We start from the raw sequence: 72,089 nt of genomic DNA, 5'->3' as shown, positions 1-72,089 counted from the left end.
GAAGGTGTGTGAACACCAGGGATGAGAAACTTCCGCAGAATTCTGCAATTTTGTGTCCTGTCTAATCAATACGCCCGTCTCTTTACATCGATGTACAACAGCCAATAGATTTTGCGCATCATTTCGTCTTTTGGAAATGAAAAAAAAAATATACATGAAACGTCAAAACAATACTTGAAAATTATGATTCCATGTAACATCCATGATGTCTTATCGAATTCTGACTATAGCGGATGATGCAGGTGTAAAGAATAAATTCGTTTGGACTTGGATTGAAAGAGAAATTGACGTTGAATACCACAGAAATGTAAATAATAACAACAAATTGGACAAAATAACGTGGAAATTTAAATTATCCGAATTCATCTGGAAAGTCGACTGTCCTGGGAAGGCATTATGTACATTATGTGACTGTTTGATTGCATACGGTGGAAGGGGTGTTGCTCAAATTGCTGAACATTGCAAATAAAAAAAAACGTGGATAAGGTGAAGTCCAAGGCTACCAACTACTCACTGGACTACCTTCTGACAAATGGATCTGGAGAGTTCAAGTCAACAAGCCATACATCTGCATCTCATAATGTGCAGGGTGACTTGGGCTTCAAGCTTATGATTAATATGATGGATCGTGTATCCAACTCGGAGGTAAGGATAATGTAATTGGCAATAATTAAATGAAACCTGTCTTATCCATCAGAATTGGGTCAGCATTCTATTAGGATAAATAAAATGCTATTCCCCACCCTTTTCCAATTTCTGTCTTAATCCCCACTTTCAAATGGTCTAAGAAAACGCCGAAGCAGCTAAAAGGCATGGAACTTGGTGAGGATAAAGGACAGTTTCTGGATCTAAAGGACATGTTTGTGGTACATGTCTTGCTGTGAAAAGCTTAGTAAAGACATTGGTCCAAAAGACAGTGTAGTGAAGAACTTTCAAAAACAAGCTGCCACTGCTTATGTGACATGTGGTCAGTACATGCAGAAGAAATTGTTGCTAGACAATGCTGTGCTGACAGCCCTCACATCAGTGAACCCAGAACTCCATGGCCATTCTGTGGCTGCCAGGTAGATGAAAGTTCTGGTCAGCTACTTCAGTCACATGTTAACAGAAGAGGAGCAAGATGTGGTGAATGGAGAGATCAGAGGATTTCATGTTGATGATAGTCTGCCGAATTATGAAAGTGAGATTGATATTGTGCAGTGGTGGGAGAAGGTGGGTGAAAACAAAAAGAATGCTGTGTTAGGGAAAGTTGAAGGAAGATTCCACCTGTGGCCCATGGAAAACAGTCAGTGCAGCCATCACAACTTTCCCTAACACACTATGAAGGACATTATTCACCCAGGAAGCAGTAACATGAATGTGAGCACATACAGCACAATGCAAACAGTCAAGTATGAACTGAAATCTCAGAAGTCTGCCATTGAGTTGTTTAAGCGCGAAGATTCCAGGTTTGACCCAATCAATAAAAAAGTTTGTAGAAGTGCAAGGGGTGCTGCATCAGTATATAAGAGACTGCAGAATGCTAACGTTCAAGAAAGTGAAGCCATGAAATTAAAAATGAAACTTTCACAAGAGAAAATGCACAGTAAGAAATCAGCAAAGGAGCAGAAACTTGCAGAGGTGGAGAAAGCTAGAGCTGAACATTTGAAGAGAGAGCTGAAAAAGGCAAAGAAACGGGCATTGGAACAACTGGCTGAAGTTAGGAGAAAAAAGCAGAAATTGTAACACTGCCCTGGTCTCATTAAATGTAGCTATAACCAGTCATTTTCAAAATGTGCTTTTCCTTAAAAAGAAGATTTCTAAATCCACTAGTCAGTATTATATAATGTATGCCAGTTTTAATCTTGTTGGTCATTTTCAAAATATGTTGTTTTTTTTCTTTCAAAGAAGATTTACTGGCTATAAGCCCTTTACCTCATGTAAGCGCCTCTCGACGCCTTTCACTGTTCCCCCATACAAGCGCCTCTCGACGCCTTATCCTATTACAGCATACAAGCGCTTCTCGACGCCTTTGCAATATTTCCATGGAAGCGCATCTCGACGCCTCCATTTTTCAATAGCGAAAAACACATATTTCTAAACTTTCTGGAATTCCCCAAGCTGTTGTTTCATAAACAAGTGCATCTTGGGAAACGAACCCGGATGAAAAAGCATATGGTTTCTATTCAAAGTTACGCTATAAATAACCTCCAATCGAAGGTGGTATATCCCATATCACGCAGTATGGAAGTGACGTATATCGGAAATCCGCGTGCCTTATGGGTAATTAGCGTGCCTTATGGGTAGTATATTCAAATATATTGGTGACGTATGACTGAAACATCCAATCGTAAATGATAATTTGTAAAATTTCCATAAATCACCGCTAAGTTCTAGTTCAAAAGTCAAACCAAATGGATGCGTTCTTGAAAGCAGTGACGAAGATTCAATTTATGGCGACGAATTTCATGGGTCTGACCAACTGATATCGTGCAACCGCGACGATCGATGAGATCGAATCAGACATTGAAGTGAGCGATGTGAGTAGTGTTGAGTCGCCATCGTCGAGAGATGTGTCAGATGACGAGCCTGACACTTCAATGTCAAGAATGGACCAACAATTTCACAAATTTCCGGGTAAGCACGGGTCGGTAAAATAATTATGTTGTAGTTTAGAGTGATTTTTTTTTCAGACTTCAATCGCGCTCTGCAGCAATTAATCCTTATTTGCTTGCACAGATATATCTGAACGAAAATACAATAGATGGCATGTAACTTCCCATGTCAGGTCACAGTACAAAAAAAAAAAAAGCCTGAAAAATGTGTAGCTAAAGTTACGCAGGCATTTTCTGTGACCGAGTGCCAGAGTGTGGGACGGTGAAATTGTTCTCCCACAGAGTGTCTGTTATAAATATTGAAAATAAAGCAAGATATATCTATTTTGTTTAGAACCGAAATAAATATACAGTTTTTCAAAAAAACGTACATGTTTATCATTTTTTTCTTTACAGACTGCTGATTTCCGGACAGACAGTCCAAGACTGCCTGATAACTTTGATGTTCAGACCGCCTCTGCTTTGGACTTCTTCTATCTGCTGTTCCACCAGCAATGTTCGCAGATATGGCAAGGACACAAACAATACGCACGTTGGAGCAAGCAGACAACCAGATGACAAGTGGGTGGAAACGAATGAAAATGAAATGAAGGCTTTCATCGGAATCATGTTCTAATGGGTATAAACGCTTTGCCAGAACGGACATGTATTGGTCATCGAATCCTTTGGTTGGAAATCAGCAATACAAACATTAAGACTTGTAACGCTTCAGAACTGTCCCAATATTCACGTATGACCGAGCTACAGAACCTCTCGTGGAAGCCAGAATTATGACCGCCTGTATAAAGTGAAACCTGTGATTCAAACGTGTCAGAAACATTCCTAATGTCATACGATCTTTCACAGCAAGCAGCAGTGATGAAGCATGATCAAGTTTACTGGGACGAACTATCATTCAGACAATATATGCGGCTAAGCCAATAAAACATGGAATAAAGATAGGATGTTGTGTGACTCAAATAGTGCATATTTGTCAAATTTGAGGTGTATTAGGACGAAACACATACAATGGTGAAATGGACTAGGCTACAATGTTGTAACGAAACTTCAGACCATCTTAGGCTTACACATAGACATATTTTTTTCGATAACTTTTTACAAGTGTGCCGTTGATGAAAACAGTTACTTGATAATGGATTTATGCTTGTGGAACAGTTAGAACGAATCGTGTAGCTTCCCGGCAGAACTGAAAAATGCGAACAACGTCAAGAACAGGGTGAATTCAAAGTGCTTCAAAAAGGGAACTCTCCATTGACAGCTTCTGTCTGGAAGGACAAAAAACATGTACACCACCTTTCGACACTGAGTCAGCCCGACGAAACACGTGTTCCCGCGTGCAGGAGCTGATGTGCTTTAGCTGAGACAACCCCACAGTGTTTGGCATACAACAGGTTTATGGGCGGGTTGTCTTCACGACAATACGCATGATATATGATGTCGGCAGGAACTCCAAAAAATGTGAAGAATTTATTTTGTTTCTTTTGAACTGTTCCATTGTGAACAGCTTCATAATGTTCAATGGTATCCAGAGCATAAACAAGAGGAAACGTTTCAACCATTGGATTTTCGCTTGGAACTTGTGCGAGATCTAATCGGAGGTTACTTCAGAGGAAACGAAGTAAAATTGTACTCGATTATCCAGGCCTATGTTGATGCCCAGAACATTCATGGACATGTAATGGACGATTGCCTGGTCAAAGAGACGTTGCAGTATCACATGAAGCAGCTGAATGCAAGGCGTGAGGACAGTTTATGGATGTACAGTTTGTAATGTCCATTATGCAAGGAAGGGTGCCAACGGTACATAACAAGTAAAACTGTGTGAATATCTGTGATAATGAGTGTGTTAATTTTTTGGGTAGAAAATAACATGACTGTGAATTTCTAAGTGCAGAATCTGTCATCTTGGATTATGACAGTGGATAATAATTTATACTGGATATATAGTGTGTAATAGTGTAAAATATTTATTAGCAGAAGAACATGTTAGGTATTGAAAGCTTGTGTCTTTGAGATTATCACGGAAAACTATGTACTTTTGCAGATATAGAATGTTCAAAGTTTCGTGCTTGGATTATGACAGTGGTAATAATTTAATACTGGATAAATATTAGTGTGTAAATATGTGTAATAGTGTATAATATTATTTGGCAGAAGAACATGTTAGGTATTGAATGCCATTTTATTTTTTTGTGGATTAGAATAATGCGATTTTAGGTAAAAAGGTAACGATGTCCAATTTTCTGACCAATTCAAGTTAGTACACTAGAACTTTTTCGGTTTTCGATGCTTGATATCCTTGACAAATTTTTTTACAAATATTTATTTTCAATAATTGCAGCAAACAATTACTATTCTTTACCCTTAGTAAATGGATAGTTCAACAGGTCAGAGTAACTTGAGCAGAATGTTATAGTGTTTATATACAACCATATATGTGTTATTATGCTCAGTTTTGACAGATTTCTGCATTGTTTTGAATATAATTCTTAGATAAATAATGTATATAAATGTTGAAAATATTTACATTATTTGCCATGAATTATATAATAATAACACAGAAAATAAAATTATTAGAATTTTTATGTTGTTTCACTTCAAACTTGCCATTTTGGGCATTTGTGTTTATTGTACAGTAAAAAAAAAATACCTTCAGAAGAATTTTTTACCTAAAAGTCTTGTTGACACCAGACCTAGGAAAAGAAATACTGTATTTAAGCTCAAAGAACATCACTGTAAAATTGGCCATTTTTCAATACCGTTATATGGAGATAGTGTCATGTATTGACTGTCTTATCATGGTTACTGATAAGCCTTTACCGTATGCTGTATTGATAAGGAGTGTCCACTAGGTAAATTCCATATGAGGTAAAGGGCTAAATCCACTAGTCAGTATTACATATATGCCAGTTTCAATCTTGTTGTCACTTGCCAGTATTATTATTATGCTACAATAAAATAAAGTGCATTTATTAGCAAAACTCAATATTTCTTTATTTTTGTGTTCACTAAAACATGTCATGTGTTCAGGGATAGACCTATGCATGTTTAGAAATAAGGTATTTTTCATAATTCATACAAAGTATGAAATTTCTACACCTTACACTAATTTAGAGTAACATGAACTTCTTATGAAAGTGTCCATCCCTGACACATGAAGAATAGAGAACAGAAAAAAATGCCCCATTTACACAAACTCAGCTTAGCCTGAGGGTTTCACAGGTATCTGTTTTCTTGCATTTCAAACCTATACTTGCTCTGAATTAGGCTTATTATCACAGAATAGTTTCATTGCACATACTGGATTCGAGTAATAGTGCAAACATAGAAAGTGCTGAAACTATTTGAATATCCTATATATAGTCACCAGTCAGCAGTGCAAACACCTGATAATATAAAAGACTTGTACATGTAAAACTACATATACATGGATCAAAACTGACAAGCTGAAACTAACGAATTTGAACTAAAAGCACTGAGTCCAGTCACTGGACTCCAGTGAAATGAGATAAGAAATTTGTTTTAATTCTAAAGTCTGGGCAACATAACGAAGTTTTCATGCAATCTGAGGCTCTTAAAGGCGTATGCTAGAATTCCCTGTATATGAGATGGGCGAAAATTTTCCCAATAACAGAATTTCTTTAAACTTTGGATATTGAAGGACAATCATCTAAGAAACAAAAAAAGGCAATAAAAATCATAGGTCACCGGATTTGAAAGAGTTATCTGCCCTTGAAAACGTCATTTTTGGGGGAAATGCCGTTTCCAAGGGCAGATAACTCTTTTTCGATACCGGTGACCTATGATTTTTATTGCATTTTTTTGTTTCTTAGATGATTGTCCTTCAATATCCAAAGTTTAAAGAAATTCTGTTATTGGGAAAATTTTCGCACCAAATTCTAGCATACGTCCTTAAATTATGCTTAAAATCCATGAGCTTCAGGGGGCTTTGCCCCCTGTCACCCCTTGACCCCCAGTGATATTTTCAGTGGTTTCATCTCTCAGCCATTCTCATCCCTGGAACACTGAAAACTCATCCCTGGAACACTGAAAACGGTAGATTATCATTAAATTTAGACCATCATATTCCATTGTTTTAGGTGTTGTTCCCCTCCTACCTTTATTATATTGTTTTAAATTTGAAAGTCTTATTAGAGATTTATGGACAAAAAAAAAAGTTTAACCATTAACCTGTGGGATATAGAAATTTGCTTTTATATAATTTCCATAATTCATTTCCTATTTTGAGCTACCTGAAGGCTATGTTTTGACTGTTTAGCTTGACCACAAAACCATGAAGAACAAGCATAGGTGAAAAGTCGTTGCACTACATCATCATTTCTAGATTTTGCACTCACTGGTGTATATTTTTATACTAGTCTACTTCAGTTCTTTGCATGTACTTTTTTTTCACACAAAATTTAAAATGACATGCTGTTACTAAAACTAACAACAAGAGCACCGCCAAGTGGGGCAATATATGCCCAAAGGGTTACATCAGAGGATGGGAGCAGAATTTGACTGTAGAAGCCCAAAGGACGGGAGGGCCCTCCGTTGCCGAGTGGTTAAGGTTGCTGACTTCAAATCACTTGCCCCTCATCGATGTGGGTTCGAGCCTCACTCAGGGCATTCAATTCTTCATGTGAGGAAGCCATCCAGCTGGCTTACAGAAGGTCGGTGGTTCTACCCAGGTGCCCACTTGTGATGAAATAATGCACGGAGGGGCTGTTAAGTTGCCATATGACCTATCATAAGTTGGTGCGATGTTAAATCCAACAAAAAAAATGAGGACAGGAACAACAAAGGAAGAAATTAAACGAGCTGTCGGTAAGACAGCGGGCTCCACTATTCGGGGTTTGATAGTAAAATGAATATATGTCTGAATAAGAGACCTCTACTTTAAAAGGAAGATACACCAAGGGGCATAATTCCATCAAATACATAAACTTGAGTTATAAGGATTATTACAACACATGCAAATGATGATGATAAAGATATATTTTGAGTTTCAAGTCATTATCTTATATAGTACCAAAGTTATGTCTAGAAAACAAAGTTTGTAAGAAATTTAAGTATAAAAGGGGCATAATTCAGTCAAAAATACAAACCAGAGTTATGGGGATTGTTACCATACATGCAGATGATGATGATAAAGATACATTTTAAGTTTCAAGTCTTTATCTTATATTGCATTAAAGTAGTATCCATAAAGCAAGATTGCAAAGAAGTTTAAGTACAAAAGGGGCATAATTCTGTCAAAAACACAATTAGACTTATGGGGTATGTAGCCACACATGCAGATGATTATAAACAAAAATTAATTTCAAGTAATTATCTTTTAAAGTATCAAAGATGTGTCTATAAACAAAGCTTTCGAAAAAAATTTAACATGAAAATAATTCAAAGTATAACTCCTTGGTGACCTTGACCTTGGGTATAATGGGCCCAGCACCTACACATACTTTGTATGTATGCTGGACAATGTTTATATGAACTTACAGTATGATATAAGCAAAAGTAACAAAGATATGACAGAAAAACAAAGGTTGCCGAAAAACTTTAACCTTAAAAATAACCTAAGTATAAGACCTTGGTGACCTTGACCTTGGGTATAATGGGCCCAGTCCCTAAACATACTTTGTTTGTATGCTGGACAATGTTTATGTAAAGTACAGTAAGATATAAGCAATACTGACAAAGATATGCCAGAAAAACAAAGGTTGTCGAAAAACTTTAACCTTAAAAATAACCTAAGTATAACAGCTTGGTGACCTTGACCTTGGGTATAATGGGCTCAGCCCCTACACATACATTGTTTGTATACTGGACAATGTTTCTGTGAAATAACAGTAAGATAGAAGCAATAGTAACAAAAATATGGCAGAAAAACAAAGGTTGCTGAAAAACTTTAACCAAGAAGGGTCACGCCGACACCGCAGCGAGTAGTATAGCCCCCCTATTCTCCAAATAGTGGAGCTAAAAAAGATTTAAAGTCCATAAAAACATCATAACCAGGTACAGGTATGTCAAAATACATCTAAAAATATATATATATTGAGGTACAATCCATGTTGTACCACAGAAAAAAGGTCTTGGTTTTTACCAACGGCCAATAATAAAAAGGTTTCAAAATAAGCTATCTATAGTAAAGTAAAAGGGAAGTCATTCAAATTTTTTTTATTGTAAGTGAATAAAAAAGGGGTCTGCCAAATAAAAACAAGAACACTGCAATGCAGAGAAACATACATTAAGCAGTCATATATGACCTTTGACCCCTATTTGTGACCTTGACCTTGAAGCGAGTCTTCCGAAACATGCGTTCTGCATGTCGTCTCAGTGTGTTGAACATTTGTGCCAAGTTTCCTTGAAATCCTTCAAGCAGATCATGAAGACTTACAGAGCAGACACGAAACAAACTTATATGACCTTTGACCCCTAAGTGTGACCTTGACCTTGAAACGAGAAATCAAAAACATGTGCTCTGCATGTCGTCTTGGTGTGGTGAACATTTGTGCAAAGTTTCTCTGAAATCCTTCATGGGGTTCAAGAGTTTTAGGGCAGACACGAAATTGCTAACGGACGGACGGACAGATGGATGGACAGACAGTCTATCTTTAGCACCATCATGGTAATTACGTTTTTCTTGCGTTGCCTACAGGTAAAGAAGAGCAATGAGATACTTTCATTAAGGTTGCAACTATGACATGTGATGAAAGTGAATGTTTCCTTTCTGTTTTTTATATGCCCGAAGGGACATATTATGCGCCTGTCAAAGTTGACACCTTTCCAGAACACAAGCTAATCTTGCGCGAGGAGGAGCCACAGACTGGTTATAAAAGATCTATCAAAAATGCCCAGGAGAGCCCACAAAATCATGAAGGTAATGTTTTGTTAGGCCGAACATAAAGTCTCATTTGGGACATAGAGGAAACAAGTCCTGAATTTTTTTTTATTAAGCTAGCCTCTGTATTATTTTTGTATTAAGTAACAACGAATGTAAGATTCTTTTCATGAAAAATTCTTTTTATCACATGATTCTTTTTTTTTTGGAAAACACAACATTAAATAATGACATATAAATGTTTTAATCAACCACAAGATTTGTTGCATTATGTTGCCAATGACGCTGCATAATTATGTTAAATTCCAAGTGTGTAATATAAGAAATTACCACATGGTTGTATTACCTTGGAAACAAGCTACATCATGTGATAAAAATTAGTCTGCACACAGATGGGGCTTTTTATCTATTTTTGCTTAGGCCAAAGAAAAAGTGATTCTGGTCTACTGACCTACACAGTGTACCCCCGATAGATAATTGTTTGTGTTTCTGCAGCGAACAGTGTAAACCCTGATCTGTTGGCATAGTTTTGTGTTGCCTGTTCTGGATTTACACTGGTCGCAAAGGCCAATAACGTTTTGTGCTTTTATCTGAAATGTTTCTAGCCCAAGGCAATTTTCTGTAACCAAGTTATCGGGCCATTGTTTAAGTACCATTATTGTCATGCAGTGATATTTACAAGATCTACTGTGTATTGCTATTTATAATGCTTTTTCATTGCTGTATTTCCTGTTGAACTTTTCCTGAGACAGTCTATGGTAATGTTTGTACCAGCTGTGTGTACGGTTCCTAAGAAAAGTACTTAAACTCCAAAGGCCTTGGAAAATCCTTCAATTTCAAAATATTATTTTAAAATCCAAGAAAAGTGTTGGAAACTGATGTGCCAGTGGCAAAACACACGAAAACTACCAAATTCTGGTCCCTATGACCTTAACCTATGACCCCATACCAATAAACCTATGTAGTTTCAAGGTCATTGGTCAAATGGATTTCAAGTTACTGAGCGGACACCATTTTGAACTTTCAGGTCCCTGTGAACTTGACCTTCGACCCAGTGACCAAAAAACAAGAAAGGTCATCTACACATTAAGACCAATACACCTATGAAGTTTCAAGATCCTAGGTGAAATGGTTCTCCAGTTATTGAGCAGAAACCATTTTCAATGTTCAGGTCCCTGTGACCTTTAATTTTGACCCAGTGATCCCAAAATCAGTAGGGGTCATCTACACATCAATGAAGTTTTATTGCAACATCCTAAGTGAAATGGTTCCCCAGTTATTGAGCAGAAACCATTTTCAAGACCAACTGGGGTACTAGGGGATCATTCTGACCAAGTTTCATTGAAATCCACCCAGTAGTTTCTGACTAGCAGCAATAACAAGAATTGCTAATGGACGGACGCACAGACCATGGACGAAATGTGATTTGACTAGCCCACTAATGTACAGATGGTGGACTGAAAATGGATTTAATTTTGTTGCGCTTAACAAAGCAGAAGAAGAAAATTGTCAGTCTGTACAGTTATTGCCATTTACTGGCATTTATTTATTTATTAATCTGTTAAAGATTAGCCGATATATATTTTCTATTTTTAGGGGTACAACAACATTTTTTTAAAGGAAGTTTAACATAAAATATGTATATGATTATCAGCATGCTTTTATTTTTATTATTTGAGAAACATATGAATGCAGAAACTACAAATCGTACGTTTGCATCAAGTCTTTGCATAATATTATATTTTCAACCTCTGGTGAAAATTCCCTGGAACGTTCCTTGAAGGCTGAAAAACAGGCAACAAAGAGCCAGTCAACAACGATGGCAACAAAGAAAGTATAAAAAAAACAAAAACGTTCCAACATTATGATGGTCCAAATGGGACAATGACCAACTTCAACTTGACTGGAGCAGTTGGTGACAGGACACAGTTGTTCAGGGTATAAAATAATTCATAAAACATGGTTTATGTTTTTCAGTTGTTGCCTTAACAAAGCTTGCTACAAAAAAAAAATTACACAAGACTGTAAATGTCCGAAACGTGGGATCAACTATTCTGCAAGTAGTGTAGAAAAAGCAGTTAATGGTACTTTCAAAGTTACAGGGAAACCAGTATGTCACGTATACTTTACTCAAGAAGCTGAGCAAATCAAGAATGACTTACAAATTGTGCCAGATACTACCAATGATTGTTTGATCACAGAAGTTGTAAAACATCTGCCAATAACAGCTAGAATAAGTTCAAATGACAACAAAGTTACCAAGATAAAATGTTGCAGCGTCAAGAAAAGTTATAGCGTCGGGTGAGCAAGGCAAGAGGCTGAAAGTTGCAGGACTGAGCACAAGAAGCAGGGACAGTGTTAGACCATGCCAGTCTAGGATCAATTCCAACCAGGGAGAGGTTGGACGGGGCTGGTCTTGTCCTCAGTGTCCTGTGTCCAAGTGTGAAGAAGGCCTGTCCATGAAGCACACCTTCAAGTGCCGCCTGCCACTCTTGTTTCACCCAAACCTAAAGGGGAAAGATATTTTGGCCAGAAAAAGGACCGCCCTGGTTTTTCTGCAGAAGGTCCTGGTGAGAGCACACAAAACACTTTCTGAACTGACCAGACTCTAGGAGACCAAAACCTGTCTCCAGAGCTCATTGAGAGTATATCTGAGTTCTGTACAGAGGCTGGTATACCAGTCCGGCAAAGTGGTGCATGAAACCTAGGGGGAATTCAGAGGCGATGCTCCTGCACTGGAGCAAGCTTTTTGCCCTGGTCTCGCTATTGAAGAAGGCAGAGTGGGAAGACTTCCAGGAACTGTTTCAACCCTGGTCGGAGAAATTGGCCCAGTTACCCATTCCCATCAAGAGTTTTAGACACACACTGTCAATTGGACCGCACTATGTCCAAGTTGAGGACTGAGGAACCATCCTTGGAGGCCATTAACCAGGAGATCCGGAGAGTTGTGTTCCTCTCCTGTGATCTAGAAACATATCCTACAGAGGGTGAGGTGGATTCGTGGATTGGGCAAGGTGCCATCCTGGCCATTGGCTGGCACCCCGGATGTAAGCCACTGAAGAGGATTGGCAACGATTCGCCACTCTGATGTGGGGATCTTGGGGAGATTGGGTTAGATAGGACAGAACATCCCATCACCTGGTTCGCTCAGATGCTCGATCTGGAGAGGGCCCTGTTGGCGTTAGGACCAAAACATGTCTTAGTGCTCCACAGCCACAGCTCAAAGGACACACAGTATTCTGATGAGAGCTGGTTCACTATTCTGCAGATGCTTAGGAACCACCCCAAAGTAGGTAGAGACTGTTTTCTGCACTGTCATAGTTTCACTAGGACACAAGCTTTGATATGAAAGTGGCTCGAGGAGTTCCCAAACACATACTTCGGATATACAACCTAGTCAGAAGGCTCTTGGAAAAGTATGACGCCAAGAGACTGAAGAGCATCTGCGGCATGGAGCCCAGAAGGCTGCTGCTGGAGATGGATGCCCCATACTTTGGCATCGGAAGTGCTTGGCGCACGGCCCCTGCACACTTGGGGTATGCTGCAATGGAAGTTGCTAGGATCCTTAAACAGCCTTGGAAGGATCTCCTCCGTAGTACTCCCAAAATGCAGAGCGGTTGTACATCCAGGGCCAGCCCCCTGAGATGTAAATGTCCATGGAACACAGATACCCCAGATTAAAATGACAATTTTTTCCTAGGTCAGGGGCCATAACTCCTACAATACTGAATGAATCCGGACACGAGACCCAGGTGCACAACAGCACATGCTGACCAACATTCCTGTAAACTTTGGTGACTCTAGGTCAAATACTTTTGGAGCTACGCACGACATAACATTTAAAATGACCAAATTTTAACTAAGTCAGGGGCCATAACTCCTACAATACTGAATGAATTCGAACGTGAAACCCCAGGTGCACAACTACACAATGTCATGCTGACCAACATTCCCGTAAAGTTTTGTGACTCTACATCGAACACTTTTGGAGCCTAAGGCACGACACAACACTAAAATGACCAATTTTTACAAAGTCAGGGGCCATAACTCCTACATGACTGAATGAATCCGGATGCAAAACCCCAGGTGCACAACTACACATGCTGACCAACATTCCTGTAAAGTTTTGTGACTCTACGACAAATACTTCTGATAACATAACACATCCCTGCGGTCGTATAAAAAAGAATCGAGATCTTATGGTGATACAAGCTGTGTGCAAGTTTGGTTAAAATCAAATCATAAATGAAGCTGCTATTGTACAGAAAAGGTCAAAATAGCCAATTTTGGCCCTTTCAGGGGCCATAACTCTGGAACCCATTACGGGATCTGGCCGTTTCAAGAATGGAACCAAGATCTTTTAGTGACACAAGTTTTGTGCAAGTTTGATTAAATTCAAATCATAAATGAAGCTGCTATTGTGCAGACAAGGTCAAAATAGCTAATTTTGACCCCTTCAGGGGCCATAACTCTGGAACCCATAATGGAATCTTGCCAGTTCCAGAAAAGAATCAAGACCTTATGGTGATACAAGTTGTGTGCAAGTATGGTAAAAATCAAATCATAAATAAAGCTGCTATTGTGCAGACAAGGTCAAAATAGCTAATTTTGGGCTTTTCAGGGGCCATTACTCTGGAACCCATAAAGGAACCTGGCCAGTTCCAGAAAGGAACCAAGATCTTATGGTGATACAAGTTGTGTGCAAGTTTGGTAAAAATAAAATCATAAATAAAGCTGCTATTGTGCAGACAAGCTAAAAATAGCTAATTTTGGCATTTTAAGGGGCCATAACCCATCATGGGATCTGGCCAATTCAACAAAGGAACCGAGATCTTATGGTGATACAAGTTGTATGCAAGTTTGGTTGAAATCAAATCATAAATGAAACCACTATCGTGCAGACAAGAAATTGTTGACGGACGGACGCACGCACAGACTGACGACGGACGAAGGGTGATCACAAAAGCTCACCTTGTCACTATGTGACAGGTGAGCTAAAAACTGTTCACGAACTGGAAAAAGGACAGTTAAAACTGGGGAAACACCTCGCCCACCCATTGATCCACAAAAGTTTGAAGAATTAAGAAGAGGTGAAGAAATATTGTCAGTATGACAACCCTTACAGAAGCAAGCCTCTGTGGCGTACAGGCTGCGTATATGCCGCGAACACAGTAGTACGCCAGAGGAGTACATTTTACATACACCGCATGCCGCGTACATGCCGCGTACTATTTCGACGAGTACACAGCATGTACGCAGGAGGTCACTAGTACACTTCAAGTACGCAGCACAGACTCTGAAAATTTAAGGAGTACACTGCATGTACGCAGGAGGGACTTGTACAAGAAAATAGTACACTGCATGTACACCGCAGATACTTTGAAATTTGTGCAGTACACTTCATATACGCAGGAAAAACTTGTACAATTTCTTTTGGCATTTATACTTAGTTTTTTTTTTATAAGTTAAAGTCTGAAGTTAACTTCATATATGCGGGAGGGACTTGTTCATTTTCTTTTGGTGTTTATACTTTGAATTTTTTTAGGTAAAAGTCTGAAGTACACTTCATGCAGGAAGGATTTGTACATTTTTTTTTTTTTTTGGAAGCAAGAACTTGATTTCCGAGTAACTTTTATCTTAATAGCATAGAATAGTTCAGATTACCCGTATTCTGAACGTTGAAAATTTGACAAACTATTTGCAATGTTCATTTGTGAAGCTTACATCTTAGTGATTTCTGAGCTGCACCTTGCATGCAGTGTAAAAATTTATTCTTTTTCATTTTGAATTAATCCTGGAGCTTTCTAACTTTGATAATTGAAAAGCCTTATTTGAACTTCGTTGCATTACATTTTGTAATACATGAAATAATTACCAAGATAATGCCTCAACAGCGCCGGAAAGAGAAGAATTAATAGCTCTCACTGTTATTTGAATACTCTTAAGCAAAACACCATTCTATCATGTTTTATAAAGGCCTTAATGCTCATTATGTTAACTCATTAAGGCCTCACCAAATAAAAAAGTTGTTCATCGGATTTGCCGCACGGATATTTTCAGAACGTTTTTGGCTAATTGCGCTCGCCCCATTGGAAAAATCAATACAAAATTTTTTGGTGCCCTACTTTTTACGGATGTAAAAGTGTATAAATGCTTATATAATTCCAGTCCTAGATTGTTCTCAGATGGATTTTAATCAAAATAAATACATACTACGCACACATCATCTATAATAAATCATAACACTTATATAATTTAGTTGCATTAAAGTTGTTTCCCCTTGATGCAGTTACGCCATTTTCTTCATATGTTTACCAAATTACATGCTACAAAAATTGATTTATTTCATTGAAAAGTGGATGAAGAAAAGCATACTAATTTATTTGATAACATCAATCTACATTATTTTGGTAAGGGTAAATACTTATTGATGAATGTCACTTATCTTTTTTCTTTTTTTTTATGTCCAAATGATCAGCATTTGCATACGAAAGTTGGTGGGGTAAGGAATTTACATTATCACAGCAGTTTCGCCACAAGAGTACACAGCATGTATGCAGCAGGGGTACACAGCATGTACGCCGCAGGACTAGGGCCAGGAGTACACAGCATGTACACCGCAGGAGTACACAGCATGTACGCCGCAGGAGTACACAGCATGTACACCGCAAGGTAGTACACTGCAGGCTCATTTGCATGTGAAAAGTGTATGTGCCGCGTACATGCTGCGTACTATTTCCCGCATACTAAATTCCTCCAGCGTACATCCTGTGTACTATGTAGTCCACAGCATGTACGCAGCAAGTAGTACGCAGCAGAGCTCATTTGCATGTCAAAAGTGTACTACAAACATACTATCAGTGTATGTGCAGTGTATATCCTGCGTACTATTTAAAGCCCTTGATTTCAGTACACATCATGTACGCATCATATATGCTGTATGTACACAGCAAGAGTACGCAGCAGGCCTTTTTCTTCTGTAAGGGAAGGAACAATTTGTAAAAAAATTTGAAAACTTCCAGAAAATTTTGAGGAAAAAATGTGTTTAAAAATGTCAAGATAAAGAATAACATTTTCATCGGTTTAATATACATTTAAGAGAATGAAAAGCAGTAGTTTACCTAGTTCAGGGGCATTTATCACCACTAGTGACAGCTCTTGTATGGTTATTTTTTTTATATATATGTTTTTTTTTTATTTAATGTCGCACTGACACATGATGGGTCATATGGCGACTTACTAGCTTTAATGGTGAAGAAGACCCCAGGTGCCCCAACGTGCATTATTTCATCACAACCAGGTACGTGGGTAGAACCAACGACATTCCGTAAGCCAGCTGGATGGCTTCCTCACATGAAGAATTCAACACCCCTAGTAAGGCTCGAATCCACATCGATGAGGGGCCTCCGTGGCTGAGTGGTTAAGGTTGCTGACTTCAAATCACTAGCCCCTCATCAATGTGGGTTCAAGTCTCATGGTCATGGGACAAAGGTTTACCATGGTTGACCATGGCTGTGGTAATTGGCACCACAGTTGTATAACTTGGTATCAGACCATGGACAAAAACCATGGTCAACCATTGTCACATGATCATGAACAACCATGGTTTTCATGAAAAAGTACTGTCTGAATGAAGCTGAATTTTGGCTGAAAATTTGTCTGAATAATAGCTGAATATTAATGGCTGAATCATATCTGACACAAAATTCAGAACAATTTCAGCCTTGTTATGTATTCTGAATCATGTCTGATAAAACTATTCAGATAGACTTCAAACTTTTTACAGACTTGTGTTGCGCCTGATTACTGTGGAGGCCACCTGAGGAAAACAGTCAAGCTGAGCTGTTCACTGCACAGGAAGAGACTTTCTTCGTGAATGCCCAACTTTTGATGGGTGTTTTTTATCCAGAAGGTGGTGTTCATATCTTGGAAAAAAATAACATCAGGCAGACCTGTGGATTTGAATGTTACAAAACAGGGTCTTGACATAATCAACATTGAGAAAGCATGAAAACTTGACAATTAAACTCATTTGCCATGTTATCGGGAAAAAAAAAACAAGCTTCTGAGTGCTTTCTGTCATCTAGTGGCTTAGTCCTGTAACTGTATCAAAGTTAAAACAAAACATGGACTGAAGTTAGTGAAGGAAATTTTTATTTACGTATTGAATCATCCAGACACAAATGATAACAGAAAAGAATTCAGGTCGGACTACAATACTGACAGTATTTTAGAAAATGCAAAATGTTGAAAAAATATTATGTGAAAATTATCTTCACCACAGAAACTGTAGATTTGAACTCACACCTTCTTCCCTTTTGATTGTGGACATGTTGCAGAGGTTGTTTGGCATTGTCAGAATGGACATAAAATTCAATGGGAATCTTCAAGTAAACTTTCAGAAAATTATACAATAAATTATCGTGTAATGATGTCTTACCTATGCTCTGGAATTACACAAATAGGTTATGAACATTTTAGCCAGTACACTTACAAAACATTTCTGAAATCAGGCATTAAATACATTGTAAGCCATTGTTTCTGTTATTGTCAAAATATAAATGAACTGCGCCATGAGAAAACCAACATAGTGGGTTTGCGACCAGCATGGATCCAGACCAACCTGCGCATCTGCGCAGACTGGTCAGGATCCATGCTGTTGGCTAACAATTTCTCTAATTGCAGTAGGCTTTGAAAGCAAACAGCATTGATCCTGACCAGACTGCGCGGATGCGCAGGCTGGTCTGGATCCATGCTGGTCGCAAACCCACTATGTTGGTTTTCTCATGGCATGGCTCAAATTCAGTATTCTCTTTATGATGAAATGCAATATTCCAAAGACAAAGGTGAAAATGGAATTTCAATTATGACAGATGCTGTCACCACTGTAGGAAAAATAGTTATCACACAGATCATGTGACACTTGGGCAACATTTTCATTAAGTTATTTTTAATTTTCAGCATATTAATAAGAACCAGGAACCTTCTACTTAGAAACATAAACAAGAGGACCATGATGGTCCTGAATTGCTCACCTCTTCCCACATGACCCAGTTTTGAGTATGACGTCGTTTTTTCTATTATTTGACATAGTGACCTAGTTTTGAACTTGACCTAGGTATTATCAAGATAAAAATTCTGACCAATTTTCATGAAGATCCATTGAAAAATATGGTCTCTAGAGAGGTAACAAGGTTTTTCTATTATTTGACCTACTGACCTGTTTTGAACTTTACCTAGATATCATCAAGGTGAACATTCTCACTAATTTTCATGAAGATCTCATGAAAAATATGGCCTCTAGAGAGGTCACAAGGTTTTTCTATTTTTATACCTACTGGCCTAGTTTTTGACCGCACGTGACCCGGTTTCGAAACTGACCTAGATATCATCAAGGTGAACATTCAGATCAATTTTCATGAAGATCCATTGAAAAATATGGCCTCTAGAGAGGTCATTAGATTTTAATAATTTAAGACCTACTGACCTAGTTTTTTATCGCAGTTGACCCAGTTTCAAACTTGACCTAGATATCATCAAGATGAACATTCAGACCAACTTTCATACAGATCCCATGAAAAGTATGGCCTCTAGAGAGGTCACAAGGTTTTTTTTATTATTTGACCTACTGACCTAGTTTTTTAAGGCACGTGACCCAGTTTCAAACTTGACCTAGATATCATCAAGGTGAACATTCTGACCAATTTTCATGAAGATCCATTCACAAGTATGGCCTCTAGAGAGGTCACAAGGTTTTTCTATTTTTAGACCTACTGACCTAGTTTTTGACCGCAGTTGACCCAGTTTCGAATGTTACCTAGATATCATCAAGATGAACATTCAGACCAATTTTCATACAGATCCCATGAAAAATATGGCCTTTAGAGAGGTCACAAGGTTTTTCTATTATTTGACCTACTGCCCTAGTTTTTGAAGGCACTTGACCCACTTTCGAATCTGAACTAGATATCATCAAGATGAATATTCAGACCAACTTTCATACAGATCCCATGAAAAATATGGCCTCCAGAGAGGTCACAAGGTTTTTCTATTATTTGACCTACTGACCTAGTTTTTGATGGCACGTGACCCACTTTCGAACTTGACCTAGATATCATCAAGGTGAACATTCTGACCAATTTTCATGAAGATCTCATGAAATATATGGCCTCTAGAGAGGTCACAAGGTTTTTCTATTTTTAGACCTACTGACCTAGTTTTTGACCGCACGTTACCCAGTTTCGAACCTGACCTAGATATCATCAAGATGAACATTCAGACCAACTTTCATACAGATCCCATGAAAAATATGGCCTTTAGAGAGGTCACAAGGTTTTTCTACTATTTGACCTACTGACCTAGTTTTTGATGGCACGTGACCCAGTTTCGAACTTGACCTAGATATCATCAAGGTGAAGGTTCTGACCAATTTTCATGAAGATCTTGTGAAATATATGGCCTCTAGAGAGGTCACAAGGTTTTTCTATTTTTAGACCTACTGACCTAGTTTTTGAAGGCACGTGACCCAGTTTCGAACTTGACCTAGATATCATCAAGGTGAACATTCTGACCAGTTTTCATGAAGATCTTGTGAAATATAAGGCCTCTAGAGAGGTCACAAGGTTTTTCTATTTTTAGACCTACTGACCTAGTTTTTGATGGTACGTGACCCAGTTTTGAACTTGACCTAGATATCATCAAGATGAACATTCTGACCAACTTTATAAAGATCCCATGAAAAATGTGACCTCTAGAGTGGTCACAAGCAAAAGTTTACGGACGCACGGACGACGGACGACGGACACCGCGCGATCACAAAAGCTCACCTTGTCACTTTGTGACAGGTGAGCTAAAAACTCGGCCATGAACAAATGTATTATGATTTTGAAAGACAAGGTGTAAAGGTGAACATCCACTCTCATTATTGTAATCTTTCTGTCAATAATTTTGCGAGAACTAAGGATGATGTAAGAAATGCAACGCCAACGACAACCATCATGAATCCAGCAGCACCAACACCAACAACATCATATGGGCCAACGACAACCATCATGAATCCAGCAACATCAGCACCAACACCATCATTTAGACCAACAACCACCACCTAGAATCCAACAGCACCAACACCATCATACCAACCGACCACCACCAGAAATCCAGCAGCACTAGCACCATTGTATAAACCAAAAACCACCACCCAGAATCCAGCAGCAGCACCGATATATGGACCGACACCAATACACATCACTCCGTCTTAGCAAAAACCCTTCTGATGAGTGGGAGTATGCCAATTCTTCCACCCAGAAGAAGAGAGTGGGTCTCTGTACCTGAAGAAAGTATTCCAGTTACATCTAATCTCTGTTGGCCACCGAATGGCTGGACCTCCTTTACACATGACCAGAAAGCTTTGGCGGTTGAATCTGCAGCAATGTCACTGGATCACCAAAACGTCATCAACTTCAAACATCTAGACCGAACAACACTACTTTTCAAATATAATTATTTAGTCTTACCCGGAACCAAAATGCACCACACTGGACCAACAACAAAACTGTTAGAATACAATTATGAGGTCATCAAAAACAGCGCTGTAGAAAAAGATAACAGCTCCACAGAAAATCAGATAGCAATAATCCGGTCATTCTCACCAACTCCACCTTCCACTCTTCTTCAAAGTATTAAACACATTCCTCTGAGATTAACCATCGAGGGGTGGCCACAATCATCATCATGAAAATCCTGAAAGCCAGTACTGACCACATCATAACACATCTGAGGAACCTACACCCTTGAATACATAATATCAATTAATATAATTACACATACGTTAGTAACATTTATCAACGTAATGAACTGTAAGTTATTTTGTTATTTTCCGCACAAGGACTACGGATTATTTTAGAGTACTGCGCAACTGATGAACTTGTTCACACATTTAGGACTCTGGACTGTTTAAGGTATTATGTGAAGTGATCATGAACTATTTAAGAACTATGAACTGTGGATTTCATCTCCTGCATAACCCCCTAATGAGCCCCACACGAGAGATGACGCAGCTACTGCAGCCGAGATTTTAAGGACGAGGCTTATCAGCTGTATGAGTAGGCAACAAAATATTTCTTAAAAATTTTAATAAATAAAAATCTAATTAAAACGGACACATCCAGTGCTAAGTTTGTGGGTTTAAATAATTATGAGGTTTCTTTACCGGTTGCAATAATTTTACAGGTGCAAGCTTCTAATTCATTAACAGGAACCACCAGAGTAGGTTCGCAGAACTTGGATGCTCAGAATGGACGCCATTAAATGGCGTGTTTTGTTCAGTTCCGATGATTGCGGGAACAAAAAGCAATTTGGAAAGACAAAAATAATACCGTTTATGGAGTAAAGTGTCAATGACACGAACGGATGAAATCCAATTATTCTCCATTATGGTTGCAAAACGCACAGTTGCAGTAAACGCTGCACAAGCCTGAAAGGCATGGGAAAATATAGCCAAACGATCGGGAAACGAAAGCCATAACACGGTAAAATTTATCATGAAAATTACTTTAAATTACTTAGTTTCGAAGTATATTACATATTAAACTGTGTCTGAATGACCTTCTATATAGACTGTATCTACTAAACTGCAAAAATGCAAAATTACTGAGACCAAAGAGCTATTTTATACTTCTTTGCTGAGACTACCTATAAATACGTGCCTACAAGCTTTATAATGCCGCATTGACATACCTAAGAGGGTCGTTCAAAAATGATTAATTATGAAAAATTAAGTATACAATTGTTAAAATAAAATGTTTAAAATAAAAAAGCAAACGGCCGTAAAGCAGAAAGTGCATTACCTTATAAATTAAGTTATATTCACACAATATTACTCTTATAATTTTAGGTCTGAAAATGGCAGAACCTAATGACCCTAATGGGTCCCCAATTTCGTACAAGACAGTAGAAAAGAGAGGTGATGAAATCTTGCAAGAACTCAGCGAAAATATGCAAAAATTTGCATCTACTGCAAAATCTGTGGCGGAGATGAACAACACCAAAGAAAATCTTCAAGGAGAAGAGAAAGATCTGAAAAGGAAACGAACAGATGCAGACAATGATCAAGGGCCGGTCAAAAAGTCGGCAACAACGCAGTCTACATCTCCAATACCAATAGCACACACAGATGATGAAAGTGAGTCAGAAACAGATGATCTGGATAACTTTCTGACTAAACAACCCCAAGATAAGGAAGAAGAAGATGATTCCATGCATGGACTTTGAAGTGATCATGAACTTTTGAAATATTATCTAAAAAGTGTAAAGTGACCATGAACTATTCAAGTACTATGGACTTTCTTTTCAGTACAATAGTGAATTTATCACAAACTGTTTTAAGTATTACAGACTGTGAAGTGATCATGAACTGGAATATTATACAAAATGTGCGATATTCATGGACTAGTTCTTTGTAAGTATTAAAAACAAGAGTGCCAGAATGTCACAATATATGCCTGTCACAGCAAATTTCTTTACTCTAGCACCTGTATTTGCAAATGGAATTTTAATTTTGTGGTTGTTTAGTAATCATTGTAAGTCATTTGTTTTTCAATGTCCACAAAAAAACTCCTTACCAGGTAGAGATACCTTAAAATACACCTAAAATTTGAAAGTAACATCCATGTTGTACCACAGAAAAGTGGTCTTGTTTTTTCCCTACGGTCAATTATAAAAAAGTTACAATATAAGTTATTTATAGTAACAACTAAGGGAAGATAATCTTAAAAAAAAAAAAAAAAAATCCCCAAAAAAAATTGTAAGTCCACACAAAAATCTTTACCAGGTAGAGATTGGTCAAAATACATCTCATAACTGGATGTAGCATGCATGTTGTACTACAGAAAAGTGGTCTCGATTTTTCCCTACGACTAGTAATGAAAAAGTTACAATATAAGCTATTTATAGTAACAACAAAGGGAAGTAATTCTAAAGAAGGGAACTGCGCATGACACTTTGTCTCATGATGGTGTATAATTGTGCCAAGTTACATCAAAATCCCTCCATGCATGAAGAAGAAATGCTTCGGACAAAGTAATTCTTGTATCTGACCTTTGGCCTCTAAGTGTGACCTTGACCTTTGACCTGGTTCTTGCGCATGACACTCCGCCTCATAGTGGTGAACATTTGTGCAAAGTTATATCAAAATCCCTCTATGCATGAAGAAGAAATGCTCCGGACAAGGTTTTTATTCTTGTATCCTTTGACCTCTAAGTGTGACCTTGACCTTAGACCTAGGGACCTGGTTCTTGCGCATGACACTTTGCCTCGTGGTGGTGAACATTTGTGCCAAGTTATATCAAAATCCCTCCATGCATGAAGAAGATATGCTCCGGACAAAGTTTTCTTTTTTGTATCCTTTGACCTCTAAGTGTGACCTTGACCTTAGACCTAGGGACCTGGTTCTTGCGCATGACACTCCGTCTCATGATGATAAACAATTGTGCCAACTTTCATCAAAATCCCTCCATGCATGAAGAAGATATGCTCCGGACAAAGTCATTCTTGAATTTGACCTTTGACCTCTAAGTGTGACCTTGACCTTAGACCTAGGGACCTGGTTTTTGCGCATGACACTCCGTCTCATGATGGTGAACACCTGTGCCAAGTTTCATCAAAATCCCTTCATGCATGTAGAAGATATGCTCCGGACAAAGTCTGTGGACGCCGCCCGCCCGCCCGCCATCCCGCCCGCCCGCCAGGGGCGTTCCCATAATATATCCCGTTTTTCAAACGGGCGTATAAAAAGTGTGAAGTGCCCATGAACTATTTAGGTACTATGGACTGTGAAATGATCATAAACATTCAAAATATACGTGAAGCATTCATGGACTCTTTTAAGTGCAATGAACAATGAAGTGATCATTAACTTTTACGTATTGCAAACAGCGAAGTTATCACAAACTTTCAAAGTATTGCATATGAAATGTTCATGAACTATTTGTGCATTATGAACTATGAAGTGCTGATGAACTATTTAAATATGATGTATCTTTGAATGAGGAGTGTTAAGTAAAAGCATTATGAACAGTGAAGTTTTAAGTATAATGCTATGAACTGTGAAGTGTTAGAAGGTATTTCTGTATGAACTGTGTGCATGAACTGACTTAAAAGACTTAAAGATGCACCATTATTAACTGTGAAGTGTAGTAGAAAATGTACTTAGTTATCAACTTTAGTAAATCTTACTGGAAAGCAAGTATGTAATTAACAAACTTCAGGAATATTCTGGAACGATCCGTGTAATTATTTGTTTGCTTTGAACCCGCAATGCTGAAAAATGCTGGATCGTTATATTTTTGTCTCTATTTCAGTTTATCGAAGACAACTGTATTAGTTTCCCTTTTTGAATCAATTCTTTGTATCTGCCCTTACCTTTTAATCCGTTTATAGCAGCACAGTTTACGTTAATTCCATATTATTTAATGTTTACTGTGACTTGACCTGATTACACTGACAGCGCGCTTTTTGTGTTAAGGATTTTGATTGGTCCCCAGCATTCAAGCGTCCCTTCCAGCATTCACACAAGTGATCAGTAACAACAGTAGTTGTGCATGGGGCATGTTAGGTTCTTTTAGAAAAAACAAGAGCTGTCTCCGTAGGATGACACATGCCCCCAATGGCACTTTGAATGAATAGTTATGGCCGATGTTAGAGTTTAGGACCTTTGACCTAAGGAGCTGGGTCTTGCGCGCGACACATCGTCTTCCTGTCTCACACATTCATGCATAGTTATTTTAAAATCCATGCAAGAATGACAAAGATATGGACCGGACATGCCCATCAATGCACTATCATGAAAAATGATCTTTAACGTCTAAGTGTGACCTTGACCTTTGAGCTACGGACCTGGGTCTTGCGTGTGACACGTCGTCTTACTGTGGTACACATTCATGCCAAGTTATTTGAAAATCCATCCATCGATGACAAAGATATGGACCGGACACGCCCATCAATGCACTATCCTTTAACATCTAAGTGTGACCTTGACCTTTGAGCTACGAACCTGGGTCTTGCGCATGACACGTTGTCTTACTGTGCTACAAATTCATGCCAAGTTATTTGAAAATCCATCCATCGATGACAAAGATATGGACCGGACACGCCCATCAATGCACTATCCTTTAACGTCTAAGTGTGACCTTGACCTTTGAGCTACGGACCTGGGTCTTGCTCACTGCACGTCGTCTTACTGTGGTACACATTCATGCCAAGTTATTTGAAAATCCATCCATAGATGACAAAGATATGGACTGGACACGAAAATTGCGGACAGACCGACAGACAGACAGACGGTTCAAAAACTATATGCCTCCCTTCAGGGGCATAAAAATTGCAGAGTTACGGGATTTCGTATTTTGTTACTATGCTATATACATAGACACAATCTTGTGTGCACCATCTCTCCTCATCCCCTTGACACAATTTAATGAAACTTCACGCAAGTGATCAGTAACAACATAGTTGTGCATGGGGTATGTTAGGTTCTTTCAACAACAAAAATTGCAGAGTTATGAGACTTTGTTTCTTGTTAACATACAGTCTGCATAATTATGCAATCTTGTGCATGCCTAATCTTCCGAACCCCTGCACACAGTTTAATGAAACTTCACACAAGAGATCAGTACCAACCCTAGTTGTGCATGGTGCATGTTACGTTCTTTTAGATAAATATTCTGCATAGTTATGGGACTTTGTTTTTTGTTACTATACTGTATACATACAGTCTATATACATACAGTCCACATAATTATGCAGTCTTGTGTACGTCAAATTGCAATGTACTGTGTCAGTGCATGCAGGCGGGTACATTCATCACCTTTCGTGATAGTTCTAGTTTATTTAAGGAGGATGAGCCTAGGAGAGTGGATGTCAAAGGAGAAAAAGTATGTTTGAAGAACGTGTATGTTGAAGATGCCAGTGGGAAGGCAAAAGTAACATTATAGAGAGAGATGGCTGACTCAGACGTCAGGCCTGGGGATCATGTCAACATCACAGATGTTGTAGTGAACTTATTCAACAACACTACTTCATTGTCCACAATACAACAGACCAAAATTGAGGTATCATGTCTTTTTGTACTTTGTAATGAATGCCTTAAATCTGCAGAATATATGCTGGACTTTTATCTTGAATTAATTAATTAATATTAGAAAAGAACGAAACAATATAATTTGATTTGATTCAGTAAGAGATACTTCTAAATGTTGTTTGTTTGTTCAACAGTATTTCAGTCATGTAACGGCGGGGAGTTAACCTAACCAGTGTTCCTGGATTCTGTACCAGTATAAACCTGTTCTCTGCAAGTAACTGCCAACTACACCACATGAATCAGAGGTGGAGGACTAATGATTACAGACACAATGTTGTTTATCAAATAGTCACAGAGAACATACGCCCCACCCAAGGATAAAACTCGCGACCCACGATCGACGCTCTACCTACTGAGCTAAGCGGACGGGTTTCTTGTATGTAGAAAATAACTTCAATAAGTTAATTTTTTAATCAGTACTACCTTTGTCAGGGTTTGATAAAATTGTTTTGGTCAGACTAATGTGAAAACAATCCCTAAAATTCATTAAATGCAAATTTTCGCATTACCAAGGTTTATACTATATAGTAAGAGGGGAGCGTTGGTGTAGTTGATAAGGTGTCATCTGTCAATCCAGGGGTCACTGGTTCGAGCCCTACTGTGGTTGAGACCATGCATGATTAAATATTGTAAATCTGGGCAAGTAAGTTTTAACTGCAGAGAAGTCTCATTTGTCTGTAGACAGGTGAAATGTATCGAGATTTCCACATCCCTGGGTGTTATAACGGTATGTGAGTACTAGAATCACTTTTAACACATGTATTACTCTACTGACAATAAGCTTCTTGTATGTTATGGTTCAACATTCCTGATCTAATTCGAGATTAAATCATTTGTTCTATAACAGTTTTGGGCTGTTTTGATACAGCCCATAATGTCAGGATATTTAATGAAAAACTTGATGGCTGAACTTGAAAACAAATAGGCTGTCAATAATTGTCTTATTGTAGAAGAGTATGTGGTCCAATTTGGTTCCTTTCATGGGAGGAGGTTCAGGTGGCTCCTTGAGAACACACCAGGATATGTGGGCTGGTTGGTGGTTCAAGTGAGCAAAGACGAAGTTAAAGAAGACATGTCAAACGTGGAAAAGAACAAACTTGCTCTAAAGGTATGTTTTTTCTTTCATTCTTAAGATGATTTCATCCCATATGCTTTTTAACACTCACAGATGTGGTTTTTATATTTACAAATTGTCGTGTGACGATCTGTAAACAATATTCAGTTATATTTGATACTTTTATAGCTTGAAAAGTTTTAATCTGTAAATCTGATAATCTAATACCTGTATCTTAACAGATTCTACCTTTTTACCATAACATATGAATTACTCCATGGCCAAATGGTTGTAAACCACATTTCAAAAATATAACTTCATTTTGTGTGCAGATTTATAATTTCTAAAATAACATGCTCTAAACATAAAAAACAAGAGGGCCATGACGGCCCTATACATCGCTCACCATCATCACTCACAATCATCAAGCCAAACTTTCTAAGTTTCATAAATATTGGGTCACAAATGTGGCCTCTAGAGTGTTAACAAGCTTTCCCACGATCTGACCTACTGACCTAGTTTTTGACCCAACATGACCCAGATTCAAACATGACCTAGAGATCACCAATACTAACACACTGATCAAGTTTCATAAAGATTGGGTTAAAAATGTGGTCTCTAGAGTGATCACAAGCTATTGCTTCGATCTGATGTACTGACCTTGTTTCTGACCCCACATGACCCAGTTTCAAATTTGACCCAGAGATCATCAAAACAAACGTTCTGACAAAGTTTCATAAAGATTAGGTCATAAATGTGATCTCAAGAGTGTTCACAAGCTTTTCCTTTGATCTGACCTACTGACCTAGTTTTTGACCCCACATGACCCAGTTTCAAACTTGACCTAGAGTTTATCAAGACTAACGTTCTGACCATGTTTCATAAAGATTGGGTCAAAAATGTAGTCTCTAGAGTGTTCACAAGCTTTTCCTTTGATCTGACCCATGACCTAGTTTTTGACCCAACATGACCCTGTTTCAATCTGGACTTAGAAATCATCAAGACAAACATTCTGATCAAGTTCCATAAAGACTGGGTCAAAAATGTGGTCTCTAGAGTGTTCACAAGGCAAATGTTGATGGAAGACGCACATCGACGGGCAATGACCGGTCACAATAGCTCACCTTGAGCACTTTGTGCTCTGGTGAGCTAAAAACACAACATATTACAAACGTTATCTGTGATGTAATTAGTAATAACCTCGACTTGCTCTAGCAATCTAGTTATCAATGCTCGACCCAGCCACGGTATATTTCACATAGAAAATAAAAGGAAACAAGGAGCTGCATTCAATAAATGCTTGATGCCCCCGGTGGCATCCTTGTCGATACAAAGCAACCCAAGTCCAAAACGAGGTCAAGGTCAAACTGAGGTCAGGTGATGTCTGAAGATGAAGAATGGTCACAGCTTACATCTGTAATAGTATCAAGTCATTCTTGTAAGTGGTTTTGATGCTAGACGAAACCGTCTCATTTGGTTAACCAAGAGATGGCCCCTATAAAGCAACCTAAGTCCAAAATGAGGTCAAGGTCAAACTGAGGTCAGGTGATGTTTGAAGATGAAGAATGGTCACAGGTTACATCTGTATTAGTATCAATTCATTCTTGTAAGCGGTATTGATGCTAGACGAAACGGTCCCATTTGGTTAACCAAGAGATGGCCCATATAAAGCAACCCAAGCCCAAATGAGGTCAAGGTCAAGGTCAAACTGAGGTCAAGTGATGTCTGAAGATAAGGAATGGTCACAGGTTACATCATTATATTAGTATCAAGTCATTCTAGTAAGGGGTATTGATGCTAGACGAAACGGTCCCATTTGGTTTACCTTGTACGGACGGACAGGACAATCACTATATGCCTCCCGCATCAGTAGATGCCGGGGGCATAAAAAGCTGGAAACAAACTATTTGCCAAAGCATGTCCACCCTAAGTCAGACAGTGTTTATCCACCATGCATATTTTGCAACAGTCTTGCAGTCATACAAAGGCAACACAATTTTGTGAAACCCATCAGTTGTTTTGTTTTTTGTTTCCTGGGGTACATGATGATGTTTGAGGAGGGCAAGGAGATTGTAGAGAAAATCTAAATCTGAGCCAGTCACTCAGTCACCTGCCCTAGTTAAATCTCTTATAAAGGGTCCTTTGCCTCCACCAGATGTGTTGAAAAAGCGAATTCAGAGGTTATCTTCTCCACCAAAGCTTACACCAAGTAAGCATCTGTTTCCAATTAGGCTATCTTTATTATTTTTCATTGCAGAATTTGCAAAATATACGAACAGCTGCAAGTGGATATATAATGGTGTTTTTGTTTTTTTACTGACCAATCCTTCTGGCATTCAAAGTTAATACACCAGAATCCAGTTTGTAGTCCAGTGCAGCTGACTGGATGTAAAGGAGTCAAAATTGTCAGAAATGAGAGAGAGTGAGAATTAATAGTTCTAACACAATTATTCTTCATAATGTTCAGTCACATGTATCTTGTGAAAGTGTTGCAAAATAATGTATTTATTAAAATTCGTTAGGATTGCATTCAGTACAAGTGTAATGGAGCTTTACTTTAGCCAGTGCTAGGGGTGCGAGAGATGTTTTCACATTTCATTACCTCTCATGAAGAGGCTCAATAGTACCGGGTCCATTGTTATGTTGTTTTTTTTGGTTTTATTCTGTGTTTCCAAGGGATCTTTTTACAGACTTTATTGGAATGACAAGAAATTAATTGCAGTGGTTAGTTCACAGCTCATTTGATGACATAAAATGATGTTTTTGGTATTCAAATCTTTCCTTAAATTTTTATTCCTAGATATTCCAACCGGACAGGACAGTGAAACCGTAAAGCATGGATTAAACTGTTAAAAACATCGCATATATTACTTTGAAGATACCCCAACAACAGAGGATATGGAATTGGTTGCATGCCTTGAGGAACATGTGTCTGCTCAGAGAGGTTTGTGTTTAAAACATAGCTTGAGAACACGAAAGAGAAATTCAGGCCTTGATGTTAAAACGCTATAACTAAACTCAGTTCTTTCTCAAGGTTTCTCTCAGTTTGATGAAATTTTACTGGCCATGGTAAAATATACTAAAAACCCCACAAAGGTCAATGAAAACACATTTGTTTCAGGCAAAACGTTAATATTACCTCATAATCGGGCAGTGTTTCATGAATACAGTTGTGTAGACTGCCTTGAAGCCATCTATGGACAGATTAAGAAACTATTTTATTGTTCTTGTTTATCTTATTTTTATTTTGAAATAAGTTGCAATTATGGGCATGATTAAAAGGTTACGTATTACTGGTAGTATCTATTTACAGTCTATATGACATCAGTTTTACTTTGTATAATTATATCCTATGCACAGTAAAATTGCACGAGCCTAAATGGCATGGAAAAATTGATACATATGATAACTTACAAACAACGAAAGAAAACGAAAGTCTGAAATTCAAATACTAAATATTCGAAATAAACACCTGGATCTTAAATGAAATTTTCATAGTGAGAGTCAAGGATACTTTATGGGTATCAATAAGACTTCAAAATGAAACTAAAGTAATACACTGTTCACAAAGAGAGTCAAATAGAATCCTTAGGACATGTAAACAATGGCGGCGCTTACGAGTTTTAATTATGCTAATGGAAACATTCCAATACGGGGCTGGAAATAATCGATATATACATGTTTTATTTATGCGTTATACTACACGCTAACTCTACTTATTGTTGCGAATTCATTTACAAACAAAATATAACCCAGCAAAAAAAAAAACTTATTACATGTCGCTGGGAATAAAAATAATCATTTACAACGCATAGTACAAGAGCAGCCTCTACACCAAAGGCTCAAAAAGGAGGGGTTCCTTTACAAACCATAATGGACAATGCAGGCTGGTCAAATGCTAGCACTTTCTCCCAGTTCTATTGTAAAGATGTTGAAATAACAAACTCTGTCAAATTTCAAACAGCTGTCTTAACAGAATGAAATGTTATATGGGTGCACTGGTAAACAAGAGCACCGCCTTGCGGGTGCTGACGCTCATCTGATTTTTTTTGTATAATAGAAACATTGTCCTACCTCTTGATTTTCTAAGTCTAAAAAGGGCCATCATTTTGCAAAAAGCAGGATAGAGTTATGTTTCTTGATGTACAGTGTCCAGTTATGATGGTGAAAAACTATTGCAAGTTTTAAAGCAATAGCTTTGATAGTTTATGAGAAAAGTTGACTTAAACATAATACTCAACCAAGAAAATGATTTTCTAAGTCCAAAAGGGGTAATAATTATTGCAAAAAGCAGGATGGAGTTATGTTGCTTGCTGTACACGGTCAGCTTATGATGGTGAACAAGTGCTGCAAGTTTCAAAGCAATAGCTTTGATAGTTTAAGAGAAAAAGTTGACCTAAACATAAAACTTAACCAAGAAATCTGATATTTTTTAAGTCCAAAAGGGGCCATAAATCTTGCAAAAAGCAGGATGGAGTTATGTTTCTTGCTGTACAGGGTCAGCTTATGATGGTGAACAAGAATTCCAAGTTTCAAAGCAATAGCTTTGATAGTTTAGGAGAAAAGCTGACCTAAACATAAAACTTAACCAAGAAAACTGATTTTCTAAGTCCAAAAGGGGCAATAATTCTTGCAAAAAGCAAGATGGAGTTATGTTTCTTGATGTACAGGGTCTGCTCATGATGGTGAACAAGAATTCCAAGTTTCAAAGCAATAGCTTTGATAGTTTAGGAGAAAAGTTGACCTAAACATAAAACTTAACCAAGAAATCTGATATTTTTTAAGTACAAAAGGGGCCATAAATCTTGCAAAAAGCAAGATGGAGTTATGTTTCTTGCTATACAGGGTCAGCTTATGATGGTGAACAAGTATTCCAAGTTTCAAAGCAATAGCTTTGATAGTTTAGGAGAAAAGCTGACCTAAACATAAAACTTAACCAGGCAACGCCAACGCCGACGCTGACACCGACGCCGACGCCGACAACCGCTCAAGTGATGACAATAACTCATCATTTTTTTTCAAAAAATCAGATGAGCTAAAAACTGTCTATATCAGATGTTAATTATGTTGACATATGTACTGACTTTTTTCTTCTTCTTTTATTTTCGTTAATATTAAGTATTTATTGAGTAAAGTGTGAAAAATATTAAATATGTATATCCATTATAAGGGTTTGTTCTTGTATTTACGAAAGGAGCAGCTTAAAACCCTCATAAGAAGATACATAAAAAAGAAGGAAACTGGCATGTCCAAGGCAGCCAAAACCTTGTGTACAGCCATGTTCACCACAAAGACGCTCAACGAAAGAAAGCTGAATGACCTGCATAGTTAGTAGTATATTTTTCAGCACCAGATTTCGAAGCATGCATCATATCATAATAATTATTATGTTACATTTTAAATAATGTCAAATCTTTTTAGTTTGTCTGTTACATAAACAACAGCTGAATTATTGTCATCTCCAACATCGCCTATAACTTTCTTATCCCTCAACTGTAATTGACAAATCGTATAACAGACAAGCTTAGTGGCTCTGTGAACTGCTCTTTTCAATAATTGTGTTACATCAAGTGGAGGCTCAGTTTTACAGTGTATAGAGCGCCAGATAGGGAGGTTGCAGGTGGGGTGAGATTCTCTCGAGGTCACCTTGCACGCAGGGAATGTACTGGTTGGTAACCCAGGAAGCAGAATCAAGCATGATTAACCTCAGTTGTAGGAACAGGTTTCACAATCAATGTAAAATAAATGAGTATTTAAGAAAAAGGATGTAAATGATCATCTTTAATTTATAATTTCATCTATATTAAATATTCTAAAATATTGTTGTTAGATCATATTATTTTAGCGTCTTAATATCAGAGTTTGGGTTATATACAAAAATATTATATTTTCATTTCAGCTATTATTCTGGAAGACTTCCCATCTTCATCCAAAACTACAATAAACAGAAAATTGGCAGAAATACTGAAGCCATCTAGAAAATCTTCATTATAATTCAGACCCTTGTCAAATGAGTCATAAACAATTAAATAAACCCAACATGGGTGAAAATTTTCAGTACTGTTACTGTATTCAGTATTATGAAGGATATTCCTTTGTATAAATGTTTTGTAAAAACAACATTTTCATTGTTAAAACCTATGATATAAGTATTTTCTAACTTTTACCCTTGTAAACTGTACATTGTATTGAAAATACCTGTTTTAAATGCATCACGTAATACACTAAACAACTTAAGATTTGAAATGTACTTGTTTATGTATATAAAATTTAAATGTTTATTTTCTATTTTAATGTGTCAGTATATACAATATTTTTTAATTTACTAGTAATGTTGAATACAATAAATTACTTGCAGTTTCATAAAAAATTTCAACTGAAAATATTAATTTTAATATAAATAACTAACAGTTTTAATATTTCACCATTTATTATAATTGTGTAAGTCTTTCAATTCAATGTATTCAAGATAGGCATTATTTTTCGGAGATTAGCACATCCTCCAAAATGTGGACAGAATGTCCGTATTATTGCGGACAAAATGTCCACATTAAATGCGGAAATACTTTCCGAATTTCATGCAGAAATACTTTCCGACTTTCATGCGGAAATTTGTTTGTTTGTTTGTTTTGGGTTTAACGCCGTTTTTCAACAGTATTTCAGTCATGTAACGGCGGGCAGTTAACCTAACCAGTGTTCCTGGATTCTGTACAAGTACAAACCTGTTCTCCGCAAGTAACTGCCAACTTCACCACATGAATCAGAGGTGGAGGACTAATGATATCAGACACAATGTCGTTTATCAAATAGTCACGGAGAACATACTTCCCACCCGAGGATCGAACTCGCAACCCCGAGATCCGTAGACCAACGCTCTTACCTATTGAGCTAAGCGGGCGGGTTTTCATGCGGAAATGGTCGAATACTCCGAATTCTGCAAATTGTCCAAAATCAAATATTTCCGCATGCGGAAAACCATGCGGAATTGAGAGTGCGAATACTCCACATATTTGCGGACTTTTTTTTCCGCATTATTTGCAGAAATCTGGGCTAAGGGAACAGAGAAACACATTTTTTCATAACTTATCCTATCCGGATGGCTAGCAACTACTTTAAACTGTTTTAAACTTCAGCAAATATATAACAGTACTGAAATAATTATTTCAAAGCATAAAATTGTTAATAAACAATTTTAAAACAAAACTGGGTTGGAATGAACATTTTAGTTTCATGTAAAACATTGAAACAGTATTTTGACATCCCGTATTTTATCGATATTTTATTCTATTTCAGTTATGGCATTCACAATTCCCCAGTGACAAGTCAAAAAACATGTCCGTAAAGAGGTTGGAACAGAGGATTATGGAGGAATTCCTTTGACGGACAAAGCATCACTGGTCATACAAGGAATGATTGGTAAAGGGAGTTAAGGCAAAGTCAATTTGTGTACGAAAGAAGGCAAGCCGATTATAATGAAGGAGCTTTTAGATGATGATGATGATGATCACAGACGTCTGTTTAGGAAGGAAGCAACCCTCCTGCATTCACTGAGTCATGTGAACATAGTTGGGTTTGATAGCATTGTGACAACCCATGTAGATAATCGTCTGGCATTCTTGATGGAATATGTGTCCTTTGATTTAAGTCCCTTTGGAACAGTGTAATGTTTCATCCTTAAAGGAACTGCTTCAATCTTTAGACTCAGCTGACTTTGTTCGGTTTGAACACCTTCCAGAGGTAATTGCGAAGGATATTTGCAATGGTCTCTCTTATCTACATGGTAAAGATGTTGTTCATAGAGACTTGAACCTGAAAACATACTTGTTTCAAACACACATTATATGACAGAATGTAAAGAAAATTTGATGAAATACTGGTTAACAAAACGAGAACAGACAATGTCAACAGATGTTCACCTGTTTATATGGCACCAGAAATTCACAAGCACGATGGAAATAGAAAGACTTTAGAACAAATAAAGAGTATGGATGTTTGGTCAATGGCAATCAGACATTCTTTATGCTTTGCAGTCGCAAATTATTCTTTATAGTATGCCTCTCGATTCAAATCATTTTACTTATTGAGAATTTCATAACGTTATGCAGCAAGAAAAAAAGTAAAATGGAACTTTATGTTGTGTGCGTCTTTCTAACGACACAACACGTCTTGCGTCATGTTCGTTTACGCGCGCCTGTTTCCCACACTGAGATTAAAAATCATGGCAAAATGCATTTCTCAATTACTGAAATAGCACCAACCCTACTGTAGGGACCCGCTTTAGTGAAGGTTTTGTTGGGTTATTAATATACTTGTAATTTAAACTCCTTTTGGGTGCTTTCAACTCTGCAAGTGGGAGAAGGCTGTTTGCGCATTAATGTCAGAATTGTTCTTGCTTCTAATCGAATGAATACTTGATTGTTTGTACTTGTTGATATTTTATATCCCACCTCCATGCTCCTTATTTGTTTGTTACATGTTCTCCTTTTTCTTCTAGTTTCAGATACATTTTATGAGTACAAGTTCAGTCAACCCACTTCTTTGCCTCCAGTAGTTACAGCTTCATATGTTCACATGTTGGTTTATGGACAGTGTTTGATTTACAGAACTGCTGTGATTATAATGGTCTTAAGAATCCATTATACCAAATAGTTTTAGAACATTATCTTTACATTTAATATTTGGTCAGTGATAAGTCATGTTATTCCTTTTACAAGTTGCTCAGAACTGAGTCACAAGCAAAACTGACAGGTTACATCTTCTTGCCCAGGTTATTCATCCTTTGGCCATGTAATGATCATTTTGTTGTCCAGTTACAAATTGTATGACAATCTGACTAAATAGAAATCATGACATATTCAATATTTAATATAAACACCCACTAATGTGGTCATGCTGCGCATTTCATATTTACTCATTTATTTATTTATTTATATATTTGGGTTTTACAGCGCACCAACACAGTTACTCATCTAATTGACCGTTTTCCTTAAATACTAATTTGGAGATAGAACTTCATATGCAGTATCACTTCTGGGGAGTATCAATCTTGCACTCAGACCAGTTGTTGATACATATGCCCATTATTTGCATATGTTGTAAAGTTGGTTTAGGACAAGGACAATTAACATTGTATTTATGTTACAGAACAGAGATATTGTTAATTATCTGAGACTATGTTAAAGAATTATAAAGAAAGACATTGACACTTATATATTACCGTAGAACTTAGTAGAATATTAAATAGTAGTTTACTGAAGTGAACAGTTGTTGTTGTTGCTGTAGTTAAGCTAGTGAGAACCCTGTTACACCAAACTGTTAAGTGCATTATGTGAAATATATGAACGTTTCAAGAAGTTACTTTTTACGTCTGTCTGTTTTATATACCCGAGCTCAGCTGGAGTCTGATCCCAGGTTTGGAAGTTAGGTCAGCCTCCATCAGTATATCTTAACTTTATGAAATAAGAATTTTGTTTGTTTCAAGTGTACTGTATTAGGCCTATTATTTTCCATAAAGCCTTTTGTCTCCCATATACATCCTGGAAGGCTCACACAGAGATGACGTAGCTCATTATCGATGCAAATTCAGAACAAGGCTCAACATTGGGCGGATGACATTATTAAACTGAGGGAGTTTTAAAATTAAACGCATTTATCATTGTTATTGGTTTCCTATTAGTGTTTTATTTTGAATTAGAATTAAAACTCTGTTGGATACAATCAGGAACTCTGGTAAAACATATTTCAGATATTTCCTTTTTTATTTACGTCACAGATCAACAATTGATTCTTGCAATTATTGATTACCTTGTTTTACTTTGTTTCCTGTCATGTAGATTTTGTCTGAATGACAAAATTACAGTCAGAATGACTTATCATCAGCCTGAATGTTTGTTAACATCTGAATTGATTTTAACACGACAAACTTTCTTAATTTTCGAAGAGCTAAAGGAATTATAAATTCAGGAGATTTCACCCACATGGTGAGGTGGTTATTTTTATCTCAAACTATCATCAATTCCTCGGGATGGAATTGAGGATTAAATACTAATTACTGGTTTTTGCAATGATATAAGTCATTGTATTTCAATCAATCAAAAAGTTTATCTACATATTTTTTTCCCTTTTTGGGACAATGGCCATGGGCCCGGGAACTGGGTCAACAAATTTGGCAGTGATCTAGGGCTGAAGCGCAGGTGGAAATGCGCATGCACAATGCAGCACATCCGATAATAACAAACTGGATAATATCCTTAAACAAGAGGGCCATGAAGGTAAAGATCATCAAGATCAACATTCTAACCAAGTTTCATTAAGATATGGTCATAAATGTAGCCTCTAAAGTGTTAACTAGCTTTTCCTCAGATTTGACCTGGTGACCTAGTTTTTGCCCCAACATGACCCAGATTCAAACTTGACCTAAAGATCATCAAGGTTAACATTCTGATTAAGTTTCATGAAGATAGTCATAAATGTGGCCTCCAGTGTTAAAAAGCTTTTCCTTTGATTTCACGTAGTGACCTAGTTTTTGACCCACTGACCCAGATTCAACTCGACCTATGGATCATCAAGATTAACATTCTGATCAAGTTTCATTAAGATATGGTCAAAAATATGGCTACTACAGTGTTAACAAGCTTTTCCTTTGATCTGACCTAGTGACCTAGTTTTTGACCCCAGATGACCAATTATCATTCTCGTCCAACATTTTGAGGGTAACATTCTGACCAAGTTTCATTAACATTGGGCCAAAATTGTGACCTCTAGAGTGTAAACAAGCTTTTCCTTTGATTTAACCTGGTGACCTAGTTTTTGACCCACCTGACCCAGATTCGAACTCGACCTATGGATCATCAAGATTAACATTCTAACCAAGTTTCATTAAGAGATGGTCATAAATGTGGCCTCTAGAGTGTTAACTAGCTTTTCCTTTGATTTGACCTAATGACCTAGTTTTTTACCCCAGATGACCCAATATCAAACTTGTCCAAGATTTTATTGAGGGTAACATTCTGACCAAGTTTCATTAAGATTGGGCCAAAATTGTGACCTCTAGAGTGTTAACAAGCTTTTCCTTTGATTTGAGCTGGTGACCTAGTTTTTGACCCAGATGACCCAACATCAAACTCGTCCAAGATTTTATTGAGGGTAACATTCTGACCAAGTTTCATTAAGATTGGGCAAAATTGTGACCTCTAGAGTGTTAACAGTCAAATTGTTGACGACTGATGTACAGACTGACTGACGGAGAACGACAGACACAGGGCATCACAAAAGCTCACCTTTGAGCACTTTGTGCTCAGGTGAGCTAAATAGCAGTGAAAATTCTTTCAAACGGTGTGAACAACAAAACACCCAATTTCAACAAATGAAGAAAATTGTTCTACAACAGCAGAAAGAAATATCCAAAAGGAAATCTATTGATGATGAAAGCCAGAACCATAACAAGAGCTGTCACTAATGGTGACAAATGCTCCCGCAGCGCCTTGACCTTTGATCTGGTGACCTTGACCTCTGACCTGGTGACCCCAAAGTCAATAGGGGTCGTGTACTCAATAAGTACTATTAGCATGTGAGGTTTGAAGGTCCAGGGTGCAGTGGTTCGCAAGTTAAGTGCCTTCATGCAAAAAGTTAACACTGTGACCAACGATCGAACGAACAGTTGAAAACTAATAATTGCCTCCCTTTGGGGGCATAAAAACAAAGCAGTCTAAATGACAGCTATATCCCCCCCACCTCATTGTTAAGGATAGTGAAAGGGTATATGGTATTGGGTGGAACCATTAAACTACCCTGTGACCTTGACCTTAAGCTGGCAGGGGTGAATTTTGAATTCTGCACATTGTCTTGGTAAGGTAAATATTACAGCCAAGTCATATTAAAATCCTTCAAGGGGTTTTGGAGATACAGAGCAGACACAAAATTGAAGGCTTAAACCTTTGCCTTTGACTTCTGACCTTGACCTTAAGCTGACATGGCTAACTCTGAGTTCTTCACATCATCTTGATAAAGTATAATTTGACTCAATTTCATGATAATCCTTCAATGGGTTTACGAGGTATAGAGCGGACACAAAATAGAAGGCTCAAACCTTTGAGTTGTGACCTTGACCTTGAGCTGACATGGCTGACTCGTGGGTTCTGCACATCGTTTTAATGAGGTGATCATTAGACCAAAGTTTGATGATTATACTCCAAGGGGTTATGGAGAAACAGAGCAGACACGAAATGGAAGGTTCAAACCTTTGACCTTAGAGTTGTGACCTTGACCTTGAGCCAAACATGGTTGACTCATGGGTTCTGCATATCATGTTAATGAGATGATCATTTGACCTAAGTGTCATTAAAATCCTTCAAGGTGTTTATGAGATAAAGAGCAGGCACAAAATGTTATGGACAGACAGATGGAAGGACAGAAGGACGGATGGATGGAGACCATTCCTATAACCCCCTAACACTCTTGGGGAGGGGGATTAATAAACAATCAAGGATAACACACCATTCCAGTGACAGTGATTCGATGGAAGTCCAAACCAATGATGATCCTTTTAATCACACTGACGACCTTCTAACCAATGATTACACAAGCTCTTCTAAAACAATACAGATGAAGATTGTGACATTCTAGCCCCACTATTCAAGAGAAAACTAACTCTAAAAGTAAAGGAAAAGGCAAAAAATTGAAATCTGTTGTTTCACTGCCAGGCCGAGGTAAAACTAAAAGCAAGATAACTGGCCCAAAAGGCAAAGCCTCAAAGCAAAAATAAAACAAGAGGACCATGATGGTCCTGAATCGCTCACCTGTCCTCACATGACCCAGTTCTGAACTGAGTATGACGTCGTTTTTTCTATTATTTGACATAGTGACCTAGTTTTAGAGCTCATATGACCCAGTTTTGAATTTGACCTTGACATCATCGAGATAAAAATTCTGACCAATTTTCATGAAGATCATTTGAAAAATATGGCCTCTAGAGAGGTCACAAGGTTTTTCTACTATTAACCTAATGACCTAGTTTTTGAAGGCACATGACCCAGTTTCAAACTTGACCTAGATATCATCAAGGTGAACATTCTCACCAATTTTCATCAAGATCTCATGATAAGTATGGCCTCTGGAGAGATCACAAGGTTTTTCTATTATTTGACATAATGACCTAGTTTCTGACTGCATGTGACCCAGTTTTGAATTTGACCTAGATATCATCAAGGTAAAAAATTTTCACCAATTTTCATGAAGATCTCCTGAACAGTATGGCCTCTAGAGAGGTCACAAGGTTTTTCTATTTTTAGACCTACTGACCTAGTTTTTAAACGAGCGTGACCCACTTTTGAACTTGACCTAGATATCATCAAGGTGAACATTCAGACCAACTTTCATGAAGATCCATTGAAAAATATGGCCTCTAAAGAGGTCACAAGGTTTTTTTATTGTTAGACCTACTGACCTAGTTTTTGTCCGCATGTGACCCATTTTCGAACTTGACCTAGATATCATCAAGGTGAACATTCTGACCAATTTTTATGAAGATCCATTGAAAAATATGGCCTCTAGGGAGGTCACAAGGATTTTCTATTTTTAGATCTACTGACCTAGTTTTGGATCGCATGTGACCCAGTTTCAAATCTGACCTAGATATCATCAAGGTGAACATTCTGACCAATTTTCATGAAGATCCATTGAAAAATATGGCCTCTAGGGAGGTCAAAAGGTTTTATTATTTTTAGACCTAATGACCAAGTTTTTGATCGCACATGACCCACTTTCAAACTTGACCTAGATATCATCAAGGTGAACATTCTGACCAATTTTCATGAAGATCCATTGAAAAATATGGCCTCTAGGGAGGTTACAAGGATTTTCTATTTTTAGACCTAATGACCTAGTTTTTGACTGCACGCGACCCAGTGTCAAACTTGTCCTAGATATCATCAAGCTGAATATTCTGACCAACTTTCATGAAGATCCATTGAAAAATATGGCCTTTAGGGAGGTCACAAGGATTTTCTATTATTAGAACTACTGGCCTAGTTTTGGACTGCACTTGACCCAGTCTCGAACTTGACCTAGATATCATCAAGATGAACATTCTGACCAACTTTCATAAAGATCCCATGAAAAATGTGACCTCTAGTGTGGTCACAAGCAAAAGTTTATGGACACAAGCACGGACGAACGGACAACGGATGCTTCTGTCAAGGTAATGAGCGATGTGTACTATGGAGTGGTAAGTGATGCTGTTGGGAATAATACAGAGACATTAGCTAGCAGATTAGAAAATGCTGTCCAGGAAGCTATGTCAATCAGCAGAGCTTTTCTATTTACAGCTAGAGGCATGATGGTTTCAGTTTTTCAATTTAATGAACGTTTCTATTTTTTTGATTCACATGCCAGAGACTGTGCGGGCAATCCAGATGGGAATGGGGCAGCTATTATTCTGGAATTTAAATCGTTGGTTGAAGTTATATCACATTTTGAACATCTGTTTTCTGGTGCAATTTACAATTTGTCTCCAGTTTTTGTGAATATTGTAAGTAGTGAAAGAGAGGGCGAAAACCATAGCTTTTCAAGAGATGATTTTAATCCATTTTGTGTAGCAAATGAGTCAAATGTATTAGGAAAAGACTGCTTATATGGATTACAATTTGATAGGGAACCATTTTTAGCTACTAAATTGATGGATCAAACAAATTGTGAACTGATTTTTGAAAACGTTAGGACGTCAGATACTGATCATGCAGGTACAGAACATAATGATGTGTTTGCAGCAGGAGTTTTTGAGTGGCAGTACTATGGGTAAGAAGAAAATAGATTTTGACCATATCTACTGTACATTACAATTGCCAAAAAGAGTAAAAAAGTCACAAAGTTCATTTGAGAATATTAACACTGAGCATAACCACTGTTCTGTGCCAGAGTCTACTGATGGTTCTCAAAATTAAATACTTCAAGTACAAACTGATAGTTCATTTGAGAATATTAAAATGGAGCATAACTACTGTTCTCTGCCAGAGTCTACTGATTGTTCTCAAAATTTACTTCAAGTACAAACTTCATTTGAGAATATTAAAATGGAGCATAACTACTGTTTAGTACCAGAGTCAATAAATGGTAGTAGTACATGTACAAACAAAAGAGACAAAATGTCTTACATTGATGTATTTGAGGATAATAGCACAAAGTCCATGGAAAATGAATGTTGTGTTCCTGAGCAGGCATTGAGTTTATTCATGGAAAAACTGTTATCACAAACTATAGCAACTAACAACCAACTTCGTAATGAAATACATGTATGTGATGCAGATAATAGATCAGCTAATTCAAGTGGACATGAAGTAGCTGCAGGTTATGAACTGCACTTAAATCAGAATTATATAAGAAATATATCATTGGTTCCATATTTATGTTGTTCAGTATGTCAAAGCTTTTTATTCCCAGATCCAAAATCAGCGGAGCAGTAAAACCATTGATCACTAAATGTTGCAAAAGGTGATATCTAATGCCAATTTTGCTAAGACAAACATGAAAGGGCTTCATGGCATACAGAAGTAGATATGAAACAACTTATACGTGGAAAAATCCATTAGCATTTGAATGAACTGACACTTGTTGAAAAAAGGATGATATCATTGGTGAACACTTTCTTCACACTTACTGTTTTACCAGCTTATCCAGTTGGGCAGGTAGCACAAAAAGGTTTAGCTGTTCACCTCATACAAAATTGTTACTGTGTTCAAACACTTCCCTCATTTACAGCTAAAGCAGGAAATTGGCATTGTCATTCCTCTCTCATTTCTGATAGGTTAATTCATAGAGTTGGATAAGGTGAGGGAAGCTTGCAGTGGCTCAGACATTCAACAAGTTTATAAGAATATCTCTATCAATGACACTTTCAGAAGTACATGTAATACTAGTGGGTGTGAGGCAAAAATATTGATTTCCTTGAGCTGGGTGCAATACCTGTTGATGTATGTGTGTTACATGAACTATTAAATAAGCATTCCCATACTGAGCATACTGATAATGTGAACATAAGTAGTGACAATGTTAAAGATTTTGAAATATCATCTTTAGAGGAAAAGGCTTTCCCTTGGCTGTTTCCAACTGGGCATGGTGGCTTTGGATCCGACAGGTTAAAGAAATTAACATTAAGCCAGTATTATAAAATTCGTATGAATGCTGCAGATGGAAGGTGGCGGAAGAATGTTACATATCTTATGCATGCAGTTAATACCCTTGAGAGACCATGTAGAAATCATTAATTGAGTTTATTGCCGTGTTCATAAAGGCCATGAAATAATGTTCCACTGTTTAGGCAGAAGATGTTCAAGATTTCTGGCAGCTAATGTTATCCAGAATAATTCTTTTAGTGCAATGAAGCGATTTCGGGAAACAGCAGCATACTGGAAAAGCACATTATTAAATCTTTTGGCTATGATACGCAATATTGGACCACCAACTATTTTTATGACCTTATCAGCAAATGATTATCATTGGGCTGAACTTGCAATGTGTCTTCAAAAGGTGGATTGGCAAGAAATTGATTTAAAAAAGTTGCCAAAAAATGTCAGAGATGATGAATCCTTGATATAGAAATTTCTATGTTAATTTTTGTTTAGGTTGACTATTCTTCAACAGTTAAATTTCTTAGATATTGTCGAAAGCACTGACATTCCCTGAGGGAGTTTTGTTCGATTTTTATGTTTTTAGAAAATCAGACCAGACTGTAACCAAAGACAGGAGGACATTATGGCTAGTGATTACTCAACACTTCAAGAAACAAGAGGGCCATAATGGCCCTATATCGCTCACCTGTTATCATTGCACTTAAGGACAAGAAGGTCAAAAAATCATAACCAAGATCGAATCAAAAAGAAATCAGAGAAAATATAGTTGAAATTACTTTAAAGGTACAATATGTCAAAATATACACCTAAAAATTGGAGGTACCATTCATGTTGTACGACAGAAAAGTGGTCTCGGTTTTTGCAACGCAAATGCAGAGCAATATATACACACAAAACAAAGTCTTACGACTATGAACACCCTAAGAGTGACCTTGAGCCTTGAAGTGAGCCATCCGAACATGCACCTGCACATCGTTATCAATGAGGTAAACATAGTGTCAGGGTTTCTCTCTCTGAAATCCTTCAAGGGGGTTCAATCATTTTACAGAGAGCAGCAGGGGAAATTGCTAACCAACAGACAACAGAATGAGGACACCGAGGCGATTAACAAAATACGGTCCCATATGCGTATACGAAGGAGCTGTCACAGGAGAGCAGCGCGCGTCGACTATTTCGCCAGCTGGATAGTGTAAACTTGCCACATCTGAGGAAACTCGAGCTGTCACTGGAGTGTTAATGAATCCAAAATGTGGATGAAGATATTGCACAATAGCATGAGTCCTATGTCAAAAATATCACTTAAATAAGAAAGAGGTAAAGATAAAATGTATCAAAACACTATATAAGATATACCTAAGTAAAAGGGGAATAATTAATGAAAAAATTGGTTGCCAGAGTTATGCACTCACCATGCATCCCATATGGGTGGGTGATGATGTTGAACAACTATTTTAAGTTTGAATCAAATCCATTCAAGTAAATAATAGAGACAGAGTGAAAGTGCATCAAAACTTTAACCAAAAATTCTAATAAAAAGGGGAAATAATTCATGAAAAATTGGTCCCAGAGTTATGCACCTGTGTCATAAGAAAGGTTAAAGATGCTGCACAAAAGTTTAAGTTTGAATCAGATCCAATCAGAGTAATAACAAGATAGAGATGAAAGTGCATATAACTTTAAACCAGAAAATTCTAAGTAAAAAGGGGGATAATTCATGAAAAAATGAGCCAGAGTATGCACCTTGTTCAAATGATTGTGGGTGATGAATGTTTGAACAACTATTTAAGTTTGAATCAAATCCAATCAGTAATAATAAGAGATAGAGTGAAAGTGCAATCAAAACTTTAACCTGAAAATCTAAGGAAAAGGGGGGATCATATCATTGAAAAATTTGGTCCCCAGAGTTATGCACATTTGACAAGATAAGAGGGTAATTGGATGCTGAACAATTGGTTTAATTTGAATCAAACCAATCATTATAACAAGGTAGAGTGAAAGTGCACCAAAACTTTAACCTGAAATTCTAAGTAAAACGGGGGAATAAAACATGAAAAAATGGTGCCAGAGTTATGCACCTTGGTCATATATGTTGGTGATGATGCTGAACAACTATTTTTAAGTTTGAATCAATCCATTCAGTAATAATAGAAAGATAAGTCATCAAAACTTTACCTTGAAAATCTAAGTGAAAAGTGGGGGATACTTCAGGAAAAATTAGAAGCCAATTAGACCCTTAATGTCCAGATGATGTGGAAAGATATGGAGGAATAAAGTATATTCAAGTTTGAATCAAAATCACATCAAGAAATTACAGAGCTATATTGGATAAAAGAGAAAGTGCACCAAACCTTAACCAAGGTTGGGACGCGGAAGACGCCGAAGCCGATCGCCGCGGCGAGAAGGAATAGCTCTCCCTTAACTTCTTATGGTCGATCTAAAAAGGAAACCGAGATCTCTTATGTTGATACAAGTTGTGTAACAGTTTGAATAAATCAAAATCAAAAACGAAGGCTGCTATGTGCAGACAAGGACAAAATTAGCTAATTCTGGCCCTATCAGGGCGATAACTCTAGAACCCATAAAGGAATCTGGCAGTATCAAGAAACGAACAAGAACTTGTGATGATACAATTTGTGTCAAAGATTGGTTAAAATCAAATCATAAATAAAGCTGCTATTGTGCAGACAAGGTCAAAATAGCTAATTCTGGCCCTTTCAGGGGCCATCACTCTGGAACCCATAACAGAATCTAGCAAGTTCAAGAAAGGAACCAAGATCGTTGTGGTGATACAAGTTGTATGCAAGTTTTGCTAAAAATCAATCAAAATGAAGCTGCATTTGCAAAAAAGGTCAAAATACCTAATTTTTTGGCCTCTTTCCAGGTGACATAACTCTGGAACCCATTATGGGATCTGCCAGTTCCAAAAGGAAACCCAAGATCTTATTGTGATACAAGTGTATGTCCAAGTTTGGTAAAAAATCAAATCATAAACAAAGCTGCTATTGTGCAGACAAGGTCAAAATGAGCTATTTGGCCCTATTCAGGGGCCATAACTCGGTACCCATAATGTATCTGGCCAGTCAAGAAAGGAACCAAGATCTATGTGACAACAAGTTTTTGAAAGTTTGGTTAAAATAAAATTCATAAATGAAACCACTATCATGCAGACAAGAAATTGTGGACGGACGACAGACGAAGGGTGATCACAAAAGCTCATCCTGTCACTATGTGACAGGTGAGCTAAAAAAGGTAACCATTGCCTGCTATTGTTTTTTAGCTCGACTATTCGAAGCATAGGGGAGCTATCCTACTCGCCCCGACATCGGCGTGAGCGTCACACAGAATGATGTTAAAGTTTGCGTACCACCCCAAATATTTTCAAAGTCTATTGAGATATTGCTTTCATAATTTGCATACTTGTTTACCATCATGAACCCAGTCTGTAAAAAGGAGAGAGGCAACTCTATCAGTCTTTTGACTGAATTATGGCCCTCCTTTTCAACTTAGAATATACTTATGTAATTTAAAGTTTGTGTAACCACCCTAAACTATTTTCAAAGTCTATTGAGAATATTGCTTTGCTTCAATCACTTTTTGCGCACCACGCTTACCATCATGAAATCCCAGTCTGTAAAACGGAGGAGCAACTCTACAAGCATTTGACAGAATTATGGCCCCTTTTCAACTTAGAATTATGCTTATTGTAATGGTAAAGTTTTATACTCATAGCATTATATAATAACTATCATGCACTGAGACAAGTCGAGCGATGCTGTCCAGTTACAGCTTATTGTTTTTTTTAGCTAGACTATTCCTCAAGAACAGGTACAAAGGTAGACTTTTAGATAGATCCATCAATGGGGCGTGGGTGTATTATTCCTGTTTGGTTAAGTTTTGTAGCAAGGTCTGGTATCTTTGACAGTAAACACTGTGGGAATGAATAAATAAACTTCAGGGTACTTGTACTTGTCCACTGTGAGATCTTAAATCATTGTACAGGTTCCCTCCCAGGATCCATTACTCTGGCAGGTGTGTCCAATTCTTCACCAAACTTGCTGACAATGTTCGAGCATATTTTATCTGGACCGAGTAAAATAACCATCACCACCAAAGAGCCTTGCACTCTTAATTCGCTCCTTTCAATTAGGCCATAAGTTGATGACTGGTGTATTTTGAGAGTCTGCACTCTTGTCAAATTGCATTCCATTTAATTGACAAGACTGTTGAATAGACCACCTCTTGAATTTTATAACTTAAACTGGCATCTTGGAAATAAAGCAATAACACTATTTTTGCTACATACTTGCAATTTTCGCTAATATGTACTGTAACAATTCTAATCTGAACCTGAATCTGATTCTTATTTTTGTTTTTTCCAGCAACATTTATGATAACCAGATTGCAACAACCCTAAGTTGAGTGCTGCAATTCAAGTTTTACTTTCCGAAGCATTCACAACGAAAGAGCTGACAGCGTGATGGGGGCTCGAAACATGAAAAGGGAAACAAAGCCAGCCCTGGATCATAAAAAAAAAAGTTTGATAGAAGGTAATTAAATATTTCTGATTACATATTTAGAGACCTATGAAATTGAAAATGATTGTTGAAAGAAATTTTTATTTGCCAAAAGAGTATAAAATCCATTCAGAACAGGAATTCAAAACCAAAAGAAACATAGAGCTATTCACTAAGCTAAAGGTGATGCATGTACCCCCCGCATGCACTGACACAGTACATTGCAATTTGACGCACACAAGATGCATAATTATGTGGACTGTAAGTATATAGACTGTATGTCTACAGTATCGTAAGCAAAAAACAAAGTCCCATAACTATGCAGAATATTTAACTAAAGAATGAAACATGCACCATGCACAAATAGGGTTGGTACTGATTACTTGTGTGAAGTTTCATTAAATTGTGTGCAAGGGTTTGGTAGTTTAGGCACGCACAAGGATTGCATATGCAGACTGTATGTACATAGTATGTTAACAAGAAAACAAAGTCCCCTAACTCTGCATTTTTGTCGCTGAAAGAACCTAACATGCCCCATGCCCAACTACTGTTGTTTACTGATCATGGTGAAGTTTCATTAAATTGGTCAAGGATCAGGAAGAGATGAGCGCACAAGAACTGTGTCTATGATATATTATAGTAACAAAAAAAAAGTCCCATAACTCTGGCAAAATTTTTTTTTCTTGAAAGAACCTAACATGCCCCATGCACAACTACAGTTGTTACTGATCACTTGTTGAAGTTCATTAATTTGTGTCCAAGGGATGAGGAGAGATGGTGCGCACAAGATTGTGTCTATGTATATAGTATAGTAACAAAAAAACAAAGTCCCATAACCTCTGCAAAAAGCTTTTCTAAAAGAATCCTAACATCCCATGCACAACAACTGTTTTTACTGATCACTTGTGTGCAGTTCATTAAACTGTGTCAAGGGGATAGAGAGAGATGGTGCGCAAAAATGCATCTATGGACAGACGGACAGACAGAGCAGAAACCAGTATACCCCCCCTTACAACTTTGTTGTCGGGGGTACAAAAAACTTTAAGATATTTCTTGTCCAAAGCACAGTCACAGGGCTTCATACAGGGCCTTCAAGGTCCTCATGTTTCGAGATCATATTTACCTTTATCAAATTTGTGAATGATTTAGTATATGATGATTTTGTTACAGTATAAGGAATCTACCATAATATTGGGGTAACAGAATATGTAGGCAAGCCTGTAGGCCTTTTAAAGACTCAGACTGCTATTCGAGTTGTCCGGTGTTACCAGTTCTATGGTTTGGCTGCACAATTTTATTCATGCACCTTCCTGACATAAAATAAATTAAAAACACAATAGATATTTCTAACTGATTTTTTCATGCACAGAGTAATGAACTTTTAACAGTTTTGCCGCTAAAATAGAACCTATTACATTACAATATATTCAGACCCATTATGAATTTGGAGATTTGCGTAACAATGATGTTGAATATGTGTCGAGTGGGTGTGTGGAGATTTTTTCCAGCTGCTCTCACTGCGAAAAGTACGCCTCCAAACTGATGACTGTGAGAACCTCATGAGAGACCCAGGCTCAAGTTGACATGAGTCAAAAAGGCACTGTATAAAAAGCTATGAATATTACTACAGTGGAAAAAGACCTTGTGTTTGAAATATGATACATATGGAATTCTTGAAAACAAAACAAAAAAAAACCATATTAACATTGTTTTTTTTATTGTCAATATTTTAGTTATATATCGATACTACTGTATTTCGCATTTTTTTTATTTTTTAAAAAAAATACTTGAATAATTGTTTTAAATTAATTTGTGGTTTTGATTGAAATAGTTGTCAGTTTTTGGTCATATACCTATGAGTAATGAAAACACGCAATAATTATGTTCTCACCATTGTAATCCCCATGTATATTCATGAATCTCATTTCAGTCATGCCGAAACTACAAGATGTGTCCATTCCAATAAGGGTCGTTCCTGCATCGGATGTACATGAACCTTTACTTTTCTAGCTTCCTGAGATATCCTGGTCCGCAGACTACTTTCAAGGAAAATCCCAGGATATCCTGGCCAAAGTAATCATTCCCTACCCTCCCGGCTTCCCAGAATATCCTGCACCTGATGCTCTTTCCGACTTTGTGTAAATCTCAAGATATCTGGCCCCAAGGTCTCTTCTGCCATCTTGGCTTCCCAGGATATCCTGGATTTCCTGGACCTCGGAAGTGCTTTTTTCCACATCCTGGCTTTTCCGTCTTATCATAATCCTGTTTTCCAAATACCGCGTGAAAAATCCCTGAGGATATCCCAGGGACAATGGTCAGGATATTTCCTGAGATAACCTGAGATATCCCAGGATATCCTGGCCTATTTTCGCATGGGTTGGAATTTACAACTGAGTAAAAATCTTTGTAGAATATTTCTGTATCAATTTTTCTTCAAAGAAAATGTATGTTATAGATGGATTTTATTGACTGTAAAATAAATAGAATATTAAGTTACTGTCTTATGTTTACCCACCTTGTCTCCAACAGTTTTATCCCCCACCCCCTTCCCCTCGGCAAGCATATTCGGGGTGTATAAACCTTTTAGAGACAAGGTTGATAATCTTCATTTAAGAAAGACAGTAACCTGATAATCTTGTATATTTGTAGAAAAAAAAAGTTCTGCACTGTTAGTGATATAGAGAAATATCTATCTGATATTTTCCCGAATTTCACCAGTTAGTATGAAATAATTAACAAGTAATCAGGCTTTCGAGTGGTTTATCATCTAATTTACCACGGTTCAGAGTTCAGATGGGTAGGAATTGAACCATGAGAGCGTTAGCCCTGAGTGGTTAAATACTGAAGCATTTGAACGATGAACCATCCTGTACGAAAATTTGGAGCGGATTCCGTACGGGAATGAAGCGTAATTGGAGCGAAATCCTTGATTTCCGTACGTAAAATGGACGGAATGTTTAATTCCGCCTTGGATGGAGCTTTGTCATACATTATTCCGTACGAAATTTGAATCAATTTACGTGCGGAATTTTAGCTGAGACGGAAGTTTTGTACTTATGCATTTTCTTCGGACGGAATTTTATACTTAGAAAATTTTAAGAAGCGGAATTTTTATACTTTATCATTTTTGAGGCAGATTTTCAGACTTTGTAAAATTTTACAATTTTTTTAGTGAACTTCATAGTAATTCAATGTAATAAAATGAAAAAGTATTTGCCCAGTAAAATATTCTTTATTTTTAAAATATGAATAAAATACTTATTTACACTTCATTGTAACAATATATCAAAAATAGTAATTAAAATAATATTAAAATCACTCAGACTGGTATTTAAATATTACCAACTGGTCCCTTTTCATAACTGTTTACATAATGATTACCAGCAGACTTCTGGAAATTTGTAAAAACGTGTCCAAAAATTCTGTCACTGAATGAAAATTTGCCAGTTTGAAAATAAAGTTTTCACGTGGAATTTAAAGAACAGAATTGCTATAATACCTGCATACTGTTTACACATAAAGTCTAAAGGTTAATAAGCTGTAATGACTACTAGTAAGTCAGATGTCTGTAATGAATTGTTGAAAAAAGTGACTACTACAGTGACAAAAAGTGTCTGGCAGTCACACCAGTATTTGATTAAAGAAAGTTGGACCAGATGCAACTTAAATCTGAACTCGGGTGGACAGGCAAGTTTCCAGAAGTCTGTATTCATCAAAACAAGCTGAAATTGTTCAAAGTTTAAGTCAAAATAAACAAATGTAATTTTTAAAAGTGATACATAATTATACATAATATGTTACATGGTATTTTTTAATAAAAGGTTCATCAGTGTAATGTTTGAAAAGAACTTTTGGGGAGAAAAAATGGAAAAAGGCTTTAAAATTTGGAGAAAATACATACAGAAAAAAAGCCTAATAGCCTAAGAGTAAATTGATCATATTCAAAGATAAAAAATAAATATTTTCCAAAATCCTTTTAAAATTTTAACATTTTTTTTTAAATTATCATGTAAAAATTGCATATCAATTTTTAACATTTCTCATAAAAATATTAAAAAAAAAAAACAAGGACATTTCAGTCAATATCTCCTAATGTTAAAACATGATTAAATGAACACTTGACTCATAGTAATATTGCATAATCACGGGCAACATTTTTATTTATACTGTCAGTGGTTTAATGCTGCTTGAATTATTTGCTGTCCTCTGTCACCTGAAATTAGTCTATCTGATTAGTCTGATTCCAAATATTTGGAATTCTGCATACATATGACACATTTGGAATGTCTTGTATCACTACATGAATACAACTTTCAACAATACTTTCAAGAGGTATTGCCTTAAGTTTATCAGTATTTTCAACTTTTAGGATGTTGGTGTCCTTCGCATAATTCATACACTGTAATTGATTTACAATTGCTAGACAAGAAAACACATTATCTATGTCCAGTAATACGAAATATATCACTTTCGCAAACATTTCAACATTTTCCTCATTCTTGTAGCAAATTGTTGAGTTATCACGTTTTACCATTCTAGAATAACTTGTGCCATAAATATAAAACCCATGGTATTCTAATCGACTAAAATATTTGAACCGATTTAATGCTGGGTCAAATCCTAAGCATTGACAGACAACTCTGTGTTCTGTGTCTGTTAATGTTCTCATCTTAATGGCACCTAAAACATAAATATCTTTAGCGAGTTTTGTGCCCCTTTTCAAAATATTTGGGTTTTCTATTGAATTATATAAGTCTTCAATATAAGACCCTTTTGTTATAGTTGTTTGCTTTAATTCTGGTAGCTTCTGGAGAAAGGACACCCCTGTAATAATTTGATTGTCAATATTCTGTGTGCCACGTATCATTTTTAACAGAACACCGTTTTTGTCCTCGAAAGAAAAGCAACTATGTGTGTACAATGGTCCCAAGTATCGTACACTATCAGCTAAATGTAAAAGTTGATGAAGATTAAGTGTCATGTAACATTTATCATAAAGAACTGCAAAGATTTTAACAAACTGGAATAGCATCATTTCTGCTTTCATAACTTCTTCTTCTGTTGAGCCTGACTTCAGAAGTATAAACATGGCATTAACTAGCAGAAGATAGTGGACCAATCTGTCTTCATCTAGGATCCCATTTAGGATGGGTGCTCCATAATACAACATAAAAGAACGATATTCAGATGCTTTCCAGTACTTCAGGTCGCGACTTATAGAACGTGGCAAACGGGAAACACTTGAAGTTGGTTTTATTTGCAGAATACGTTCATCAACAGTAGATACACGACTGTAGTAGTTGAACACTTTTCCTTTGTGTACAGCACTGAACCATAAAGTTAAAAGCAATTTTTGTGTTCCAAGTAAAACACCATGCATGTAGTCAATAGCAATTCCATGTACAATTTCAAATTTAGGAAAAAATGTTAACCATGATGGCCCTTTAATGCCATTTGTTGTAAAATCTTTAACACCAGAGTCCTGCAAATTAAGAGCTATTTCTGAGTCATTTATGACAGATTCTTTTGTGCGAAGAGGTTCTTTGGGTTGACTGTCGATGTAGGGGAAGACATGTGTGTGGCCTTTACCAACCTTTGCCGTTTCACCTTTCTGCACACATTTCCAACAGGAATAAGAACCGTTATACTGAACACAATTGCACAAGAGGCTGCGTGCTGGTAAATCAGCAGTTCCACACAGTAAAAATGCCTTTAGAGTAAAGCCGGTTTCTCTATCTGGTGAAATGATTTCAATGCCTTCCTCCAGTTCTTTGAATGTGTCCAAAAAAGGATGAAGATAAGACCCCATAGCTGGCTTTTTGTTGCCAAACCACAACCCAGCAAGAATCATGTTTCATTCTTCATCGTAATTGGTAAGGAAGTTCAATATTACCAATTAAAATAAGTCCATACAGACATATTACTACTTTTAAAAACAGACGCACCATCTGTATTAAATGTAAAAGAAATGTTGTCAGGATTGCTAAGTGGACCACCATAGTCAAAGTAGGTCTTGTATAATTTGCCACTGTATATATCCGTGTAGTTGTTGTGGTCTGACGAAAATCTGCACTGAAGGTTAGAATAAAAATCTTTTTGCAAAAGAAGTCTTTTCAGTTGGTTTTTCACAGGCATTTCCAGGAAGTACTCCAATTTTTGTGGCAGTGATTTTCTACATGATGTGTATGGACAAATTTTCTGTTTGTTGTCTTTTATATATCCCAGGCAGTAGCCACAATAAAAATGTTTAACAAGAGGATTCTTTAGATTACGAAAATACATCTTAAAGGCATGAACACTAGTACATAGTTTGTGTCCTTGTGGAAGGATTAGCGCTAATATACTTAAAAGTTGTTGAATACCATCACCGCTCAAACTGTGCTTGGTGACAAATAACGCAACAATAAGCATTAAAGCTCCTACAGTTACACTTGCTCCTTGATACAATGGTTCTAACTCATCGTCCTCCACAATATCAATGATTTCTTCAAGTTCATTTCCCAAATCTATTTCAACGTCAGAGTCATCAAAAATATTCTCAACAGGGTCATCATGCAAAAAGTTGTGTATGTCAAACAAAGCTTCATCCTGATCACTCTGATCTAAACTTTCTGTTAACATCTCCGATTCTGACTCTTCTTTGTTAGTCTCGATATCTTGCTCGCCATTGTCTGTTTCTGTTTCTGGTTGCTTACCGACTGTTGCATTGATGATTGTCTAAAAATATTCAAATATTAGCCATCTTAAAATATGATGAAAAATGTATTTGTATTGTATAAATCTGATATCGCTTCTTTCCGTGGTATAAAGAGATCAGTATAAATGAGCGACTGAAGCCGGTCTGTTTATGATCAAAGATTTTTTTAATTATCAGTTACTTATTATTTCAGGTTTTCTTTTTATAATAAATCATTAGATGCTTGTAATTGTCACTTACATATACACTAATTGTTGAGTTTATAATGGTCTCTATGTAAACATTAATGGTAACAATAACAGGCTATTCTCGATATCGACATTATGGATAAAATCCCTTTTCCCGGTATTAACCACTAATAAACGTCCCGTTCCCCGTTTTCACGGTGAGTGGGTAACGCCATTACGCTACATGCAGTAGTGTTAGATATCCTTTTTTAAAGTTTTTTTAACAAAAGAAATGAAATAAAAAAAGTATTGCAGATTATCATTAAACATTGTTTGTAATTAAAGATATAGCAAAAATATCCTCAAAGTTTACTTTATTTTTGAAATTTTATCTATATTCTACATGCCGCTTCCGTGGCTCGATACCAAAGTGTGAAATTATTTTTGCAATTTTATGATAAACAATGATATTTTCAAAATAAAAATGTTGCTAGAAGTCGTAGAATAGATTTCCATTGTGAGAAAGTAAGATACTTTCATAAATTCTATAACCTGGCAAAAAAATAATCGCTATATTGTACACGTCTTATATCGGTTAATCCTCGCCAACCCCCTGACCCTATGTACGTATGAATACCGGAAAATGGGATTTATCAATAATGTCGATATGGTCAATATATCATTAAAGATCTAATGTTTCTGTTATAGTGAGCTCAAAGGGCCTGCTCGAGAATTGAGCTTTGCAGTAACGCAAGCATACTTTTTATTATATACTTTCACGCTTTGAGATGTATTTTAAAAGTTTCCTCAAAAGTTGTAAAAAAAGCGCACCCTAGCGGACAGGTCCAGACAGTTAATACTCATTTCCGCAGTGAATACAGAACTTCATTTGCTTGCTGAATATAATATTTATCACTCAAAAATAATGCAAAGTTCTAAGAAACAAAAGATTTTCAGTTGTTTGAAAAGAATATTATTTGAATGTTTCAGAAGATCAATCATTGTCCAGAAAATGGAAAATAAAAATCATTAATGAGCAATTATTAGCCACAGGAACATGGAAAATACTGATGTCTAACTTTCTTTCATAGGGTAGGCCCTGGACCTAGGCATGAGTCGAACCCCTGTGAATGGGTCTGGTCCGAGTTTGAGCCCCAATAAGCTTCTTAATCTAACAGAACTGCCACCCCCAAAACACCAGTACTGGTCTTCAAATGAATGGCATCGAAAGTGAGTTGATAAGCTACAGGCCTTTTCAACAATCGAAGTAAAAAATACGGTAAAATTTCATCGTAAATAAATGAACGAACCTGTAACTAAAGAATTTACAATGAATTTCTTGGTAAATACTGAATGACATGTAACCATACTTCGGTATTCATTAATTATTTACCTGTACTGTCAATTTATCGGAAGGAATTCGTGTAACTTTATGTCTGGATTAAGATATTTAGATAAATCTAGATCTGTCACTCGAAAATTGCATCTTGTCCGCCATATTTGTTGCAGTATTTCCGGTAAGTTGTTAATCTCGTATCGAGGTCAGAAATAGAAGTTTATGATGAAAGACATGAATTTAAGTCTTTTTTTACATCTTTTGTCTACTTTATAATTATGGTAATGTTCTGCAACTTCGAACCAGCGAAGTATTGTTTTACAGAGTTTGTCCTTTTTTTCTACTTGTTTACTTTGTTATGAAGTTATGAATATTTATTAGGCCGGAAATTGCCGAGCACTCCAAGTGTGTACGAGCGTACTTCGGGGCGTGAAACTCTCCAACGGAATGGCCCGAGTTCAGTAAGCCGGAGACCTCATTTGCATACCACATGGTATTTGCAGTTTTGCATTGTGTTTAAATTACAAGAGGTTTTTTTTGGTCACTCTCGCTTCTGTCTCTCTTACAGATTGCTGCTGGGGGATTAAAAAAAAAAAGAAATAAAAAAAAAAGAGAGAGAGAAAGAGATAAAAGTAATTGAATTTGAATTTCGACCCTGGCATTTTCTCTTTCTGTAAATTGGGATTTTAGTGTACTATGCAAGTGACATTTAGCATCTAATTATCAAATAAAGTTATGCAGTATGTTCTAAAACAATCATGACAAGTTTCCTCAAAAATTATCCTGACCTGATCAAGACTTGTTGTTTTTTTTTTATTGACCGGATGGCGAGTCCACAGTAGAAGCTGGAGCAATACAATCGAACAATTTCGGCTATCTCCGTAATTTTCCGGTACTGCCTACTTAAGTAGAATTCCGGAGATAGTCAACACTTTACGATACCCCGTATCATCACCTATGCACGTACTAAGTGTACACTTGCGGAAAATAAATAAAGACGAAACTGACCTCTTCTTCAACAAAATCTGAGCTCGAACTTGCAGCTAGGTGCTCCTACCCTTGCAGATCGTTTATTAGATCTGGATCTACTGGGGGTTGCAATGTTAATTTTATCTGTCTCCGCTAAATGACGGTAAATTTAAGCAGTCACCAATTTCTGCAATAACATCACAACTTGTTCCTCGAGAGTTTCTAATGTATTTGGTCCGTACGATTTTAATTGCCTTTTTCCCCCGTAAGGTCCTCTAGCTCTACGATTTGAACCACTTGCCATTTTTTTCTGGTCTGCACTGTTAATTTGTCAAAGAGTTTGTAATCTATAATATTCTGAAAATGCAAACATCTGCTACATACAATAAAACACATGTGGGTCAGTCACTTGAATAAGCCCATGCGCAAACAGATTACTGCTGATAAGCCTATTAGACATGGGGTCCAGTGTGGGTTATTGTTGATCAATTAGAAATATCTGCAATACGCTTGTTATTGGATAAACCCCCTGTAGGCCCACATCCAGCGATTTCGAAAATCACGTGATGTATCTTACTTGATGGACATTGTATGAGCCATGACTAATATATAGATGCTGACCTAGCTACAGCATTGGCGCCAACCGTTAAATCAAGACATTTCTAATTACTAAGATAATTCTTTGAAATTGTGAATTAAATTGATTCATCTGCAGATATTAATCATGTTCGCGTGTGTTTATTTCGAAAAAGATGCATCATTAACTGTTGCAAATGAGCAGGAAGTGTCAAAAGTTCTCACGGAATTTAAAAACGGTCATTGTGTTGAAATGAAATGGCGGACAGGCAAAACAGTGGAAACGTTTAAATGGCGTCATCATAAATACTGGAGGCAAGTAGTTTTACCTTAAACTTGACACGGCTATGAACTAAAAACTTTTACAGTATAATAATAATGGGATGATCTATGTGATCGTCGAGATGTAGAGCGCTAAGCTCAGGTAGGTCCGTGGTTCGACCACCCCACGGAGATTCAAGCATGACGCACATTATGTCCATAATGCATGTTTTACTGTCGGGATGGTTAATACATGTTCCCGTGAACAGGGATTTGCCAATCAAACCTGATTGTTCGGCCGCCAATAAAAAGAAACTATAAATGACATCTATAAAATAGATCGTTTTATATAATATAATAAATTATAAAATTCCAAATCAGAAAGTTCACAATCTCTAATTTCAACACTGCCAGGGTTTCACTTGAAAAAAACGAGAAGTTTTTTGTTTTATAATTTACAACGACCCATTCCTAAAATAACTTAGCTTCAGTGGCGAGTTCAAATCTCTGTGAAATATTGCGGATGATACTCTATATGGTCACGATCATAATGTAGTTTCTATACAGGAACATGGTCAGTTACGTTATCTATAACTAAGCAACAGAACATAATGTGACTGTAAGAGAGCTTTACCGCGATTCAAAATGAAATGAGATTTTTGAATGCACACGCCCCAAAGAATGCTGCAAAATACAAAATTTTGTCATTACGGTGTACAATTTTAAAGTCGAGTAAATGAATATTTAACGCAAGATTTGGCTACATTCCTCAATATTATCGACCAAGTTGAAATATTATGGTTCACGACCTTAAACAAACTGTGGAAATGTTTACATTTACTTTCCTGGAACTGGGAGAATCTTGGTTTAATTATTTCAAGAAGTTAGTGTAAAAATTGTTATATAAGCGGCATAAAAGTACAAGTTTTGGTAATGATATAAGCGATGCAAATGAGTGCGGAAATGGATTTGGATACTGTACGTATCGTCGGATATATCACATGTATTTTCAAAACGTAAAAATCCTTATATATTTTTAAGTACCAAAACCGTTTATGAAATGTATCTCATAATCTTTTACCCAAAACAAACGCAGATCTTGGCATCTAGGTGTTAACAGACTGATGTGATTTACTGATCCGGAAATTTTAATAATATTGAAAGTTTATCACACAGGGGTACATCACATAAAGGTTTTAGGGTGGTTTTGGGTATAGTAACCCCTATTAATAAATAGGGGTTACTATACCCAGACCACCCCAAAAACTTTATGTGATGTACCCCTGTGAGTTGATGAAATTTGAATGAATAAAAATTGTGTAAAAAAAAAACAAGGAAGAATATCCAACAGGGAAAGCCACATCTATTAAAATGAACTAAATATAAAGTGATATGAGTTAATATTGTCAGGTCTTATATTTTAGGACTAAACCCATTTCTTCCTCCAAATTTTGGCAGTTACAAGTAGAGGTTTTGTTATTTACAGTAATGACCCAAAGAGCTTATTAATTAAAATTATAACAGTTACAAGGTTTTAGTGTCAAAAGTTGTCCGGTATTGTTACTCCAGGATGCCTAGCCTGCGTTCTTAAGTCGTCCGGTTACCAGACCACTAGCAAATCCTAAGGGGATATTCTAGCCATATTTCCTAATGTCAATATTAGTAAATGATTTTATGTAGTTTCAATGTTATTATCTTAAGATAATCAATACTTACCTGCAAATAAATTTCTGTGTGAATACAAAAAAATTTACTAATTTAAAAGATTAACAATAAGTTATTGCATTATTCAGCCGATAAAACAATAATATCGAAATCATCATGGAGTGATTGGCGTGAACGTCACTCATTAAAATCTGTCACCATCAATTTTTACACAGTATCATGGATGTTCTGCGATCAATCTCAATCTTTTTAAAATCAATCTAACAACATTAGAAAATCAGCTGATTTCTATCAAACAACGACACATCTCATTCGTTTTACTCGACTGAAAAATCAGTAAGTAATGAATCTTAAGTAATTTAAAACATTATAAACTATTCAAATTATTATGCATTAAGATAAAGTTATTAAGATTAGATAAATTTATTTTAAGTCGGCAAAGGCAAGCTCAGGAAACAATACAACATAGGCCGACAGGCACTTTTTAACCGACTATAATTATGCATTCAATAAGAAATTAATTACCGGACAGCTAGAAAATCCCCTGAGGATTTGCTTAAGTGTCCATTAACCTGACAGCTAGAAAGCAGGCTAGGGTCCGGTTACTGGACATCTAGACACTTCCAAATATAAATAGATCAGCAACTCGGAAAGCAATAGAGCAAATCTCACCAACATCACATGGCAACTGAATGAGATCTTGTGGTAGTAAGCGTCTGTTCATTTGATCACGATATAGACCGAGAATCGCTAAACATTTTGAAATATTTACTAAATTCTATCATATTGTTTGTTTATAACGATAATTGTGCTTTTTTTAATGTTATTAGTATTTTCTATTGTAGAATAAATGAATTTTATAATAATGTTCGGAAGTCTGAGAAAGCAATACTGTTGTCATTGAAAAAAAATGGACTTGATTCGGTTTATAATACGTGCCAGCCATACCGCCAGTTTTATACTTCAATAATTTTTTAAACATCTGTTGATTTGATCATGATTGATCAAGTCCGGCAAACACTTTGAAATAAGATAATTGCTACCACAAGCCGACATGAGATTATTTCCAGTATGAGAATTTCTTTCTGTGGTATTTTATTTATAAGTAAAAAATCTTTGTATTTAGTGTATCCGTGGACCTGACAGAAAACAGACGCAAGACAACCCCATACAGGGCTAGAGGTCCGGCAGTCAATACGAATACTAAAGATTAATGTATTTACAAAGAGGAGACTATATTTTATTCAATTAAAATCTTTTAATAGTCAGGAGATGAATGTTATTATTTTAATGGAAAAGAATATGGTGAATGAACATATTTTAAATAAGTGACCCTTTGAGCAATACCACAGTTCTTTCATAATTTCTGTGAATATTTTATACAGCCAAGTTTTATAAATGGAATGCCTTATTTTTATATTTTAGATCAAGAATCGATGAACAGATTTGCCAGACAGGCATACAGCTCCGTACTTAAAGACCATATTGCTCCTGGAACCCCTGCTCCAGAAGAGCTGCTTAACTTCAGACTGAACACAAAGAAGAGCAATGGCACTAAAAGGCAGCATGTGCCTACCAAGCGTCTGGAAGAGAGCAAGCAGCAGGAGGAGACTCTCTCTCCAAAGAAAAGAAAGAAGGAGGCTAGGCAACAGGTGGATAAACAGCAGAAAACTGTCTCCCCAAAGAAAAAGGAAGCAAAGAAAAGTACACCAAAAGAGAAAAATCCAACCCAAGCAAGTGTCTGCCAGGATTCTATGTTGGAAATGTGCAAGAACATGACCGGCTTGTTCCAGCAGTTTAAAGGTCAGACTCAATCAGCACTCACTGTGACCCCTTTAAAAGACAAGACTCAATTAGCAGATCAGATTCAATCAGCAGAGATTCCAAAAGCCAAGACTCCATCAGCAGATCAGATTCAATCAGAAGAGATTCCAAAAACCAAGACTCAATCAGCAGATCAGATTCAATCAGAAGAGATTCCAAAAACCAAGACTCAATCAGCAGATCAGATTCAGTCAGAAGAGATTCCAAAAACCAAGACTCAATCGGCAGATCAGATTCAGTCAGAAGAGATTCCAAAAACCAAGACTCAGTTAGCAGATCAGATTCAATCAGAAGTGAAACCTAAAGACAAGACTCAATCTGAAGAGAATCAGAAAGTTCAGACTCGTCCATCAGAGAACTGCACTGGAACCATAACAACACCATTGACGGACACCTGGGGTGCTTGTCATCGAGCACTAAGCTTTGTTGATGAGGTGTCAACTGAACAAATGCCTGGTATTATTAATAAATAATAATGGTTATCCAATAGACCAATTTGATATTTCAGTAATTCCTGAATCTAAACGAGATATTAAACAAATATCAGCAAAATTTTCAAATGTTGTCATACAAGACACATTAAAATACATTTTGTATAGTTGACAGTATGTATTTAGTATTTATAAGTATTTACAAATGTGGCTTAATGGCTTTGAATTTGTGGCTGTTTATTTTGTTAATGACCTGACTTAATTAAAAATAACTATTATATTGCAGTTGCTTCTGCCAATGTACTTTCAACAATCAGAGGGCTGCTGAACCCAGAGTTCCTAGATTTCATGAGAAGGCTGAGTGACCATATGGAATCAAGCACATGCCCCCATACATGCATGAAGGTATACACAAACTTAATTTAGATTCTTATCTTTAAGGCCAATTTGTATACTGTCTAACAGCCAATTTAACTTCTGTCACCAAAGAAGCTTCAATTTCTCATTTTCCTTTAGAAACAAAGGACTGTTGTCACAATATGTTTAGACCTAGTACAGGTCCTGTAGTTTATAATATATATTTTAAATTTCTTTCAAGGTCATGATGGAAAAAAATGTTAGTGCTAACCCTGATCAAATGAACCACACAGTACAACAAGGGTTTTTGGCTCAGCTTGCAGATTTGAACAGTATTGAAGTTAGTAAATTTTCTAATATTGCAGTTCATGTTTTCCCAGTCAGACCCAGCTACAGTTGCCATGATGTTTGACCTATAATTTTGTGCTGCACATTGGTTTTGATTTTCAATGGGAACAAAATATTATAAAATACAAATGGTTTAGCCTTAGGTAATAAAGTGTTTTCTTTTTTTCTGGTAACCTGACCATCCTTAAATTTTTAAGCATAAAAAAATAGGAGTGCCCTACAATAAACAAAGTTTCAGTGTCACTGTTAGTGGGCCAAAATTTTCATACATTTAATGCTATTGTTTATGAAGTGCACTTCCTATATAATCCTTGTATACTGGGGGGTTGGTCCCCTGCTTATCAACTGATAATTGATGTACATATAGAATGAAACGTTGGCCTTGATGGGACTGGGTCATCAGTGTTTGAACCCAACAATGGATCATCGCAACAAACCCCAGGTTTAAGCCAGGTAAGCTTAAATGTCAACTGAAAATGGGGGTTTGTTTTGACATAAAATTTCTCATGAAAGCCTTAAAACTTATGTCTGTAGTTGTTTTTAGAATGAGCACCAAACATGAATTTAATACATTCAATAAATACTGTTTTTATACGCCCAAAGGGGCGTATTATGTTTTGACGCCGATGTCCGTCCGTCTGTCTGTTAGTCAGTCCATTAGCAATTTGTGTCTGCTCTGTAACTCTTGAACCCCTTCAAGGATTTCAAAGGTCAAGGTCACACTTAGGGGTCAGAGGTCATTATGCCTTTGCTTCGTGTGTATATTGCTCTGCATTGCGGTGCTCTTATTTTTATTTGGCAGGTCCCTTTTTTTTTCACTTATAATATTTTTTTATGAATTGCTTCTCTTTTATATTACTTTAAATAACTTATTTTGTTACTTTTTCATTATTGGCCATAGGGACAAACTGAGACCACTTTTTTGTGTTACAACATGGATGTTACCTCCAATTTTTAGGTATATTTTGACATATCTGTACTTGGTAAGGATTTTTTTGTGGAGTTAGAATTTTTTCTGTCAACTTGGATTTTTTTATAATCTTCTCTTTGTTCTTCCTGTCCTTTGGGCTTAAACAGTCAAGGTCTTTAAATTTGCTCCCATCCTCCTCTATACCCTTCGGCCTTCGAGCGTATATTGCCCTGCTTGGTGGATCTCTTGTTAATATTTTCAATCAGTATTAGTCTCCCAGTCAACCATATACTATATACTTAAGTGCATGACATATATGTATGTTTTACAGAATTTTTTCCATGTTTCAGTCAGTTGTAGCAAATTCACTGGGCACATCTCCAATACCCTTTAATGGCCAGGCAGCACACACTTCCTCTAAAGAAGAAACTGTGGTAAATAGTTGTTATTTTTAAGCTTTGTATTACATTTTAACTACATAGTCTTTGTTTAACTTATTGATTTTTTTAAATTTTAATTGTTTTTACAGATTTAGATAATTAAACCTTATCATTTTAAAAAAAGATGTAATATCTGTAAGTGATGGGAGATAGGTTAGTCCCCAACATCATAATCCAACTCCACAGAGAACCCAGCACAACATTGCCCATTCATCATCAAACCTTTAAAGCAAACAAGACAGAACACCAGTAGACCAGGTAAAGCACATTATTTTCTATTTATCCATTTGTTACATCATATTCTTCAAATATTTCAGCATTCACCACGCCGCACATCACCAAGGAAGAAAACATCAGTTAAATCCAATGTCTGTTCATCCCCAGTAAATCCTGTAAGTCTTCCAGCATCGCCCTTGCCAGGAAACAGTCAAACTACTGATATGGTAATAATTTTTCATTCACATTAACCTGACATTAAAAAGCATGCTTCCCAACTTTTTAACGCTGTAAGGGAAATTTAATGTTTATTGAGACATTGACCTTTTATATAAACAAAGAAGGAATTTCCATGTTTAGATAAGGAAAATTCAAACCAAATTATTCAACAATTTCCAGAAAGATCCCTCATATTGATATAAATGCAAGTCTCAATGTGTGTGATTCTCTTTTAATGATTGTGCCTTTTCATGGTTCACACTTAAAGGAGGGGAGGGGCCTCCGTGGCCAAGTGGTTAAGGTCGCTGACTTCAAATCACTTGCCCCTCATTGATGTGGGTTCGAGCCTCACTCAGGGCGTAGAATTCTTAATGTGAGGAAGCCATCCAGCTGGCTTACGGAAGGTCGGTGGTTCTACCCAGGTGCCTGCTCGTGATGAAATAATGCACGGAGGGGCACCTGGGGTCTTCCTCCACCATTAAAGCTGGAAAGTCGCCATATCACCTATCATGTGTTGGTGCGACGTTAAATCCAAAAAAAAAAACAACAACAAAAAACAAAACAAACAAAAAAAAAACACTTAAAGGAATATATAGAGGATATTACATGAGTGTCTTTTCATATTGCATTTATTAAACTAGTTGAATAAAACGATAAAAATGCAAGGCTCTGCCGAGCATTTTATCAATTTGATTAAACAAGTTTAAGAAATTCAGTACTCTTTTTATCATTATGTTAGCCTTTCCTGTGGAAACATCAAAAAATCTACTTCCTTTTACTATAAACAAATCAATTTGACCAACATCTCCTATACTACAAACAACATCGACGTCAAAGCTTTATTACACTAGTGTATTATCATTTTTATTTAATGGCTTTATTACACTCCCGCGACGTCAAACATGTGATAATACGTAATAACATACTGTATTATTGATTCCAAAATTTTGATTATTATTATACTTAAGTGTTATTTTGAAGAATTTAGGAACATCAGATAATTTTGATTTAAAAAGAAATTCAGTTGACTGGCATTATTAGATATTCTTCTGATATTTCAGCTCTCACCAAGTCGTACCTCACCGAGGAAAAAGACAGCCTGTACACCTAATGTCAGATCCTCCCCCATGAATCCTGTAAGGTCATCACCCTTGGCAGAAAGCAGTCAGAGTTCTGATATGGTAATAATTTTTCCTTCGCATGAACATGCAAACAAATAAATGTAAAAACAATTTAACAGTAGATCATCCATTGACCATTTATGTGAGCAGACACACACACAAATCAGTAACTGTTGTTGAAATTGATGTAAAACAATATTCTGAGTGATCATTGACCATTTTTAAAAAGACTTACGTTTTGTTTTGTATGATAGTAGTGACTGTTAATCCATTTCCAGACAAATTATACATTTACAATATGCACAACATTTGTGCAAAATAACTGAAGTCACAGAAACAATATACACTAACATAATATTCAATACCGGTATTATTTATAGGTGAAGCTGGTAACAAACAAAGAGCTGTCAATATCAGTAGATAGACAAGGCTTAAGAAGGGCATGCCAAGAGGCAACAATAAAAAAAGACAACGCTGGATACATTTTAATGTATAAAATGTTGGACCTTGTATTTAGCCTGGAAGAACTGGCCGAATCCAGAGGGCTTGGAATTGGAAAACCAAGGCCAGGCGAGGAACATAAGCCCGTGCTGGATGCTGGCAAAATTGCAGTCTTGAAGGGTAGGGTTTTCAATAATACTGACTTTATTACTGTATAAGTATGACATCTATCTAATACCCAGTGCTTACAATTGAAAATTAGAATACTGAATTATTTAAAATTAAAAGTCAGAAAGATAACAATCACTTGTGGACTCAGTGACTTGCATATAAAAATTGTGACTGCTACCACTGGTATATATGGTTATTCATTGTATAATTACATCTAAACTGGCACCAGAAAATCTTCCAAATACAACAAAGTCATCATATTTTTTGAACTCGATTTACAATAGTCATGCATGGATGGCTTTCGGAGAAATATGGCTTGAGTAACGTGATTTAACAGTTGTGAGCTAAAAATTATCTTGTGGCCAGTCACATATATTGTCAATTAAACAAATAGCCACTCTATTTATTTTCAGAATATGTACACTTCTGGACCAAGAAAAACCTGGCAACAACATTCTCAGAGAAGAGGCTTAATAAAGCTATAACTGAAAGATCACATTATGCCAGAAACCAAGTAAAGAGACAGTTGGATAAGTCAAAAATCTAAAACATCAGAAAAAACTCTGGACATTGTGTTTGGACATTAATAAAGCATACTTGTAGTAATAATGGATCCTGATCAGACTGCATGGATGTGCTCTCACATTTTGTTTTGAATTTAATCACATAGCAACTTGGATTTATTTTATGTAGAAATTTAATACTAATCTTTAATCATATTTCTTTTCTTAAAAATGCAGTGTAGAAGCTTGAATAAATTTTTTAAGTCTTTCATATACTGTTTTGAAGTCCTGATTGATTTTCAGAGGCTGTATACACCGAGGTTCTGGACAGAAATTTAATACCTGACGGAAATTTAATCTGTGCGTAATTCTTCCGTGCGTAATTATTACGCCCAGTCATTTTGCCTGGATTCCGCCTGAAAATTTTCCGTACGTAAATTTTTCCGTACGTAATTTTTTGTCAAAAGAAAATTCCGCCCGAAGCTCATTTGCATATTACGCACCAATTACGTATCATTTTTGCTCCGTCTACGTACGGAAACCCTATTTTATACAAGGCAATATATTGGGACGTAATTTTATCATTTTCCGTACGGAATTATTGTTGAAAGCCCGCTCCAATTCCGTGCGGAATATTTCGTACAGGAACTATTTTGCCTCCAACATGGAGAGTATTAAACTTTGCCTTACCTGCACACCTAGTCTGGATACCAACTAGATAATCTTTTTAAAATTTTTTAATCATTCTTCTTATATATTGTGACCATCTTTCTTGGCTCTGATCATCTACCAGTGTTTTGAGAAGAAAAGGGACATAATTATACAAAATTTGAAAAGCCTCAGAAGTTATTTCCTCTGAATAAAACACAGGGTCTGAACACAGACTACAACAAACCTAGCAGAAAGGTGGTCAATCAGCATTTTAGAAACAGTTTATATTATCATTTTAGAGATTTATTTATTGAAAACAAAAAGCCAGATTCCTATATGTAATCTCTTTATTTGCCATTTTATTAAATACCTCATTTTAATATTAAGGTGAAAAGAGTGCAATACATGTTATGATTTCATCATCATCATCATCATAGTCATCATCATCACCATCCTTCTCAGTTTGTATGAAATGATCAATCAATCAATTACCCAGTCAATCAAGACAAATCAATGAATGAATCACCTTTAAGATTATAATATCCTCATCACTATCTTCCTCAGCCTCTATCAATGATGATAAATTAATCAACTCATCACACTGTCCATGCATTTCAAACAAAACATCAGACATGTGCTTACAGTCCCTTAAAACTTGCACCATCTTAATCAACAGCACAAGCAAAAATCCTCCAAAAAAAAAAAGTTTTTATTTGCATTCACCACACTGAAACTTTGTGTTGCATACCTTTGTTTATTATTTAATAAACAGGCATGAATGAAACACAATATAATGTATAACAAATATTTTGATGTCACATTTAAGTGTATTTTTTATCTTGTATTTGGCTGCTCTATTAAATATTATATTCCTGTGGATCCAAACTTTACATAAATTAACATGAAGATTTTATCAAAATGAAACAATTTAACTTTGCATATGCATATATCATACCATAGCCTGAATACATGAACCAGATTGATGTGAATAAATGTACACCCTTAAGCAATTTCTTTTTTATGTTGACATGACAGCTTTAACATGGTAAGGCAACCTTTACCCTTGTAATGTTACCTATGTGAAATTATGTATCCTCAACTGTCATACTTTGAACCAGTTCACATCAAAAGGTATGGTATGAATAAAAAGCAAAACTTCTCATGGACCCATTAACAGTGGAAGTAACTTCAGAAGTTTGTTTCTATTCGGACCCATTTATTGCCCTTTATTCCTGGTTCAGCCTGTGTTATTTTTGTGGGCTAAATTTTACTTAGGCAAAAAAAAAAAAAAGGTCCGTTTCCAGTCTCCTGTCAAAAAACAAGAGGACCAAAACTGCCCTAGGTCGCTCACCTGAGAAACACAACATAACAGTGTAATCATGTTTGACCTCGTGATTTCATAGAAACAAATATTCTGACCAATTTTCATCAAGATAGGACCAAAAAGGTGGTATCTTAAGTGTAAACAAGACTTGTCTTTTCTTCCATTTGACCTAGTGACCTAGTTTTTGAGCCAAGATGACCTACATTCGAACTTGACCTAGATTTGATCAAGGCAATCATTCTGACCAAATTTCATGAACCTCAATTGAAAAATACAGCCTCTATCACATACAAAACATTTTTCTTTGATTTGTCCTAGCGACCTAGTTTTTGACCCCAGATGACAAATATTCGAACTTTAGCTTAATTTCATCAAGGCTATCATTCTGACCAAATTTTATGAACCTCAATTGAAAAATACAGTCTCTATCGCATACACAAGGTTTTTCTTTGATATGACCTAGTGACCTAGTTTTTGACCCCAGATGACCCATTTTCAAACTTGGCCTAGATTTCATCAAGGTAATCATTCTGACAAAATTTCATGAAGATCAGTTGAAAAATACAGCCTCTATCACATACACAAGGTTTTTCTTTGATTTGACCTAGTTTTTGATCCCAGATGAACCATTTTCAAACTCGGCCCAGATTTCATCAAGGTTATCATTCTGACAAAATTTCATGAAGATCAGTTGAAAAATACAGCCTCTATTGCATACACAAGGTTTTTCTTTGATTTGACCTAGTGACCTAGTTTGTGACTCCAGATAAACCATTTTCAAACCTGGCCTAGATTTTATCAAGGCAATCATTCTGACCAAATTTCATAAAGATCAGTTGAAAAATACAGCCTCTATCGCATACACAAGCTAAATGTTGACAGACGACAGACAGCATTGCTCAGGTGAGCTAAAAAAGAGGCCTTGAAATTCTCCAATGTAGAGCTGCCAGGTAAATCATCATACTGGTGAAATATGTCATCAACTAATATGTGTTCTGGAACAATTGTAAGTTTTTGGCCGTTTTATAATGCAAAATAGCTTTAAATCGAAGCCACAAAACTGATGAAGCTGGCATCACGGGCGCTGCCATCTTTGATATAACTGCCAACCAATCAGAATCGTGTATTTCAGCAAAACAACGTGAAAGGTGTAAAATGAAATGGAAATATTTTTTAAAAATTGAAAGGCGGAAAATTATCCCCAATAAAAAGTTTAGGGTAGGAGGTAAAAAAAAGATTGTGCACCCCTACCCCCCTGCAATCCCAAGCAAGGAAGTTACTTGTACCATTTTAATGTCTTTGGTAGGACAAGACCAGGATGCAAACCCACAACTTCCCGCACTAACAGCGTGCACTCTACCTTTAGGCTACTGAGGCAGTATCCAAGTTATTTGTGGTCAACTTTGGTACATAACTAATATAAGCTGCCAGCTTGTTTTTCAATCTATGTATTTGAACTGTGTAAATTTATTGTACATGTTATGTGTGTCTTGTTTCATCATTTAAACTAACTTTGGAACAACAAGAACTGTTCGTAAGACAGCACGCTTGACTTTTCGCAATGCTTGAATCTGAATTAGAGCTTTCCCAGTAAAAACTTTATAAAACTTTAACCAAAAAAGTCAAAATTCAAATCAGAGTTATGGGGATTGTTTCTCCTGGTGTAGACTAGCTGATTGTAAATAACTATTTTAAGTTTCAAGTCAAAAGCTTTGATAACAGAGATATTTGACTTTATCAATTTTGTTTTTTGTTTTTGTTTTTTTTTACTGTTTTTTTATTTAACTTTAACCAAAAAGTTCTAAGTTAAAAAGGGGCATAACTCTGCCAAAATTCAAATCAGAGTTACGGGGATTGTTTCTCCTGGTGCAGACTTTGATAATAAAGAACAATTTTAAGTTTCAAGTCGATAGCTTTGATAGTAACACAGATATTTGACTTTATCAAAAACTTTAACCAACGGCGGAGCTGACGCCAGAAAGAGTGCAATAGCTCTACTTTTTCTTAGAAAAATCGAGCTGAAAATGGTAGTATTCATTGCTTTTGTGATTTTCATACTGGGTATTGGCACAGGTAAGATATTTTACATTTTTTTTTCAAGATATCAAAATTCAGCACAAATTGTACTTCAAACATGTACATTCATTTACATGTAGCAATTAATCTGATAATGATTTTTGATAATTTTCAGCATACAAATCATGACTTGTAATTTAAATGCCTCTCATACTACAATAAATGCTCCTTTTTAGGAATAATTGTCTCTCACAGAGACTAAGCTAGCTAGCTGGAAATTACAGAGATCATCAAATCATGTGGGTAATGATGTCTCTCTCTACAGCTATTGATCTGATTAGAGCCTATGGCCATGAAGAGATCAATTAATTTCAGTCTATTGCCCTCTGTCAGGCATTACTTATCCTCCAATCACCAAACTTCTCTCAGGTCATGCTGCTAGTTTCTTAAAGATTAACAGTCACTATATAATGTATATATAACAAGAGGGCCAAGATGGCCCTAGGTCGCTCACCTAAGAAACACTCCATAACAGTGTAAAACATGTTTGACCTAGTGATTTCATGGAAACAAATATTCTGACCAATTTTCATTAAGATTGGACCAAAAAATTGGTCTCTTGCGATAAAACAAGCATTTTCTTAGATATGACCTAGTTTTTGACCCTAGACGACCCATGTTCAAACTCGACCTAGATTTTATCAAGGCAATCATTCTGACCAAAATTCATGAAGATCAACTGAAAAATACAGCCTCTATCACATACAGAAGTTTTTTCTTTGATTTGACCAAGTGACCTAGTTTTTGACCTCAGATGACCCATATTCAAATTCGACCTAGATTTCATTAAGGCAATCAACCTGACCAAATTTCATAAATATCAACTGCAAAAAACAGTCTCTATTGCATACACAAGATTTTTCTTTAATTTGACCTAGTGACCTAGTTTTTGACCTCAGATAACCCATATTCAAAACCGACCTAGTTTTCATCAAGGCAATCACTCTGACCAAATTTCATGAAGATCAATTGAAAAATACATCCTCTATTGCATACACAATGTTTTTCTTCGATTTGACCTAGTGACCTAGTTTTTGACCCCAGATGACCCATTTTCGAAATCAGCCTAGATTTTATCAAGGTAATCATTCTGGCTAAATTTCATGAAGATCAGTTGAAAAATAC

The 72,089-nt window shown here is 36.6% G+C and overlaps 3 protein-coding genes across 3 annotated transcripts; 2 read left to right on the top strand and 1 right to left on the bottom strand.

Moving 5' to 3' along the window:
- Positions 1-54,150: 54,150 nt before the first annotated feature.
- On the bottom strand, positions 54,151-56,806 carry LOC123540388 (uncharacterized). Its single transcript, XM_053527807.1, has 2 exons — positions 56,519-56,806; positions 54,151-54,978 (listed from the first exon to the last, which is right to left on the bottom strand). The coding sequence occupies exon 2, from the start codon at positions 54,880-54,882 to the stop codon at positions 54,151-54,153; it is 732 nt and encodes a 243-aa protein (XP_053383782.1). The 5' UTR covers positions 54,883-54,978; positions 56,519-56,806.
- A 2,365-nt stretch (positions 56,807-59,171) lies between these two features.
- LOC128550220 (uncharacterized) lies at positions 59,172-63,168 on the top strand. Its single transcript, XM_053528773.1, has 4 exons — positions 59,172-59,245; positions 61,358-62,212; positions 62,474-62,592; positions 62,786-63,168. The coding sequence occupies exons 2-4, from the start codon at positions 61,369-61,371 to the stop codon at positions 62,954-62,956; spliced, it is 1,134 nt and encodes a 377-aa protein (XP_053384748.1). The 5' UTR covers positions 59,172-59,245; positions 61,358-61,368; the 3' UTR covers positions 62,957-63,168.
- A 77-nt stretch (positions 63,169-63,245) lies between these two features.
- On the top strand, positions 63,246-67,554 carry LOC123540387 (uncharacterized). Its single transcript, XM_045325374.2, has 6 exons — positions 63,246-63,345; positions 64,153-64,236; positions 64,560-64,685; positions 65,739-65,858; positions 66,179-66,419; positions 66,824-67,554. Exons 3-6 carry the CDS (start codon positions 64,683-64,685, stop codon positions 66,955-66,957), a joined length of 498 nt encoding a protein of 165 aa, XP_045181309.2. The 5' UTR covers positions 63,246-63,345; positions 64,153-64,236; positions 64,560-64,682; the 3' UTR covers positions 66,958-67,554.
- The last annotated feature ends 4,535 nt before the right edge of the window (positions 67,555-72,089 follow it).

The sequence above is a fragment of the Mercenaria mercenaria genome, chromosome 17, assembly GCF_021730395.1.
Source record: "Mercenaria mercenaria strain notata chromosome 17, MADL_Memer_1, whole genome shotgun sequence".
Classification (NCBI taxonomy): Eukaryota; Metazoa; Mollusca; class Bivalvia; order Venerida; family Veneridae; genus Mercenaria; species Mercenaria mercenaria.
This window is presented reverse-complemented; position numbering and strand designations above follow the sequence as displayed.

Coding starts and splice junctions, on each gene's coding strand:
- LOC123540387 (XM_045325374.2), top strand. Junction 65,859..66,178: donor GCAGTCAGAGTTCTGATATG/GTAATAATTTTT, acceptor TATTATTTATAG/GTGAAGCTGGTAACAAACAA. Junction 66,420..66,823: donor CAAAATTGCAGTCTTGAAGG/GTAGGGTTTTCA, acceptor ATTTATTTTCAG/AATATGTACACTTCTGGACC.
- LOC128550220 (XM_053528773.1), top strand. CDS start 61,369: ATGAACAGATTTGCCAGACAGGCATACAGCTCCGTACTTAAAGACCAT. Junction 62,213..62,473: donor GTCAACTGAACAAATGCCTG/GTATTATTAATA, acceptor ATTATATTGCAG/TTGCTTCTGCCAATGTACTT. Junction 62,593..62,785: donor GCCCCCATACATGCATGAAG/GTATACACAAAC, acceptor ATTTCTTTCAAG/GTCATGATGGAAAAAAATGT.
- LOC123540388 (XM_053527807.1), bottom strand. CDS start 54,882: ATGTTAACAGAAAGTTTAGATCAGAGTGATCAGGATGAAGCTTTGTTT.